Source organism: Erythranthe guttata, chromosome 11 (assembly GCF_056151865.1).
Source record: "Erythranthe guttata isolate IM_541 chromosome 11, IM_541, whole genome shotgun sequence".
Lineage (NCBI taxonomy): Eukaryota > Viridiplantae > Streptophyta > Magnoliopsida > Lamiales > Phrymaceae > Erythranthe > Erythranthe guttata.
The window spans coordinates 8,510,409-8,582,497 of record NC_142543.1 but is presented as its reverse complement, the minus strand read 5'-3'; the positions used below and the strand labels follow the sequence as shown (position 1 = coordinate 8,582,497).

The 72,089-nt window shown below is 36.7% G+C and overlaps 3 protein-coding genes and 2 long non-coding RNA genes across 5 annotated transcripts; 3 read left to right on the top strand and 2 right to left on the bottom strand.

The window, feature by feature from the left end:
* Positions 1-26,663: 26,663 nt before the first annotated feature.
* Positions 26,664-29,499, bottom strand: LOC105965380 (uncharacterized). Its single transcript, XM_012989923.1, has 2 exons — positions 26,976-29,499; positions 26,664-26,875 (listed from the first exon to the last, which is right to left on the bottom strand). Exons 1-2 carry the CDS (start codon positions 29,497-29,499, stop codon positions 26,664-26,666), a joined length of 2,736 nt encoding a protein of 911 aa, XP_012845377.1.
* A 12,710-nt stretch (positions 29,500-42,209) lies between these two features.
* Positions 42,210-43,141, top strand: LOC148766940 (uncharacterized). Its single transcript, XR_016034391.1, has 2 exons — positions 42,210-42,308; positions 42,832-43,141. It is a non-coding gene; the product is annotated as an uncharacterized LOC148766940 (long non-coding RNA).
* Positions 43,142-43,700: 559 nt separating this feature from the next.
* Positions 43,701-44,614, top strand: LOC148766939 (uncharacterized). Its single transcript, XM_088825866.1, has 2 exons — positions 43,701-43,996; positions 44,105-44,614. The coding sequence occupies exons 1-2, from the start codon at positions 43,721-43,723 to the stop codon at positions 44,612-44,614; spliced, it is 786 nt and encodes a 261-aa protein (XP_088681992.1). The 5' UTR covers positions 43,701-43,720.
* A 3,903-nt stretch (positions 44,615-48,517) lies between these two features.
* On the bottom strand, positions 48,518-50,003 carry LOC148766938 (protein ENHANCED DISEASE RESISTANCE 2-like). Its single transcript, XM_088825865.1, has 5 exons — positions 49,989-50,003; positions 49,292-49,432; positions 49,100-49,195; positions 48,856-48,957; positions 48,518-48,742 (listed from the first exon to the last, which is right to left on the bottom strand). Exons 1-5 carry the CDS (start codon positions 50,001-50,003, stop codon positions 48,650-48,652), a joined length of 447 nt encoding a protein of 148 aa, XP_088681991.1. The 3' UTR covers positions 48,518-48,649.
* A 71-nt stretch (positions 50,004-50,074) lies between these two features.
* Positions 50,075-51,080, top strand: LOC148766937 (uncharacterized). Its single transcript, XR_016034266.1, has 2 exons — positions 50,075-50,287; positions 50,718-51,080. It is a non-coding gene; the product is annotated as an uncharacterized LOC148766937 (long non-coding RNA).
* Positions 51,081-72,089: the final 21,009 nt, after the last annotated feature.

The window sequence follows — 72,089 nt, the reverse complement described above, 5'->3', positions numbered from 1 at the left end:
CCCGAGAATGGTTGCAAACTCGCGCACCGAACTCCATCTCGTCTTGGGCCCAGCTAGCGCAACTTTTCATGAACACATACAACTCCCCAACAAAAACTGAGAGAATCCGGAGAGAAATTCAAAATTTCATACAAGAAGCCGGTGAAGCACTATTCGAGACGTGGGAGCGGTTCAAACAGTTAGTAAGGAGGTGCCCGAATCACGGACTACAAGAGTGGCGCCAACTGCAAATATTTTACGATGGACTGCAAGACAACTCGAGGACAGTACTCGACTCTGCAGCTGGAGGTATGTTCATGAGTTTGACCTATGACGAAGCATACGAACTCTTGGAGCGAATCGCTAGAAATAAATACATGCGAGCATCGGACCGGTCGAATAGCGGAGCAATCAAGACGGGATGAATTTTGGAGTTAGACGGAGTCACTGCAATCACGGCCCAATTGGAGAAGTTATCGAAGCAAGTAGCGGCTTTGCAGACTCAGCAAGTCCACGCAGTCCAAGTTCCCGACCAGCGCGTAGAAGAAACGGAGTCTCTGAATTATGTGCATGACACTAACCGACAACAGAGGAACCCGTACTCCAACACATATAATCCGGGATGGAAGGATCACCCTAACTTTGGGTGGGGAGGAACTCAGCAAGGACAAAGGCAAGCAACACCTCAAGGTCAACCGCCAAATCATTCACGACCAGCTCCCGGATTCCAAAATCCGCCTCAAGCTCAACCTCAAGGTGTAGATCTCGCAAATATTTTGGCGCAATTCATGACAACCACCCAAGCCTCCATCCGAAATTTGGAAACACAAATGGGTCAACTTGCAACCCAGCTAACCGCGAGGCCATCGGGAGCACTGCCGTCGAATACGGAAGATCCTCGGAAGAACAACGTCGAGCAGTGCAACGCTGTGAGTTTAAGGAATGGGAGACAATTGGAGGAAGCCCCACGAAAAGAAAAGCAAAACACGGTGATCGAGAAGCCGAGCGTGATTGGGGAAAAAGAAGCAACTCACGAAGAACCACTATCGTCCCCAGTGAAATCACGAGCCCCTCCAATTCCATATCCTCAGAAGCTTATAAAGAAGAAGCTCGATGCCGATTATCAAAGATTTTTGGACAAGCTGAAGGAAATCTAAATAAATATTCCGTTTATTGAAGCCCTTCAAAAGATGCCAAAGTGGGTGAAGTTCCTCAAGGATCACGTGACAAAGAGGAAGAAACTGCAAGGGAACGAGATGATCCAACTCACGGAACAATGTAGTGCAATTCTTACACGGCCCCTTCCACAAAAACTCGGCGATCCAGGTAAGTTCACTATCCCTTGTACTATAGGAGGTAAAAATTTTAGATCGCTTATTGATTTAGGTGCTAGCATTAATCTTATGCCTTATTCCACTTTTAAAAATCTTGGGTTAGGTGAGATTGAACCTACGGCTATAACTCTTCAATTAGCCGATAGGTCTTTGGTTTACCCAAAAGGAATTCTAGAGAATGTGCTAGTAAAGGTGAACAAGTTTATCTTCCCGGTTGATTTTGTTGTACTCGATATTGATGAAGATAGGGAGATACCTCTTATTTTAGGGAGACCGTTTTTAGCCACTTCAAAAACCTTAATTGATTGTGCGAGTGGTGATCTTACAATGACAGTGCATGATGAAACGATCAAATTTAATGTTTTTTGTGCTAATAAAAATCCATGTGAGAATAATGAGTGTTTTACTATTGATCTTATGGATTTTACAAATCATGAAAAATTTGATGTTTCAATTTTGGACCATGGGAAAGCATCGTTGAGTGCAGGAGATAATAACGGAAAAGGGAATCGGAAGGAGCACGTTTGTTGTGCGAACTCAATTTCAACACCTCCGAGAGATAGTCAAAAGAGTTGGGGTGCTAACGGTGATGAACGTGCAAGGAGGATGTGGCCACCTAAAAAATCAAACGAGCGTCATCGGGGAGAAGAACCCAATTGCCAAGTGACTTCGGTCACATTAGCTTGAACAAAGAAGCAGACAAAGTCCGGCTGAAGACTGTAAACTTAGCGCTTCTCGGCAGGCAACCCGAGCTTTCGTTTTTCTTATTTTATTTTTATTTAAATTTTTAGTTTTTTTTTTATTTTATTTTTCTAAAAAAAAAAAAAAAAAAAAAAAGTTTCAGGGGCACTAATAAGAAGTTTTTTTTTTGCAGGGACCGAAATGCAATTATAACACGGCCGTGCAAGAAAGAGGGCGAAATCTCACACGGCCGTGTGAAACTTCGGGGAGGCTACTGCCCAAAACCAGCTTTTGGCACGGCCGTGCGGATTTTAGGCCAAAATCTCGCACGGCCGTCTGAGATTCGATGGGGCTACTGCCCAAATCCGGCTTTTGGCACGGCCGTGCGGATTGCAGGCCTGAATTCCGCACGGCCGTCCGGAAAAAAAAAAAAAAAAAAAAAAAAAAACGGGGCCGATTAACAAGGTTTTCCAACCCACAATTCTCACAATTCTAATGCTCATGCGCACGGTGGAGTTGGTGAGCAACCCGACGGTGGTCCCGACATTTAAACAGGTGTTTTCTATCCTTAAACTCCGGGCGAATCACATTGAGGGCAATGTGAATTTTAAGTTTGGGGGTGTTAACTACTTGTTTTCGTTTATGTGCGCTTTATTTGTTTTCGTTTGCATGCTTTAGTTTTGTTTTCGTTGCATCGATGAATTATGATGATGAGAGATGGTCAATGTTTGATGATGAGACTACTTGTTTTATGCTTTTAAGGAGTAGATATTTGTTTAGCTTTCGATTCAACGGAACGTAGAAGTAAATTATTGCTAGGAATCACACCTTTTGCATTGCTTTGGTTGAATGTTTTGCATTTTAAATTTGGAATTTATTTGTGCTAAATCATGCTTTATTCGGTTTTAAATCTCACCTTAGGACATTTATGAAACGAAGTGTTGGGTAGTAAGTGATTTGGGATATGATTTGGGCCTTCTTTGAACCGTTTGAGCCTTTCAAGCCTACCTTTAAATTTTTATCCTTAGAACCTTGATTCGAGCCTCGGAGAGAAAAGATGTTCTTTCTTTTAGCCAATATGTGGAAGGTAGAAAAGTGGAGATTTTTGAATAATTATCCCTTGGAGTCGGTCGAAATGTTTTATAAGATCTTTCTTCTTCTTCGAAAAAAAAAAAAAAAAAAGAAGAAGAAGAAGAATAGATTAGAAGGGAGAAATAAGGACTAGTTGTGAATTGGGTTGAAAACTCGATCCATTGCCTAAAAGGCAAAAGTGTTGACGTGTGAATTTTGGAGAGTCGAGTTTATTAAAGTCCCTAGAGGTGAATTCATTGTTTCAAACGCCTATCTTTCAAATTTTGGCGTAATCACCTCAATTCAAGAAAATTAGCCACACATTCCCATATTACCTACCTCGGACCAAAGAGCCTAACAATTGAAAGCCACAAAGTCCCAATGATCCCAAGAGCTTATTGTTCAATATTAGTTGAGTAGAATAATTTGGTGAGTATTTGGAGTCAAATATATGCATGTAAGTATAAATTCTTTCTATCTTTAACTTGCAAATATTGGATACTTGAAGCAATTGTATGATTTGTGGTTTTTGGTAATAATGAGTGACTAAGTGCCGTTGAATGTTAAGCTTGCGAATACTTAGGAATTATCATCATAATTGCAAGTTCTGAAAACACGAAGTTGACCAATCAATCTATGTAATGAGATGTATAGTCGTGTTTGGTGCTATTTTATTTGATTTTACTTGAGGACAAGCAAAAGTTCAAGTTTGGGGGTGTGTTAAGTGTATATTTATACACTTAATTGTACCTTTTAATTGGAGCTTTTGGTGTGTTTTAATGATAATTGGTGCTTAAAATGGCTATTATTTGTATTTTAGGTGCAGATTGGTGTTAGTGCATGAACTTGATCAATTTATTTGCTTTATCTGTGATTATTGGGATTGACTCGACAAAGCTATTTTGATAATTAGACGGTAGGTAGAAGAGCCTTCGAGTAGTTTTCACCGGATGAGTGTGTCAATTGCATGTGGTGTCGTAGACATACATATATCACCTTAGGTAGCCATTTACGAGACTTGTTAGTTAATTAATGCTTTATTTATAATTGGTTTGCATAGACATATAGTGAATCGTTTATGAATAATAGACTCATAATACACGCGACAGCGGGTTATGAATAAATTAGTGTCTCGGGTTAATAATCATGAATCATATATTTCATAATTGAGGGGTTTTGGGTGAACAATTCTTGCATAGGGGGAAGATAAAATCCTAGGTCCGTTTTTATTGATATTTTCTCGTTTTTAATTGCTTTCATAATTAGTTTAATTATTTAGTTGATTAAATTTGACAACTTTGCGTAGGCTGGATAAAAATCATAATTGTTAGAATTTGGTACTTAGGATTAGATAATTTGAGTATTCTCTGTGGGATCGACATCCGACTCTCACGAGTCCACTTTTACTACTTGTTTGCGATACGTGCACTTGCGTGTTAGGTATTTAGCACCCAACAAGTTTTTGGCGAGGAACGAAGATCAACGAAGATCAACGAAGATCAAAATTACCCTCAAGATGTCAATTGTAGGTAGACAATGGTTCCCGACGTGTGCGGAGGTTGATGCACCATTAGAGAGCTTTCATGGATAGTAGTCTGGTTTTGGATTTGGGTTGGGGGTGGGGGTGGGGTGCTTTGACGGGGAAGAGCAATTGTACAGTAATTTGATTTTTTTTCTTTTGACACTTTTTTTTTTCTTTTCAATTTTTTTATTTTTGGGTTGGATATTTTTATTTTATTTTATTTTTTATTCAGGGTAATTTTGTCATTTCCCCTAAGTGGACAACAAAAAACGAAATAAGGGGCAGTGTGCTACATAGTAGATAACATAAGGGGGTTCTTGCTAATTTTTTTAACATGAGGGTTTTTTTGGCCATTCGAGATTACACAGGGGGTTTTATGCAATTAGCTCCTAACTAATACAACGTCAACGACACAATGCTTTTTTTTTTATTTATGAATAACTATGTTTTGATTCTTTCTTTGGAAGCGGAGTTACTTATAAAATGTTTGTCCGAAACTAGTGTCAAGATCTTGCTATAATTTGCTTTGGAAGTTCGATAACTGCTAAGCATTATGGTTCAAAACTGGTGTCAAAATTCATTTTTATCATGTTTTCTCTTTGCAACGTGTGCCGAGAGACGAATTGCAAAGTCCGTGACAACCGGCAAACTCGAACCAATCAATGTTATTGTAGAGTATGTGGCCCAAATGAATTCTTTGTGAATGGCCCATTAAAATTCCACCTTGCAACCCACTTACGAGCAGCCCACAATATTTGACCCCAAAATTAAAATCAGCCCAATCTCGCTTGGTTTTTCCCTTTTCTCTCTTTTTTCCACCGTTTACTACTCTCGTTTTTCCAGCAGATTTGTTTTCAATCTGCCCCTTTTCTCTCAGGGTAAAATTCATTTTAGTCCCTGAGCTTTGCAATCAAAATCAAATTCATCCCTCAGTTTTTCAATTTGCTTAATGTCATCACTGAAACATAGTTTCACCGCCAAAATCAATATTTTTTCACAAAATGCCCACATTACCCCTTACAAAACCTGGGGGACTGAAATGAAATTCAGCCATAATTTCCATTTTTAGTTTTTTACTGAATACCTCAAATTAAAATTAGGATAAATTCTATTTTCTTCCCTTGACTTTGGTTCGATATCACTTTACCCCTTCTACTCTCGATTGCATCGATTTGCCCCCTGTACTTGAAAAAATATCTCAATGTGGCCCTCGACGTTAGTTTTCGGACGTTTGACCTTAACACCGTTTGGTCTAAGTTTGAAAATTACAAAAAACCACCCCTCCTAGTTTAAATAATTATTAACAAAAATAAAAATAAAATAAAAAAATAAATTGCGGCTAGCGTCGTGGACTATGTTTTCTCGTTGTCCTGAATTTATTTATTTATTTTTTAATAATTATTTAAACTAAGAGGGTGGCGTTTTTGTAAATATCAGAGCTCAGATCAAACGGTGTTAAGGTTAGATGTCTAACAACTAACAACAAGGGAGTAAATCGATGCAATCGAGAGTAGAAGATGATAAAGTGATACCAAACCAAAGTAAAAGGGGGAAAGTGGAATTTACCCTTTAAATTATATTTAATAATATTTTCAAGATCTTAAAACTTATTTTCTCTCATTAATCCAAACAATATAAAAAAATACCCACAAATATTATTTTATTTTTCAAATTCTTGTTGCATAGTATTTTTTTCCAAATCTTTAAAAATCTATTATTTAAAATACAAATAAAAATCTATCATTTAAATATTATTCTACTAGAGGATTTTTCCTGAATTAAATAAAATCAGTTTTTTTCGTATAAGATATTGGTACCGTTAAATTTTGACTTGAAAATTTGTTTTTTGACAATCGTTGAAAAAAAAAATCATCAAATATTAAAAGATGCTTAGTACATCTTTGATATGCGGATTTTTTTTCGATATGAGGAAAATAAAATTAATGCAAAGTACAACTTTACACGACGAAACTCCTTTCTCAATGTAATAATTTTCAGTGTCCGCAAAAACAAAACCAAAACTAATTGTCAATTTCCATAAAAAAAAATTGGCAACAAATTTGACATGAAAAAAAACATAGAGATAATTTCGTAACATCCCATAATTTTATACATAATTATTTTTGGAATGTTTTTTTCCCATAAGTTCTTGACAATATTTTTAAATGTAATTTTAGTTCGATATGTTTTGTAGAGAAAAAAGGGACACTTGGGGGCTGAATTTCATTTAAGTCCCCCAGGTTTTAAAAGGGTAATGTAGGTATTTTGGGGGGGAAATGAATTTTGGCGGTGAAATTATTTTCCAAGGATGACATTGAACCAAATTAAAACCAGAGGGATGAATTTGATTTTAATTGCAAAGCTCAGGGACTAAAATGAATTTTACCCTTTTCTCTCAACAAATATTTCTTATTATCCTCAACAAATCTTGGTGATTTGTTACCTGATTCTTCGTGAGTTTGGTGGAGGATTTGGGCGTATAAGTGCACCCTATTCCTTTTATGTGTGAGAGGGGAAGAGAGACGAAAAAAGACGACGAAAAATAGAGTCGAGAAAATACTTTGTGTATTTGAGAGGCAAAATAGAGGGAAAGAGAGAACCTTTTTTGAGAAACAAAGCTCGATTCTTTCAATGAATTCGAGCTTACTTCTTTAGGGATAAACCAATGAGATTAGGGTTTGAATTAGGGTTTCGTTTTCTTCGTGTTTTTCCGTTGGAGTACACTGTGTGTGTGTGCGTGTGTGTGGCTGCCGTGAGTGTTTGGAGGCCCCACTTGGATCTTGGACGAGGACTCGGAGATTGAGGGCTGAGCCGGAAAATCGACGACCGTTGGAGCTTCCCCATTGCAGAATTTATATTCTACCTACGGTTCTATTTTCTGTTCCTTTTATTAATTGCTGCTAATTTGCAACTATTGCGAATTCTTAATTCTGATTATTATTTATTAGGAGTTTGATTTGTTTAATTGATTTCTATGATCATGTTTATTGGTTATTTAATATTGTTTGATTGCTGATAGTTGTTTTTCGGTAATGGCTGTCATTTGTTATAATTATTAATTGATTTTGTTGATTTATTATATTATATTATATTTTAATAAAATATGAGTATTTTGATTTTGTGTGGTTTGTTTTCTCCGGGCGGATATCCAACAGTGGTATCAGAGCTTTGTTAAGTGTCCGTCCGGAGCGGCGTACGAAACCCTGGTCCAGGGGTTTCGCTCAGGTATAAAGTTCTATTCTTGGTGAGTTGATTTATTCTTTGTGATAATTATACCTGTTTGGTGAATCTTGGTGATTCTTTTAGTTATTGCTTCCGCTAATATTTTGTGTGAATCTGTGTGATTCTTTATCTTTGTGATATTTGAAAAAAATTAGAATCTTTGTGATCCGTTTTTGCTCTGAAATTGTGAATCTTTGTGATTCAATTTTGCTAAAGTTTATTGAATCTTTGTGATTCTCTTGTGTGGTGATCCTGCTGATATTTAATCTTGGTGATTTTGCTATCTTTGTGATACTTGGAATATGGGATCTATGTCTATGTTATCTTTAGCTCCTTTCGATGGAAAGGGTGATTTTTCTATTTGGCAACAAAAAATGAAAGGTATTTTAATTCATCAAAAATGTTTTAAAGCAATTTCTCTAAGTGAAGAGGTTTTTATAACTGTTGCTAAACGTGAAGAACTTGATGAGCTTGCTTATTCTGCTATTATCTTGAATCTAAGTGACTCTGTGATTAGAAAAGTAGGAAACCATGATTCTGCTAGAAGTTTATGGGATAAATTGGAAGAGCTTTATGTTGAAAATTCTTTGCCCAATAAAATGTTTTCGCTTGAAAAGTTTTTTGGATTTAAATTGGACTCACGCAAAAATGTTGATGCTAATATTGATGATTTTACCAAGTTAGTTCAAGATATTAAATTAACTGGTGATAAGAACATTGATGATTATACCCCTATTGTGCTCCTGAATGCTATTCCTGATATTTATAATGATGTTAAGTCTGCTATTAAGTATGGTAGAGATAAGATTACTTTAGATACTGTGATCAATGCTTTAAAAAGCAAAGAGCTTGAATTGGGAATTAATAGGGATAAATCATTTAGTGAGGTTAATTTTATTAAAGGAAGTCAGTCTAATCGCTTTCAAAACAACAAGGCTTCTTCTAGTTAAATTGATCAAACTAAGAAAAAGGGTGGAGATTGGAGTAAGTCAAAGGCTAATCCTAATAATAGAAGGTGCTTTAATTGCGGTGACCATAGTCATTTCATTAGTGATTGTCCCAAGCCTAAGAAAAACCAACATAGAGATCAAGCCAATATGATATCCGACGGTGGTGATGTATTCTAATGTGTTAGAATATTTGCATTACTTTGTGTTTTGCTTGTTATTTGCATTACTTTGTGTTTTGCTTGTTTTTGCATTACTTTGTGTTTTGTTTTTTAAAACTTGTACTAACTTTGTGTTTTGAGTGCAGGTAGTGTCATACGGCAATATGATGACTTCGTTTCTCCTAAAAGGGTCCCGATGATCCATTTGGGCCAGGTGGAGATTTGTAGAGTATGTGGCCCAAATGAATTCTTTGTGAATGGCCCATTAAAATTCCACCTTGCAGCCCACTTACGAGCATCCCACAATATTTGAGCCCAAAATTAAAGTCGGCCCAATCTCCCTTGATTTTTCCCTTTTCTCTCTTTTTTCCACCGTTTACTACTCTCGTTTTTCCAGCCGATTTGTTTTCAATCTGCCCCTTTTCTCTCAACAAATATTTCTTATTATCCTCAACAAATCTTGGTGATTTGTTACCTGATTCTTCGTGAGTTTGGTGGAGGATTTGGGCGTATAAGTGCAACCTATTCCTTTTCTGTGTGAGAGGGGAAGAGAGACGAAAAAAGACGACGAAAAATAGAGTCGAGAAAATACTTTGTGTATTTGAGAGGGAAAAATAGAGGGAAAGAGAGAACCTTTTTTGATAAACAAAGCTCGATTCTTTCAATGAATTCGAGCTTACTTCTTTAGGGATAAACCAATGAGATTAGGGTTTGAATTAGGGTTTCGTTTTCTTCGTGTTTTTCCGTTGGAGTACACTGTGTGTGTGTGCGTGTGTGTGTCTGCCGTGAGTGTTTGGAGGCCCCACTTGGATCTTGGACGAGGACTCGGAGATTGAGGGCTGAGCCGGAAAATCGACGACCGTTGGAGCTTCCCCATTGCAGAATTTATATTCTACCTACGGTTCTATTTTCTGTTCCTTTTATTAATTGCTGCTAATTTGCAACTATTGCGAATTCTTAATTCTGATTATTATTTATTAGGAGTTTGATTTGTTTAATTGATTTCTATGATCATGTTTATTGGTTATTTAATATTGTTTGATTGCTGATAGTTGTTTTTCGGTAATGGCTGTCATTTGTTATAATTATTAACTAGTAATTGTACCCGTGCGATTCACGGGACAACAAATTGCATTGTTTTGATGTTGTAAACTTTATTGTTGAATAATTTTCTAAATGAATTGAATCAGCTAATACCAGTAGATTGAAAATTTAAACCAGGAAAAAAATCATCAATTATGTCTTTCATGTTGAGTTTAAAAGTAATTAGATTTAATAACTAAGTTAACATAATCAAAACTAAACTATCGACAACATACCATCGTAAAAGGCCATCTATACATCTGGCATCGGAACTAAGCCCTTCTCCACTGCCTCATTTTAAGGTTGTTTTGCCACTGGAATTAACAATTGGAAAATTAAGAAACAAAAAGAAATACAAACAATAAATTAAATATCGCATAAAACAATAAGTCTTGAAGGTCGACTTCCAATAGCTTGTGGCTCCGCCCATTTTTGGTTAATTTTCTCAAATCATCCCTTTTAATAAGATGTCCAATAACATATAAAATGAAATAATTGTTATACATAAAATTTGAAAACTTTGGTATAAATTAATGAAACACATAATTTAACAAAATGAAATTACCTATAAGCCATGATGGAAAAAGATGTAAACTAATTGTCACACAGTCAATAGGATGAAGAAGAAGATAAGAAACAAAATCTAAACTCGGGTTACCAAAAGAAGAAGCCTTAGGTAGGGAAGAAATAAAATTCAAATGTTGCAGACATTCTGTAAAACGATGTCACAAAATCCGCTAGGTATGAAAATCAGATTTATTGACCCTTTTCTGTAAAAATCAAAAATCAGATTATTATAAATAATATGAGCTTATTGCATTTACTACCCCTGTGAAATTCGCAACTGCGCAATTCCCCCTGTCATAAAAAAATTAGCAAATACCCCCCTGTGTTTATTAGTCAAAGGCGAAAACCCCCCTTGGAGTTGATCGTGTGTTTCACTCGCTCCTTCTGCGATTTTTTCTTCTTTTTCTACCCATGAAATGACAAAAGTACCCCAGGGATTTTTGACATAAGAAAAGCCCAGTCCTTAAATTGACAATTTTTAAAGTTAAAGGACTAAATTGAATTTGTGAAAACATTGCAAAAATTTGAGGGATTAAATTACAATTTTACAAAACTTAATTACAATCTTCATTCTAACCCTATCCCGCCGCCAACAGCACTCCCCCTCCCCAACCCCACATTCATCTTTGTTGATGAAAAACTAGGAATCAAATTCAAGCAACAACCATTTATCAAAATCGGCTACAAAACCAGCAGTCAAATCAATTCGGATGATGGTGCAATGACGGAGATTGGTTGTTACTTGTTAGGCATCAGGTTGGAGCAGAGGCGGCGTGGATAGTGAATTGGATGGCGGTGGAGGATTTGGTTTTACACCTGTAATGGTGGTGGTAGCGCGGCCGCGGCGGAGCAGAGGTGGTGGTGATATGGTGAGGTCTCCCCTGTTCTGCTAACGGGAAGAAGATGATATGCCATTTTCTTTTTCTTTTTTATATTTGACATATATTTTGCATTTTTTTTTGTTTAAAAGTGAACTATTTTTCCATTTTCTATTTTTTGAATTTATTTATATTTAATATCTACTTTTTTCATTTTGAAAATAAAATATTTTATAAATAATTTAATTGTTTTCATAATTGCTGGGTGTGGCACGTGGCAGTGAATTAAAATTAATCATAAATTATTTTTGTTTTTTGTAAAAACCTGAGGCTTAACCTAGTCGGGGTATTTTTGTCTTTTAACAACTGGTCAACGGTCAAAAGTTAAATGGGTCGAGTATGCATCCTAAAAATAAACATAGGGGGGTATTTGCTAATTTTTTTATGACAGGGGGGAATTGCGCAGTTGCGAATTTTACAGGGGTAGTAAATGCAATAAACTCTAAATAATATCTAGGAGAATTTGATGAAAATCGATAATAATATTTAAAATAATATTTAGGAGATAAAATTTTGATAAAAAAATCAAAAAAAAAAATAGTTAGGAGATAAAAATCTGATAAAAATCGAAAATAAAATTTAAAATAATAGTTAGGAGATAAAATTTTGATAAAAAATCGAAAATAATATTTCAAATAATGTTAATGAGATAAAAGTTGATAAAATATGAAAATAATAATTATAATAATATTTAGGAGACAAAATATGATTAAAATCATTCCGTAATAACTCCAAATCCATATTCATACCACTCCTCGGTATTATATTGAACCATATAGGTTTCCTTGATTGCTTCAAGCGTATATTGACCAAACTGATGAATTGTATTATAAAGATGTTTAGGTATGTTTCTACATAAATAATCTTTAGCGCATATAAGATCCTTTCCAATTAATAGTTTGATTAAGTTAGGTGTCTCAGAAAAAAGTTGAAAATTATATTTAAAATTATAGTTAGGAGATATAAATTTGATAAAATTAAAAAAAATATGATTTATAATAATATTTAGGAGATAAAAAATTGATAAAAATAAAAAATAATATTTAGGAGACAAAAATCTGATAAAAATAAAAAATAATATTTAGGGGATACAAATACGATAAAATTCGAAAATAATATTTAAAATAATATTAAGGAGATAAAAATTTGATAAAAATTGAAAACAAATTACAAATATGACATTAGGGTTTCTTAGGGTTGCCCTAGCGTTTCTTTCTTTTATATATAAGATATCTAGGAGATAAAAATTGATGAAAATCGATAATAATATTTAAAATAATATTTAGGAGATAAAAATTTGATAAAAAAATCAAAAAATAATATTTAGGAGATAAAAATCTAATAAAAATCGAAAATAAAATTTAAAATAATAGTTAGGAAATAAAAATTTGATAAAAATCGAAAATAATATTTCAAATAATGTTAATGAGATAAAAGTTGATAAAATACGAAAATAATAATTAGAATAATATTTAGGAGATAAAATATGATTAAAATCAAAATTATTATTTAAAATAATATTTAGGAGATAAAAATCGAAAATAATATTTTGGAGACAATAATCTGATAAAAAACAAAATTAATATTTAGGAGATAAAAAACTAATAAAAACATGATAAAACTCGAAAAAAAAATATTTAAAATATTATTTAGGAGATATAAATTTGATAAAATTCGAAAATAATATTTAGGAGATAAAAATCTGCTAAAAGTTGAAAATTATATTTAAAATTATAGTTAGGAGATATAAATTTGATAAAATTAAAAAAATATTATTTATAATAATATATAGGAGATAAAAATTTGATAAAAATAAAAAATAATATTTAGGAGACAAAAATCTGATAAAAATAAAAAATAATATTTAAAATAATATTTAGGGGATACAAATACGATAAAATTCGAAACTAATATTTAAAATAATATGAAGGAGATAAAAATTTGATAAAAATTGAAAAACAAATTACAAATATGACATTAGGGTTTCTTAGGGTTGCCCTAGCGTTTCTTTCTTTTATATATAAGATTGATTTTGTTGATTTATTATATTATATTATATTTTAATTGTTTCTAATAAAATATAGAGTTAACTGCAAAAAATTCCCTAAACTTTGGACGTTTTTGCACTTTACCCCCTGAACGGAAAAAAGTTGCACGGGCATACCTCAACTTACTAATTTGTAGCGCCGAAACCAAAATTGTCCATTTTTAGCCTAATTGTTCCCGGAATTACAAACGTACAACTCCCACGTGTAAATGGAGGGGCAAATTCGCCAGATTTTGGAAAAAAAGAAAAGGAAAAAAGAAAATGAAAAAAGAAAAAAGAAAAAGAAAACCCATAGCCCCATTTCCCAGACATCACTACCACCACCACCTCTGCTCCGCCATCCCCTTCATCTTCTCCAACCAACAGCCCCATCATTTTTTGTTTCATTATTCTTCGACCCACCAAAAATCAGCCAGATGCTGTTGGCGCGGAACGACGGCGTTGATTTCGGTTAGGGCGCCGCTCTATTGACTATTCGTGGTGGATGAAGGGGGTTGGAAATTAGGGGGTGGCAGAATCATAGCTTGTGAATTTTGTTTGGCCGTAGTCGGCAGCCACAACTCCGGCGATTTTTTTGCTTCAATTTCATTGCAAAGTGGTAACACAGGGCTGGGAAAACGAAATTCGTTTGAGGTGGAACACAAGGCTGCAATTCACAAACGAGGTCGGGCGGCGTAGGTTGCGGTGACGATGGCTGAGAAAAAGGAAAAATGAGGTGCGGCGGAGGTGGTGGAGAGGGGGTGGTTGGGTAGAACGAAGAAGATCACTTTTTTTTTTTCTTCTAATTTTATAATTATTTGTATTTATAAATGTAATATATACTATATATTTGAATACTGATAACTGAATGAATTGAAATTTATTGGAAAAAATATAAAATAACGTTAAAAAAGTTTTTGAAATATTACAAAATTTTCAAATACACAGCCATAAATCATATGATAATTTAAAAAATAAAACGATTTGCATATTATATCCAATTTTTTTCTTTTTCTTTTTAAGATTTGTTTATATTAATGAAAAAAAGAAAGAAAAACAGGTGTAAGAGGAAAAGACCAATTTACCCATCTTAAATCATGTGCTTCTCACGTGTTATGCCTTCCGGCCATTTTTTTGCCAAAAATGGACAATTTCGACTTCGGTGCTACAATTTAGTAAGTTAAGGTATGCTCGTACAACTTTTTTCCGTTCAGGGGGTAAAGTGCAAAAACGTCCAAAGTTTAGGGGATTTTTTGCAGTTAACCCTAAAATATAAGTATTTTGATTTTGTGTGGTTTGTCTTCGTTGGGCGGATACCCAACAGTTATTAACAATTTTTTTTTTTTATTAAATCAAATGTCATGAATAAAGACGTATATATTCCGGGCTTGGCAAAGCCCACATGCTTTATGATCATAGGGCTTACGGGTGTGTGAAAAAAATCGAAAACCGAAACATGGAGCTAGCTTGTTATGAATATCAAAATATTTGGTATGATTTTTTACTTTCGAAAAATTGAATTCTTCGCTTATGTATGACGCAAAGGGTAAATAATCGAACCTGAAAAAGGAATAGAATCGAAACTTATAAAATAGTTTCGTTTTATGTAATTTATCTTTCAACAGTTGGCCCTTATATATTGATTTCTACTAATTAATAATGATCCCTTTATGTTGATCATTGAATCAATGATTTTCAAACTTAAATTAAAAAAGAAAAAAAAAACAAATATTGCAACTTAAGAGTGTAAAGATTTAAAATTTATTATAAATTAATTCATTCAAAATTAATTCTTTTAAGGGTTAATATGCTATGAGTCCCTCAAATCAAACCTAATTTGAACTAAATGACAAGTTAAAATCCAATCTTTTAATTAAATCCCTCGTTTGAAATAATATATTACTCACATCCCTAAATTTTTTTAAATCCCTATCTTGCCCTTATACCTTAAATCTTATAACTTACATATATCACGTTTCGCATCTCAAATTTATTTCTCTTATTCCGTCTTCTCTCTCGTTTTCTCTCTTTCCCCCTATCTCTCGTCTTCTGTATGTCAATCTCTCTCTCTATCTGTTTTTCTCTTTACATCTCTATCTTGCTTCTCCATCAAGCACAAAGGTCGGCGACCAAGAGAGGAGGAGGGGAGCGACGGAGGAAGTGGTGGTGGAGGCGGCCGCGGTGGTTTGGATCTGTCATCTCTCTGTGGAGGCGGCCGCGGTGGTTTCTCTTATAAAAATTTGCTAATTTTCTTCAATTTTTTTTGTATAGATATGTGATTAAAAGTATATTTTGACTAATTGCATATGTTTTTATTGATTTTTTAAAGAGTTTTGGCTTGGTTTGAATCTGATTTGTTATTTTTATTCGATTTGTTAAAGGTTATTGAAAACGTTCTTAGGGCAACGATTGTGTGGCGGCACACGTTAGGGTTCAAAATTCCAGATCTAGGGTTTTCAAAAGAAGGTAGGTGACTACGGGTGCGACGGCTGTAATTGTTGGCTGCTAGGGTTTGACGGCGGCTGCGTCGACTGCTAGGGTTCGCGGCTAGGGTTTGGAATAGTACACCATAGTATACCATAGTACTGCGCAGTATACCATAGTACTCCGTAGTATACTACAAGTTGATGTACTGTATATAAACATCCATATACGAATAGCCACCTGTCTATCTGCCCCAAAAGATGGGGGCTTGGATATCTCAATGTGTAGGTTTGGACCATGGTTAAAATCTGAAAACCAACTCACTCCCAACCCACACTTTCCCACAATTCACAAAAAAATCCTCCATGTTACACCAACCGGAACCACCCCCCCACCGGATAATCTCGCCGGAAATAGTCCCAGCCTCTCTAAGCCTCCCCCTACTCCAACACCTACCCTATTCCATTCTTCTGCTGAACCTATGGTTGAAGACGTGGCACGATCTGGATGGCCATCTTCCCCTTCTAGTTTAAATAAACTAGTACCCCCCCTACCTACTCTAGAGTCATTCCTTTTGCTGATAAAGACATGTCAAAGATATTAATGGGATATGACTCTAAGGATCACCAAAATCCCTTGTTGGATAATGTGCCTCTCCCTTACGTTCATCTTGCCCAAGTCAATCCAAAAAAGTCTATTTCCTTTGAAAATCGATTCTCAAATCTCCCGCCAAAAAAGACTAGAGAAATAGCTATATCACCAAATATGTGGACCCCCCTTATTGGGCTGAAAAATACATCCATTAAAAGCCAGATTAAATGCCCCTCTACTGGGCCTGTTCTTAATTACAAAAGAAACCTTGATCTGGCCCAATCTCCTGGAAAAAAAAAATCAAATTCGAAATGTCTCAATTTGGTGTAGAAGTCTTGTCTGACCTGGTATCTCTTAACCTGAATAAACTTATTCTCTCCTCATCTCCAAACCTCCGTACAAGCCTCGCTCTTTCTAAACCTCTTCCTACAACCTTTGATTCCCCTCTTTTATCCCATACAGAGTCATTGGGGGACATCCTTCCAAATTCTATAAGCCCCACATTTGAGATATCCATGGCTCCATCTTTTACAGATGGAATAGACAGGAAAATCTTCAAGATTACAAGAACTAGAATTGGAACTCCTTTTCTCCACAGACTAAGCAAATCTTTTGTCTTGATTACTGAAATCCCGGAAGATCATGATACTTTGGTGGACTCACCAATCACCACTCAAAAAAACCCAACCAAAAACGCAGGCCCAGAGGGGTCAAGAAACTAGTCCAATGAAAATCATTGCCTGGAACTGCCAAGGGTTGGCTCAACCCAAGGCAGTAAGAGCTCTAAAACAGCTCTTATCCTCTTCCTCCCCTGATCTTCTCTTCCTTTCTGAAGTTAAAACTTCTTCCACCCACTCTATCTCTAAAGCTCTTTCTTTTTGCTCTCTTGTTAATCAAGTTTTCGTTCCACCTGTTGGTCTGGCATGAGGTCTTTGTCTTGCTTGGACCTCAAACCTTTCGGTGAACATAACTCTCCAAAACAATTTTCTGATCAATGCTTTTGTCTCTTGTGACCCCTCCCTCCCTTTTTGGCAATTTACAGGCATCTACTGCCCTTGCTCTTCTCTTGGCAAACAAACCTTCTCCAATCTACTCCATTCTATTCATGATGTCACGGATGGGCCTTGGCTTCTTATGGGTGATTTCAACTCTGTTCCAATCACTCGCTCCTCTCTGACCTAAACTCTCTTTCCCTTATTGACCTGGGTTTTCATGGTAGACCTTTCACCTGGAACAATAAACGTGTTGGCTCCAAAAACATTCAACAAAGAATTGATAGGAGTACTGCAAACTCTCTCTGGTGTTCTTCCTTCCCTCATGCTAGTGTTCTTCATCTTCCTGCCTTCTCCTCTGATCATTGCCCTCTCTTTCTCAATACCTCCATCTCCATCTCTAATGGTCCTAAACCTTTTCGTTTTGAAGCTATGTGGCTTGAAGATTCCTCTTGTTTTGATACAGTCTCTACAGCTTGGAAGATCTCTTGCAGAGGTTCCCCCCACTACCAAATTCACTCAAAGATCAAAAATGTCAGGAAAGCTCTTAAACTTTGGAATCTTTCTAAATTTGGTAATTGTCATTATTCTATTAAGCTCCTTAAAGAAAAAATCAATGTTATCCAAACTGCTGATCAGTCTGAGGAAAATGTGTCTTTGGAGAAAAAATTGCAACTTGAGCTTGATGAATGGCTCAAAAGAGTTGAAATCTTCTGGAAACAAAAATCTAGAGAAAAATGGCTTAAGGAGGGTGATGCTAATACTAAATTCTTTCACCTCTCGTCCATTATTCATGGCAGAACTAATAGAATTGTTTCTATTAAGAACTCTGGTGGGAACCTAGTGTATAATAATGATCAAATTGGCTCTTGTTTTCTTGATTATTATTCCAACCTTTTCTCTTCAGACTACACTAACAATTCCCTCCCTTTTCCTGCTAATCTGGATAACTTATTCCCTCCCATCATCTCTGATGATACCAATAGTGAGATTTGTCAAATCCCTTCTTTCAAAGACATTAAAACCACCCTTTTTCCCTTTGCTTCCAACAAAAGCCCCGGGCCTGATGGAATGCCTCCCTTATTCTTCAAATCATTCTGGAAAACTACTGGTCCTGTTCTGGTTGCAGCTGTCCAACATTTCGTTTTAAATGGATTCCTTCTTAAAGCTTTGAACCACACTTTCATTGCCTTAATCCCCAAAATTCCCCACCCCACTTCTGTTGATCAATTCCGACCCATTAGCCTTTGCAATATCACCTACAAAGTTATATCAAAAATTCTTGCAAATAGGCTTAAACCCCTTCTCAATTCCATCATCTCTCCCTTTCAAATGGCTTTTGTCAAAGATAGAAATATCCATGACAATAATATTGTCTCTCATGAGATCATGAACTATCTTCACAAAAAGAAAGGAGAAAAAGGTTTTCTTGCTATTAAAGTTGATCTTTCTAAGGCCTTTGATAGAGTTGAATGGAAATTAATTGAATGCATTCTGTCTAACCTTGGTTTCTGCAGCAAGTTCACAGGCTGGATCATGTAGTGCTTAGGCACCTCCTCTTTTTCTTTCCTAATCAATGGCTCTCCAATAGGTAATCTTATTCCCTCTAGAGGCATCAGACAAGGTGATCCTCTCTCACCTTTCCTCTTTGTCCTTTACTCTGAAGTTCTCTCAAGATTACTTAATTTGGAGGAAAGTCTTGACCATTTCAGAGGAGTTAAAGTCTCCAGAACGGCTCCCTCTTTCACTCATCTCCTTTATGCTGATGATCTCATTCTCTATTGCAGGAATTCCATTGAGGATGTTGCTTGCATTAGAAACACATTGGATAAATTCTCCATGTGGACTAGCCAGTTCCCCAATCCTAAAAAATCATCCATTCATTTCAGTGATAATACTCCCCCACACTTAAAAAATCACATTCTCTCCTTCCTTAGATTTAGAGAATGCTCCCACAAGGAAAAACATCTTGGCCTCCAATTCTGCCACCAAAGATCCAAAACTGCTTCATTCTCTGATCTCGTTGACAAAATTAATGCTAGACTCTCGGGATGGAAAGCAAAAACCCTTTCTCAAGCTGGTAGAAGTGTGCTCATCTCTTCTGTTGCTCAGGCTATTCCTTCTTACCATATGGCTGTCAACCTCCTCCTTTGCAGCATAGCTTACAAGATTGATGCTTTTTTCAGGAAATTTTGGTGGGGTCAAAACTCAAATGGAAATTCTTACATGCCTAAAAGCTGGGATAGTATATGTCTCCCTAAATTTGTGGGTGGGTTGGGGTTCAAAAGAACTTCGGACTTTAACAGAGCCTTACTTTCTAAGCTGGCCTGGTCCATTGCATGTTCTGAGGAAAAATTTGGGTCAAACTCCTTATTGCTAAATACATTGGCCATAAAAACTTCCTTACTGAGAATCCTAAACCTCAATCTTCTTCTAGACTATGGGGAGATATTCTTACTTCCAAAGATCTCATTCACAAAGGAGCTTGCTTCTCCATCACTATCAACTCTGATGTTCTTATTTGGGATGACCCATGGATCCCTTCTATCCCCTTCTTCAAACGTTGCCCTCCTGGTTCATTTGTTCCTTATTCATCCCCCATCTTCGGGTTAGAGATCTCATTGATCATACCTCTTTTTCATGGAATATTAGTCTCCTTGCTGAGCTTTTCCCTGCTGTTGTGGTCAAGGAAATAAGGAAAATCCACATTTCTCCTTTTTTCAAACCAAAGTCACTCTTTTGGTCTTCCTCCAAGTCAGGAACCTTCTCTACCAAGAGTGCTTACCTCACTGATTGTTCCTCCAGAATTGATAATGCGTTTAATGCCAACACTTTTCCTTGGAAGTCCCTTTGGACTGCTAAGCTTCATAACAGGCATAAACTCTTCCTTTGGAGAATCATTCATAATATCCTCCCTACCAGATCTAAACTTAGCATCTTCATGCCCTCTATTCCCACTCAATGCCCTCTTTGTGATTCACTTCCTGAATCTGTTGATCATATTTTTATTAACTGTGTCTTTATTAAACAACTATTTTTCATCTCAAACTGGAACTTTTCTCTTGAGTCTTTCAATAATTACACTATTAAGGATTGGTTAGCTCTTATTCTTAAAAAGAATGGTGGAGTTTTCCCTTCTAATATTATTAGAGAAAAGTTTCTTGTTACTGTTGCTGTTTTTTTTTATGCTATTTGGACTAATAGAAATTTGATCACTCACGGCTTGCCCCCTGTTTCTCTGCAGGATTTACTTCCTATTGTGACCAACAAGGCTACCTGTTGGTCGAAAACCTACACGCAAGTGCACGTATCGTACAAGTAATATAGTGGACTAAAAGTCCGGATATCGAACCCACAGGGAATATTTAATTATCTAATCCTAGACGCTAAATTCTACCAATTATTATCAAGCCCACCCTACACAGTCGACTTTAAAGAGAATTAACTAAATTAAAATAAATTAAAAGACAGGCAAAAACAAGAAAGCAATTTAAAACGAAGATTTAATCAAGATAAGCAAGCCTAGGATTTTATTCTTCCCCCTATGTGATTATTATTCCCCCAATTCTTTCAATTATGCAAGCAATTAACCCGGATTACTAACCTGAGATGCTAAAATAATCATAACCCGCTTCCGCGTGTATTACGATTCTAATACTCTAGATTCAATTACTATATTCCTATGCAATTAATTCTAGAACACAGCATTAAGCACAAATCTCAATAATGGCTACCTAAGAGATTAACTATATTCCTATGTTAATACCACAAAGGCTCTTCTACCACAGTTCTAATTATTAACCCGATCTTCCGATTCATGCGATTAACAATAACATAAAAGCGCATAAAGTGGCCAGTTTCATGAACTTAATAAAACAAGTAGAAGAAATAATCCGGAATTAAAACTTGCATAAAATCATAGAATTGGGTTCATAAATCCCACATAGGGTTCTAAATAAAATCCTAGAAATAAAAACTTAGCTACTCGTAATTCTTATGATAAATAAAATAAAATAAATAAATTAAATAAGAAAAACTATGCTTGAATCTTCGTTGATCTTCTATGCTCTTGATTTGCGTCCAAAGATTGATCCCCAATTGTGTGCTTGGCTTGGTCTTATATAGGGTGAAGAACTTGCGGAAGAAGGCAGTTTCCTTGTGCAATTAAAATCCCTTTTCTGCGCAACTTCGGATTCTCGGACGGGGGTCCCACGATTTGCACTAAAACTGGGACGGGGGTCTCAGCATTAAATCTTCAGAATTTTGATATTTTCACTTTTGACCCATATTTTCGCCAAAATTGCAGTTTTGACCCCATACTTTTCCAATTCTTCAATTTGTACCTAAAATACAATAAATCAACTTTTTAAGCACCAATTATCATTAAAACACACCAAAAGCTCAAATAAAAAGATATGATAAAGTGTAAAAATATACACTTAACACACCCCCAAACTTGAACTTTTGCTTGTCCTCAAGCAAAATTTACCAATAAGCAAATAACTCAACGATAACATCTCATCACATAGATCAATGACTAACTTCACGTTTTCAGAACTTGTAATTATAATGACAATTTTTAGGCATTCGCAAGCTCAAAATTCAACAACACTTAGTCACTCACCATTACCAAAAACCACAATTCATACAATTGCTTCAAGCATCCAATATTTGCAAATTAAAGATAGAAAGAATTTATACTTACATGCATATGCTTGACTCCAAATACTCTCCAAATTATTCTACTCTACTAATATCGAACATTAAGCTATTGGGATCATTGGGGCTTTGTGGCTTTCAATTGTTAGGCTCTTTGGTTCGAGGTAGGAAATATGGGTATGTGTGGCTATTCTTCTTGAATTTAGGTGATTACGCCAAAATTTGAAAGATAGGCGTTTGAAACAATGCATTCACCTCTACGGACTTTAATAAACTCGATTCTCAAAAGTTCAAAAGTCTCCACTTTTGCTTTTGAGACAATGGATCGAGTTTTCAAAAATAATTCAACATCTAGTCCTTATTTCTCCCTTCTAGTCTCTTCTTCTTCTCTTTTTCTTTCTTTTTTTTTTCTTTTTTTTTTTCTTTTCTTTTTTTTTTATATATATATATAGAAGCATATATATTTGTCTTCTTTTTTTTTTTTTTTTTTTTTTTTTCGAAGAAGAAGAAGAAGGACCTTATAAACAATTTCGACCGAACTCCAAGGGGTAATTTTTCAAGAACCTCCACTTTTCTACCTTACACACGTTGGCTAAAAGAAAGAACACCTTTTCTCCGAGGCTCAAATCAAGGTTCTAAGGATAATTTCGATAAAAAGGTCGGCTTGAAAGGCTCAAACGGTTCAAAGAAGGCCCAAATCATATCCCAAATCACTCACTACTCAATACTTCGTATCATAAATTTCCTAAGGTGAGTCTTAAAACCGAACATAGCATGATCTAGCACAAATTAATTCCAAATTTACAATACAAAACATTCAACCAAAGCAATGCACAAAATGTGATTCCTAGCAATAATTCGCTTCTAAGTTACGTTGAATCGAAAGCTAAACAAACATCAAATCCTTATCACATAAAACAAGCAATTTCATCATCAAACATTGATCATCTCTCATCATCATAAATCATAGATGCATTCGACTCAAGCAACTTTTTTTTTTTTTTTTTTTTTTTTATTCCGGAAAAACGAGAAAAACGATAAAAAGAATAAAACCTAATGCATGCAAACTAAAACAAAAAATAAGCACAAAAACATGTTTTTCACCCCCAAACTTAAAATTTTCGTTGCCCTCAACGAAATTAGCACAAAGTTTTAAGGATAGAAAACACCTGATTTATTCGGAGTCGGTGTGATTGGGGTGCTCCTCTCTCGCTCTCTCACGCTCGTCCTCATCGGAAAGCTCGGGTACGGGCTCAAGAATGGGTGCCGGTAAAAATTGGATGAGATCGACCTCCAAATTTGGTTGAGGCAATTTGTCGAACACCTTGTGGGCGTGCCTTGAAAGATTAGATTTTTAAGAAGTCGGTTCGATTCTCTAGCCTCCCTGTCAATACCAACACAAATTAATAATTGGAGAGTGAGTGAGTGAATTATGTGTGTGAAATTGAAGAATTTTTCGAAGAGAAGTTCAAAAATTCGAAAATTGTGTGTGGGAGGTTGAGAGGATGAAAGAGGAGGGTTTAAGAAATAATGGGGGAGAAAATTTAATTTTCAAAAATTTAAAACACCCCCTGTTGAGTTCGGACGGCCGTCCCATCTTTTAGCCTATTTCTCGGACGGCCGTCCGAGATGTGCTGGTCCGTTTCTGTTTTAGGGACGGCCGTCCCGGTTTTATACCATGTTTTCGGACGGCCGTCCGAGGATTGCTGCCCCGGTACTGTTTTTGGGACGGCCGTCCCGGTTTTGTTCCTTATTTTCGGACGGCCGTCTCAAATCCAGTGCTGCCAATTCTTTTTTTTTTTTTTTTTTTTTTTTTTTTTTTACGGACAGCCGACTCGACCCTCGATCACGTTTTCGACCCTGAAAAGTAAAATTCAAATAATAAATTAGAATGCATGCTTTAAAAACGAAACGAAAAATTAAATAAAAATACGAAAAACAATAAAGCTCGGGTTGCCTCCCGAGAAGCGCTAAGTTTAAAGTCTTCAGCCGGACATTTCTTTCTTAAAATTGTTAAGTCCAATCCAAAGCCTTGTAGATTGCGCATCCATCCATGAGCTTTGTCACTTCAATTGCAACCGATACAGGGATAGGATTGCAATATGTCGGGTCCACCTTAGCTTGTAGTCTTTCTTAGTTGTAATCAATCGGTACGAAGCCAAGTTGGGATCTTCATCACCCGCTCCCTCAAATCGGTACACAAAAACCTCACGTCCGCGTATAACCTCCACTTCAAACACATTCGTCTTCTCATCAACCTCTATTGATGCCTTCAAAGCCACGTCATGAACAACAATAATATCCTCAATTTGAATATTTGCACTAACCACATCCATCTCCTTCTTCTCTTGTTCCGATACATCTTTGGAGTTGAGCTCAATTTCATTGTCTGATTCATCATCGTCAAGTGTCTTCGTAATTTCTTTTTCCCTCTCATCGACACTATTTTCTAGGTCTAAAGGATTTTTCTCATCACAAGTTTCAGACAGATTTTCTTTGTTGCAACCATTCTCGATATTGTCTGAAATATTTTCAAGAGACCTCTTGAGCTTCATCTCTTCCAACATTATTTCAAGTCTTCGGATAGATGCTTGAGTGGACTTCATAAAATCTTCAAGGATGGATTTCCTATAACACTCCTCAATAGTGGGTTCTCGTGGCTTTGCATAATAGGTTTGAAAATCATCAAATTGCGGCTCACGATGTTGAAAATTGTGGAAATCTTGGCTTGAATTGCTCTGCTCGTACGTGTTGGTGTATGAGTTCCAGTAACCTCTGTTGGTATTATCTATGAAATTATTCGCCTTCGGTGCATACCAACATTGGTTAGCATAATGTTCTCCACCACATATTGAACAAAGCAACGGCATATTATAGGTATTTTGGAGGTATTCGCCAGACGGAAGCCATTCATATCCCGTTTGAGTTGCGCGAAAATTGTAACCTGACATGTAACCAAAGAAAAAAAAAATATATTAAAACGAAAAAATAAAAAAAATAATTTGGGTGAATCGTGAAAATTGTTCAAATTTAGAGCTAGAATAAAATAAATAATTAAAATATTCCCCGGCAACGGCGCCAAAAAATTGTTGGTCGAAAACCTACACGCAAGTGCACGTATCGTACAAGTAATATAGTGGACTAAAAGTCCGGATATCGAACCCACAGGAAATATTTAATTATCTAATCCTAGACGCTAAATTCTACCAATTATTATCAAGCCCACCCTACACAGTCGACTTTAAAAAGAATTAACTAAATTAAAATAAATTAAAAGACAGGCAAAAACAAGAAAGCAATTTAAAACGAAGATTTAATCAAGATAAGCAAGCCTAGGATTTTATTCTTCCCCCTATGTGATTATTATTCCCCCAATTCTTTCAATTATGCAAGCAATTAACCCGGATTACTAACCTGAGATGCTAAAATAATTACGATTCTAATACTCTAGATTCAATTACTATATTCCTATGCAATTAATTCTAGAACACAGCATTAAGCACAAATCTCAATAATGGCTACCTAAGAGATTAACTATATTCCTATGTTAATACCACAAAGGCTCTTCTACCACAGTTCTAATTATTAACCCGATCTTCCGATTCATGCGATTAACAATAACATAAAAGCGCATAAAGTGGCCAGTTTCATGAACTTAATAAAACAAGTAGAAGAAATAATCCGGAATTAAAACTTGCATAAAATCATAGAATTGGGTTCATAAATCCCACATAGGGTTCTAAATAAAATCCTAGAAATAAAAACTTAGCTACTCGTAATTCTTATGATAAATAAAATAAAATAAATAAATTAAATAAGAAAAACTATGCTTGAATCTTCGTTGATCTTCTATGCTCTTGAATTTGCGTCCAAAGATTGATCCCCAATTGTGTGCTTGGCTTGGTGTTATATAGGGTGAAGAACTTGCGGAAGAAGGCAGTTTCCTTGTGCAATTAAAATCCCTTTTCTGCGCAACTTCGGATTCTCGGACGGGGGTCCCACGATTTGCACTAAAACTGGGACGGGGGTCTCAGCATTAAATCTTCAGAATTTTGATATTTTCACTTTTGACCCATATTTTCGCCAAAATTGCAGTTTTGACCCCATACTTTTCCAATTCTTCAATTTGTACCTAAAATACAATAAATCAACTTTTTAAGCACCAATTATCATTAAAACACACCAAAAGCTCAAATAAAAAGATATGATAAAGTGTAAAAATATACACTTAACAAGAATGGTTAGCTCTTATTCTTAAAAAGAATGGTGGAGTTTTCCCTTCTAATATTATTAGAGAAAAGTTTCTTGTTACTGTTGCTGTTTTTTTTTATGCTATTTGGACTAATAGAAATTTGATCACTCACGGCTTGCCCCCTGTTTCTCTGCATGATTTACTTCCTATTGTGACCAACAAGGCTACCTCTCACTGGACTAGCCAACTTGCATGTGCCCTCAAAGCTGGGAAGCATATCTCTCAACAGTGGAGTAAACCTCCTGTAGGATGGTATAAAATCAACTCGGATTGTTCAGAGCAGAACAACTTCAATAACCGAATCCACCTCCTGTTTGAACGAATTATCAGCAAGTACTTCTCTTACGAAACTATCACGTTTATTTTTCTCCATAATCTCCGATGCACTCGCCACTCTACCGTTCGATAAAATCTCGAGTACGAGTTCACCAAAATTGTATACATCCATGCACAGTTCATCCTTTATCAATGGTGCTCCAAATCCACCTGTCCACACACACACACACACAAAGCAAATCTTGAATATCTTTAACTAAAGTTAACTAGCCAAAAAAATAAAATGATTAAAGCATTCTTGATTTTTTACCTCTCTCCTTTGTACTCTTTACTAGTAGTGGGCTTTGACTCGGTTCCGCAATTGAATGGAGCCCGTATTCAGCCAAACGGGGCTCCGTTTTTTCATCGAAAAGTACGTTTTTAGCCTCGAGATTTCCATGTGGGATAGCTGGATAACAGCCATGGTGAAGAAAGCAAAGTGCCTTAGCAACTCCAATTACTATTCTACACTTACTCCCCCACTCTCTCCTAATTGTAATCGTCTCTGCTAAACTCCCGTTTGGCAAATATTCGTACAACAAATACGCAAAATGGTTGTTATAGCAAACTCCCAACAATCTCGTCAAATTCTCGTGCCTCACATTTCCAATCCTCATAAAATTTTGCAGCCTAATTTCCGCTTCGTTCGAGCCCCACTCGATTTTCTTGATCGAAACAGTGATTCCTGTCGGTAAAACCACTTTACCGAACGAGTCTTGTTCTGTATAATTAAAGCTCCTCAACACATCCTTTGCTGTAAACTGAGGAAGTCCGCTAAAGGAAACCATTTTCCATTGGCCTTTGTTGCTTCTTCTTCTCAAGTGAAGTATTACGAAAACCGAACCCGTTACGAATAGAATCGTGACAGCACATAGTACGACAATCCAAGCTAGCTTCTGTGCTCTCCGGCTTCCTATTTCCAATTCACTCGAAATCCCGTTTTTGCAAGGCCTTAGAGGGGGGCCACATAGCTTTGGATTGCCCAAAAAAGCGGTTATATCCATTTTTTCGAAAGTGCTGCTCGAAGGAATCGGGCCTGAGATATCGTTGTATGACACATTGAGGAGTTTCAAGCTAGGTGAATTTCTGAAAACGCCCTCGATCGGACCGAAGAAGCCATTGTGTGAAATGTCTAATTCGGTAAGTACGGGCAGGGTAGCCAGCTCCACCGGTATCGAGCCATTCAAGTTATTCTCAGCTACGTCCATTTTCAAGAGCTGCTTACAATTAGACACGGTTAACGGGATTCCTCCGGTTAAGTTGTTGGTTCTCAATTCAAGAACCGAAACCGATTTGCAGGGCTCGAAAGGAGGAATATTCCCCGATATGCCGCAAGATTCCATCGAAAAGTTGCGAAGATTAGGCAGAGACCACGTCTTCAACGGTATTTCTCCTCCGAGTTCTTGATTATCGGACACGTTGAAGTACTCGAGAAACGAGGCAAGAGCAATATCCGAGGGGATTCCTCCGGTGAACTTGTTTCTCGAAAGATCCACATACGAAATAAACGGGAGATTCGAAAACCGCAGAGAAATCTCGCCAGAAAATGAATTATCTTCGATTCGGAGGCGAATGAGCGACGAACAATTGGAGAGGGAGGGAGAAAGCCCACCGGTGAAATTGTTCGAGAACAGGATTAATTTGAGTAAGCCCCCACCGGAGCATATCTCCGGTGGGATATTACCGGAGAAATAATTTGTCGAAACGTCGACGTGTTGGAGTTTAGAGTTTCTCCCTAAATTCTGTGGGAGTGAGCCGGTGAAATAATTGTTCCATATAAGGAGAGTATCGAGATTTGGGAGGTTGGCTATGGATTGAGGAACGGGGCCAGATAATTCATTGTACATCAAACTCAGCAGTGTTAAATTTGTTATCTCCGAGAAACTCTCCGGGATTTCGCCGGAGATGAGGTTGTCGGAGAGATCTAAGCTTTTGAGGGTCGAGATTTTGCTGAGCTCCGGCGGGAGTTTTCCGGTGAGTTGGTTTTTGAAGAGGAAGAGCGATTCGAGTTTCGTGAGGTTGCTGAGCTGTTTAGGGATTTGGCCGGAGATATTTGCGTCGGCGATATCGAGGTACTGGAGATTGCTCATATTACCGAATTGCCACGGGATTTCGCCCTCGTAGGAGTTGTAACCGATCTCCATGTGGGAGAGAAATCTCAGATTCCCCAGCTCCGGCGGTATTTGGCCGCCGAGGAAATTCCCGGCCAGGTGGATGAACTCGAGCGATTTGAACGAGCCGTACTCCGGCGGGATTGGACCGCTGAAGTAGCTTCCGGCGAAGTTCAGCACTTTGAGATACTCCACCTGAGAGACGTCGGCCGGTTGGTTTCCGGCGAAGCTGTTGCTGAACGCGTCGAGAACGACCAAACTCCGGAGCCTCGGAATCCCACTCGGAAAACCCCCGGAGAAATTGTTCCTACTGATATCTAACGATTCCAGGTTAGTGAGGTTGAAAACACCGGCGGGAAGTTGGCCGGAAAACGAGTTATGGCTCAGATTGAGATCGACGAGATCGGAAAACAAACCGAACTGCTTCCCGGATAACGAGCCGCCGAGATTCTTCATCGACAGGTCTAAACCGACGAATTTGGAGGAATTATCACTGCACCGAATCCCGGTCCAAGAACACGCGTAGATTTTGCCGGCCAGCCGATCAGCTCCAGAAGCCGAAGAAATTACCCAGTCATTTAAACTATTGGAATCTTCTACAAATTCGAATTTTAAGCTCAAGAGGGCATGGGATATAGGATCTGTGCCGCCGCCGCCGCCGCCGCCGCCTCCGGCGACAGCCATTAGTAGAAAAAAGTAAAAGGGGCGGAGGAGAATCTTCTGTTGGAATTTTCATGATTTCCAATAATTAATATTGAGTAATATTAATTAAATTATTAAAGGATTAATTTCATTTATTTATTTGATCATAATCATGAAGTAAAGTGAATGAAAATTGTCTTGAGTAAATGGTTAAAGTTCAAAAGATGTGCGCTCGATGTGATCGAGTGATAGGACTAGTTTGGGTTTAAGTGTCCACAAATATTACTTTTGGGGACATTTAGTAATTAGTCAAATTAGTTGACCCAAATTTAAATAATAAAATATTTGGCCCAAACCAAATATTTAATTAATTGGCCCATGACCAATTAATTTTCCTACGCTTTTTTGAACTCGTAAAAAGAAGAGACACAACCTTCTGCTTCTTTTCCAACCATTGCAACCCTCTGTGAATGGATCTCTACAACCTATAAATAAAGGCAGAATCTGGCCAATTCTGTACTGAATTTAATCGGCAATTACGAGATAGTTCTTCATATTTTTCTTTCTTTTCGTCAAAGTTTCGTTTCGTTGTTCAAGTTCGCCGTGGGTCGAATATTTGTGCAAATATTTGACAACCGATCGTTGTACCTTGGGAGACTACCGGGAAGAGACTGTGCACCGTTGACAGCCCGGAAATATTGTCTTAAGGGAATTGCTTTTGCAAGCCTCGATCGTTCTTTGTGTTTTTCACAATTCCGCTTTTCGACAAACAAGTAAGTATTTTTCGTTTACGCAGATTGTTTATAATTACACCAACAATCTTAAGACAATATCTATTATTTAGTTTTTATGAGTTCTGCGTGAATTGAAATCTGATTTTCGAAACTTGTGATGAGGTTCATACGTTTTTTTAAAATTTGCTTTATTACATATTGAATATATGTTGATTGTTCAAAATATATGCGTGTATATATTGTAAATGCTTGAGTGATTTGGGAAGAAAATAAAATAAAAAATTGATTTCAAAGTTTCTGTAAATGTAAACATATATAAAGATTTGGTTATTTGTAAATGTCTGTGCCGAAATCTTCTTTACTGGGCTAATTGGTAGAAAAGGTATTTTCTATGCCAAAATATTTAGACTGCTGATGTTTTAAAATTATTATTTTGTAAGTGCACTTCTGTGTGCAATCACATTATTTTATTTTTGCATTAGAATCAAAAGTCTGACTTTAAGAAATTGCATAAGGTCTGAAAGTAATTTTAGTTTTAACTATTGTATTGAATCCATATTGCGTAGAGAATTTCTTGAATTTTCTACATCTTGAATTTATCGTCTCAGTTCATTGTTTTTCAAAACTAAAATTATGAGATTAAAAGTTTTGGATAAATTCAATTTCACATTTCAATAAATTTGTGTAGATGGCTTCAATCAATGTTACTACTCCTAAAGTTGTCGGCGCGGCCGAAAAAACCAAACAAGTTCACGGGCACGGACTTTGCTACTTGGAAGAACAAAATGTTCTTCTACCTTACTACCATGAATTTGGCTAAATTTCTCAATGAGGAGGCACCTAAGGCGAAGGAAGGAGAAACTCCCGAAAATAACAAGGAAGTCTTCCAAGCCATTGATGCGTGGAGTCACTCGGATTTCCTATGCCGTAACTACATCTTGAATTGCTTGGACGAACCGTTGTACAAAGTTTATAGTCCTATAAAGACCGCTAAACTTTTGTGGGATAGTTTGTCCAAGAAATACAAGTCTGAAGATGCGGGATATAGGAAATTCATAGTAGACAAATTTCAATTTTATCGAATGGTCGATAGCAAAACTGTTAGTGAGCAAGTGAATGAACTCCAACTCATGATCTACGATATTCTCGCCGAGGGTCATGAGGTGAGCGAATCCTATCAAGTGGCTTCCATAATTGGAAAGCTTCCACCGAGTTGGACGGAGTTCAAACACTACCTAAGGCACAAGAAATCGGTTGCCAAATGGACGATGGAGGAACTCATAGCAAGGCTAAAGACCGAGGAGGATAATAAAATTACCGACAAGGGTGGTCAATTCGTGGCTAAGGCACATGTGGTGGAGAGCTCGAAGCAGAGCAACAAGCGAAAGGGTCTTACATGTAACAAAGGACCATATAACAAGAAGAAAAGGTTCACGGGGGCGTGCTTCGTTTGTGGAAAGAATGGACACCTTGCGAAGGATTGCCGTCACCGCAAAGAAAACAATAAAAATGAAGCAAATGTCACCGTGGAATTAGCCGCTTCCGAGAACGACAACATGCATTTTTCGGCAGTTGTAACAGAGGCATACCTAATGAGCGATACTCGAGGATGGTGGGTAGACACCGGGGCTACACGTCACATTTGCTATGACAAGAGCATGTTCTCCTCCTACAAAAAGTTGGAGCAAGAACAAAAGCTTTTCATGGGAAATGATGCTTATTCGGTGGTTGAAGGACAAGGACAAGTGATCCTAAAATTCACTTCCGGAAAGGAAGTTACCTTGAACGATGTGCTACACGTTCCGGATATTAGGAAGAACTTAATCAGCGGTTCTATCCTAACCAAGAAAGGTTTCAAGTTGGCTTTTGAGTCGGAAAAATTTGTGCTAACCAAAGGAGGGTTCTACGTGGGAAAAGGGTACCTATGTGATGGTCTCTTTAAGGCGAACGTAGCCGTTATCGGCAAGAACTAAGCTACTAAATTTATATTGATAAATTTTAGTTTATATGGTTTATTTAAGAGTTGTAAGAACTTATTATGTTGGGAAATATCGTATGTAAAACAAGGTTTTACTATACAAGTTTTTTACTAGTATATTGTTTTCAAAATTGCCCTATGTTTTACATGTTTGTATGAAATTTAAATTATTAAATCATATAAATATTTTATTGTTTTCAATCCAATGACTTGGTTGAATTTGAGCATAATATATATTTATTTATACTTCAAATAAGCAATCATGAGTGGTGCTTGATTTCTTTGTTTTCAAAAATTTTATAAGTTAGTTCTTGATTTAAACGGTGCAATATGATTCTGTCAAATCATATTGTGAGTATTTTCTCAATAAAAATAAAAATTCTTAAAATTTTGAGTTTGATAAAAAGGTAGCAAATGCGTATTTGTGAAATACAAAATAAGAAGATAACTTCTTAAATCCGATAGAGCGGATAATATGAGTAATTTATTTGTGTGCATGGAAAAATCATTGCACCCTATTCACATCAAATGGGGTAGTCAAATGGAAAATCATGATATAAAGACACGATTAAACTTGAGTTTACCGAACAACTTGTGGGGGAAACTCCTTGTGTGTCTAATGACATATTAAATAGAGTTTCACACAAGATGAACATTCCTTATGAGTTATGGAAATATATATAATTGAACTATAAATATCTCAAAATGTGGGGGTATTTGACTACAAGTTACATATGTTTGTATATCCATTGAGGGATATAGTGAGACAATATAATTGAATATAATCAATTAATAATTGCTCTTATACTTTAATAAGTCTCGACATATTCGTCGTAAACTTATAATGTGAGACATTTACTCTCGAATGAAATAATTGATTTTGTGAAATCCATAGATAACCGAGCGGATCCATTTAATAAGGTTTATCTAGCGAGAGAGTTAAATTTGCATCGAGGGGAATAAGTTTAAAGCCTAAATAACTAAGTTACCTTATACGGAAACCTAACTTGGCGACTGGAGATCCCACGGACCAAGTTCAATAGGACAACCAGTTCTGTGTAACTTAAATGAATGGAGCACTTAGGAGTTTTAACTCCATCTTATTCCTATGATGCAATAAGTGCAACCTACGACGTTCAAAAAGGTTAAGCTATTGCTTTTAATGACGTCTATATCTTGTAAATTACAAGTGGGGTATAGTAGGATACTCTTTATAGATGCGGTCACCTATGTTAGTGTGAGTTGGGTCGGCTCGTTGAGAATTCTTAAAGGCTGGAATTCTCTAAAGCACTCGCAGAACCCGAGGATGTTCAGGGCCAAAACGAACACAACCGAGAATTTGAACAAGTTCGTTTAGTATGGTGTTAAGTTTATTGTCTTGGTTTACACAAACAGCCGACGGTTCAAGATGAAATAATTCACCAATTGGCTAAGTAAATCCGATAAGCTTTAACTAGGGAAGGTTCAAGATGAAATATTTCACCTATCCCGATGCTGTACTATTCACTAAGGAATTTTGACAAAATAGATCTTATGCTATAAGATTGGAAGAACAATTTTATTCATGTGGGGGATTGTTGGAATTTTCATGATTTCCAATAATTAATATTGAGTAATATTAATTAAATTATTAAAGGATTAATTTCATTTATTTACTTGATCATAATCATGAAGTAAAGTGAATGAAAATTGTCTTGAGTAAATGGTTAAAGTTCAAAAGATGTGCGCTCGATGTGATCGAGTGATAGGACTAGTTTGGGTTTAAGTGTCCACAAATATTACTTTTGGGGACATTTAGTAATTAGTCAAATTAGTTGACCCAAATTTAAATAATAAAATATTTGGCCCAAACCAAATATTTAATTAATTGGCCCATGACCAATTAATTTTCCTACGCTTTTTTGAACTCGTAAAAAGAAGAGACACAACCTTCTGCTTCTTTTCCAACCATTGCAACCCTCTGTGAATGGATCTCTACAACCTATAAATAAAGGCAGAATCTGGCCAATTCTGTACTGAATTTAATCGGCAATTACAAGATAGTTCTTCATATTTTTCTTTCTTTTCGTCAAAGTTTCGTTCGTTGTTCAAGTTCGCCGTGGGTCGAATATTTGTGCAAATATTTGACAACTGATCGTTGTACCTTGGGAGACTACCGGGAAGAGACTGTGCACCGTTGACAGCCCGGAAATATTGTCTTAAGGGAATTGCTTTTGCAAGCCTCGATCGTTCTTTGTGTTTTTCACAATTCCGCTTTTCGACAAACAAGTAAGTATTTTTCGTTTACGCAGATTGTTTATAATTACACCAACATCTTCTCCATTGAAACTGTGTGTGTGTGTGTCACCTTATTGATGCATGGGGACTGTAAAAGAAAGATGGAATCGAGAAAATAATTGGATTTGCTTTTTGGTAGAGAGAGAAAGAGAGAGGAGAGAGAGAGAGAGAGAGAGAGGGCCCTATTGATTTAACTAACCAGAAATGAAATGTTTGCCATTATTAATTAATTAATTAATTAATTAAAATAATGATTTAAAAATAAAATAAAATTAAGAATTTAGATTTGTAAATTGCTTTATCATGAGATATGCCTTTTGTGTAAATGAAGCTTTGAAAAAATACAAAAGTTTTTAGTCTTCCATAATGGCTACTATTCATGCACTGATGTTGACCGGTCTTCAACCTATTTTATTGGTTTATTTATGTACTACTATTTTGTTTATGTGTGTTTTACTTAATTAAGTGTGTTAATTCTTATATCAAGAAATAATTAATGTATAGAAAAGAAAAAAAAATATATTATTGTATTTTTATAGTTAGATGTCATTTTATATTTCACCTAATACCTGATACGGTCTATCCCTTATAAATTTTGAGATTTCGAACAAGGACGATCTTAGTGAACTAGGCAATTACATTGTGGCATCAAGATACCAAATCACATCAAAATCCAATTTAAGCCCCCACCAAGAAAGGAAGAAAAAAAATAACAATGAAAAATTAGATATATACACATGTTTAAAGCTTAAAAGCTAAAGAATTAATAATTAATTTCGAATCTAGAATTTGGTACATAAAACGTTAACGTATTGTGAATTGGGCCATGTGAGATAAGATTGTTTAATTTTACAAGATGTTGACATTTCATTTTTTTTATTCAAGTGCACCATCACAATCACGAATACCTTTGAAATCAATTCTTGGAACCATTATATTGCCTCACCAATTTAAATATATTAACGCCAATTATATATTCAACAAAATGTATCGTGGGTAAATATATAGAATTCACAATTGAGTCGGGTCTACTCAAAGCCCGATAGCTCGATCCAATTATATTTGACTTATTTTATTAAATCAAATTCATTTATGAGTCAAATTTGAGTCTACTATGGCTCAATCCGAATAAAGCCCATATAAGGATGATATAAATTCAAAGCCCGATGAACTTTAACTTATAGTATGTGAGCTTGAATCATCCAAAACTCAACTTACACGGCTCAATTGAAATCCCAACGCGCGAGAAATATATAATTGTTAATTGTTACTTTAAATTATTCAATTAAAAAATTACTAAAGTACTGTATATATGATATAAATTTTATCTAAAAAAAAAAATTATCCTATTTTTTAATTGATAACTGATATTTTTAATAAAAATATAATATTTATTCCGATTTGTGGATAACATAGAAGAGGCATTTATTTTTGTCCTTGTACAATTACTAAAAAAACAAGTTATGTTCATAACTCATAACTGAGTATTTATGAAGTCATCTGCATTCTGCAATTATATTTATTGTATTTGTGGCATTAAATAGTAAATACTGTCACAGGGTTTTACTGCTGTACCCGTGACAGCACTGCACCTGTGCACCACTCTCGTTGGTGCTTATACATTTACCATTTTACCCCTTTACCATTTTCTGTAACTTATTTTCAAATTAAAGTATTGTCATTAGACATTGATGATGCTAATTACTTAGATCACCTGGGGTAGTGTAGAAAATGAACTGGGAGAGCAAAGCGTGCTACTACATTATCGTGAGACAACTCCCACGAGGAGATAACTCGATCAACACTATTACCCCGCGACGAGACAACTCCACGAGGAGATAGTTCGCTACTACATCGTCGCGGGACAAAACCGACGACTCAATTAACTTATATCGCGGCGGGGGTTGATCCGGCGGAAACCCCTCCGACGCTCAAGTCAGACGTGCTGATAGAGGAAATAGTCAAGAGAATACAGTTAATAGTATTGCTCAGTTAATAGGACGTACCTTAATAAAATGAGTAAAACCTCTATTTATATGTCGTTTATTGGGTTGGGTTTGATTTGTTGGGCCCAAGCCTTACTTGAAGGTGTTTGGGCCTCGGTGATATTAGTCTTCGATATTGGGCTCGTAGCCCAGTAGGTAAAGAAATTGTAGGCCCATTGGGTTAGCCCAATTAGGCATATCATTAAGCCCCCCACTCTCGAGTCGATGTGGGGGCCATGTTGTGATGGGTCGCAAATCGTGTCGAGAGTAAAAATTATAGAAGTCGATCGTTGGCGTATGGACTAATGGTATGTGAGAACGCGTTGGAGCGTGTGTCGGAGGGGTGTGAATGCGCGTTGGCGCATAGCGCGACAAAGTTGCCGCGATATAAGTTAATTGAGTCGTCGGTTTTGTCCCGCGACGATGTAGTAGCGAACTATCTCCTCGTGGGAGTTGTCTCGTCGCGGGGTAATAGTGTTGATCGAGTTATCTCCTCGTGGGAGTTGTCTCACGATAATGTAGTAGCACGGATCAATTTATCTCCTCGTGGGAGTTGTCTCTGGGGTAATAGAATTGATCGAGTTATCTCCTCGTGGGAGTTGTCTCGCGATAATGTAGTAGCCCGGATCAATTAATCTCCTCGTGGGAGTTGTCTCTGGGGTAATAGAATTGATCGAGTTATCTCCTCGTGGGAGTTGTCTCGCGATAATGAAGTAGCACGGAGCTAGTATTCTCCTCGTGGGAGTTGTTTTTTATCGACATTGTCAATGTTTTGACGCGTTGCTTGTATGTGTTTACATATAGCCTTGTGCGTGACGTACTTGAAGAGGGGATCAGGCTCTCAAGATTTTTTTTTTTTTTTTTTTTTTTATGGGGATCGTGCCCCTTGTTAGACCTCGTGGGTCGTAAGTATGTTTGGACCGTGGCCACGTTTTAATGAAGGACCCATCGAAAACAAGTAGATAAATTTGAGTAATCGAGCTGGCCAGGCTATATGGATTCTCATAATATCTCTAAGTGTTTCTAGGGTTGTAATCGTGCTAACTTGAGCTTGCGATTATATAGTGAATTTCGGGCGAGTTGTCTCCTCATGGGAGTTGTCTCGCGGTGAGTTGTAGGAGCATTGGATGATGTGCGATTTAGGAGCGTGTGAATTGAGGTTGCTCTGAACGAGTTGTCTCCTCGTGGGTCGCTGCGGGTTGGGGTACCGAGCGAGTTGTCTCCTCATGGGAGTTGTCTCGCTGTAGTTTTGAGACTAGAGGCGGTTAGCTCCTCGTGGGAGTTTCCTTGTAAGGGGTTGTAGGACCGAGCGAGTTGTCTCCTCGTGGGAGTTATCTCGCTATGGTTTCGTAGACCCGAGGGAGTTGGCTCCTCGTGGGGGTTATCTCACAACGGGTTATAAGACGGAGCGAGTGGTCTCCTCGTGGGAGTTATCTCGCTATGGTTTCGTAGACCCGAGGGAGTTGGCTCCTCGTGGGAGTTGTCTCACAACGGGTTATAAGACGGAGCGAGTGGTCTCCTCGTGGGAGTTATCTCGCTATGGTTTCGTAGACCCGAGGGAGTTGGCTCCTCGTGGGAGTTGTCTCGCTGCGGGTGGTAGTACTGAGCGAGTTGGCTCCTCTTGGAAGTTGTCTCGCAAGCCCCTCACTCTCGAGACGATGTGGGAGCCAAGTCGAAAGGGGTACCGGATCGTATTGAGAGTAGATCGGTGCTGTAGTCTTGCGTTAATCGTTGGTAAGGCGTGGAGAAATAATTTTTTTTTTTTTTACTTTCCATTTGATAGCAAACGCAATTTGGTAGGTGCGTTAAAGAGCTCGCGGAATTTTGTGGAGCGCGTTGAAATTCTCGTGCGATTTGGAGAAGCGAGTCAAAATCTACGCGCAATTTGGTAGAGAATAGGCAAAGTTGCGCGCGATTTGATGGGAGCGCGCAGTCCAAGGGTGCCTTGGAAAGCGCGCGCACGTGCTCGCGCGCGCTCCAAGTAAATTTTTTTTTTTTTTTTTTTTTTCTGTGGCGCGCGTGCTGTGCACGCGCGCGCGTGCTGTGCACGCGCGCCTCCAGTTTTTTTTTTTTTTTTTTTTTTTTTTTTTTTTTTTGTTGCTGACGCCAGCGCGCGTCAGCGCGCGCGTGCACTTTTGCTGACGCCAGCGCGCGTGCACTGCACGCGCGCCTCCTTTCCTCCTTTTTTTTTTTTTTTTTTTTTTTTGGTCTTGTATTTTTCTTCTTCTTTCGTCTTCTTCTTTTTCTTCTATTTTTTCATCTTCTTCTTTTTTCTTCTTCTTTCTTCTTCTCTTTTTTCATCATCTTCTATTTTTTCATCTTCTTTTTTCTTCTTCTTTCTTCTTCTCTTTTTTCATCATCTTCTTTTTTCTTCTATCTTTTTTATTTGGTTGATATTCACCCCCTTGGGGATGTTCTATCTTTTGAATAGGGAGATTATGCTCGTTCCTTGAGATGGGATGTGGACCCACTTGGGGTTGAAAGGTAAGGGTGATGCCCAACCTTAGGATGGGGATAACTGCCCACTGTAGGATGAGGCGCTCGAGATCTATGGTCTGAGGTGGATGTGCACGGTTGTGCCATTGGTTCGCGCGTGCGCGTCAGACCATTTTTTCTGTTTTTTGAAGTAGGGATGTGAAACACTTGATGGGATGTGAAACCCCTTGGGGTTGAAAAGTAAGTGGATGTACCACCCTTGAGATGAGATACCCAACTTTAGGATGGGATAGCCCCCCATTTAGGATGAAGGGATCACGAACCACTAGGGTGAGATGCCCAACCTTGGCGATATATGGTGCCACCGATTCAGTGGCAGCACGAGTTGAATCTTCCGTGATCATACGCTGAAGGTCTTCTTCGGTTATCTTAAACGTTCGAGAAGTAAGTAGAAATTGATCATGTTGAGGACCCAGTGGGGCCTCACGAGGAGGAGCGTTGGCTCCTGCTATGACGATGTATGGTGTCACTGCTTCAGTGGTAGCACAAGTTGAAGCTTCCGCGATTATACGCTGAAATTGATGTAGAGAGGTGAGGGGATACCCAGCCTTTGGGATGGGATGTCCAACCCTTGGGGTGTGTTAGCCCCCCAGCTCAGGAGAAGTTACGTGATGCGGGGATGGTACGCATGGCGATGATGCGCGAGGGATAGGCGCGCGGCGCTAGCGCACGTCGGCGAAGGCGCTCGGCGAGGGCGCGCGGCGCTAGAACGCGTCGGCGAGGGCGCACGGCGCTAGCGCCCGCTAAAGGCACAAGGCTAGGGGGCGCGCGGCGCGGTGTTGGGGCGCAAGGCCGGCGGGCGCGCGCGGCGGCAAGGGCGTGCGCGGCATTGCAGCGCAAGGCCTGGGCGTCGGAGGTCGCGTTTGCGCGTGGTAGCCTCGAACGAGTTGTCTCGTCGCGAGGTGGTAGGGCCGAGCATTTTGAGACATGTTTCACCACAATTTAGTTGAAGCGCGAGAGTTGTCACACGGGTAAGTAGTAACTGGGGAGTTGTATCGCCCAGATGTTATATCGACTCGAGAGTTGTCTCGAGGCTAAATATTATTGTCGGGGAAGTTGTCCCGCTGCGACGTGGTAACGACTCAAGAGCTGTCTCGAGGCTAAGTGTAGGCGTCGGGGGAGTTGTCCCGCTGCGACGTAGTAGCGACTCGAGAGTTTTCTCGTGGCTATAAGACATCTCATGTACTTGAAGTAGGACATCCGATGTAGTTGAAGTAGGACATCTGATGTACTTGAAGTATGATATCAGATGTAGTTGAAGTAGGACATCTGACGTACTTGAAGTATGACATCAGATGTAGTTGAAGTAGGACATCTGAATGGCCTAGTCGATCATATGTCGAATATCCTCTTTGTTTATCTAAACCACGTGAGGTGGAGCTGGTTGATGAGGGTCTTGCTGAAGGTTTCGAAGTGGATCTCGAGCGCGACCTCAAGTGTCATCTCGAAGATAGCCTCGAGGATCATCACGAGGGGGTCCGTTCGAGGGGGGCGGAAGTAGACCCCCAGAGAGTCGATGACCCATGGCGAATGAAATGTTTTGGGGGCACTGTGAACCCCCAGGGAGTCGATAACCCTTGGCGAACGAAATATTTTAGGGGCAGATGTAAGCCCCCAGGGAGTCGATAACCCTTGGCGAACGAAATATTTTGGGGGCGATGTAAGCCCCCAGGGAGTCGATAACCCTTGGCGAGCGAAATGTTTTGGGGGGCAGATGTAAGCCCCCAGGGAGTCGATGGCGGTGGAACCATAGGTGGATCCACATGTGGAGCAGGTGCTGGTATCGCGTTGGGAGCATCTGCTCCCATCGTGGCGATATATTGGGTCACGGCCTCTGTGGCAGCGCGAGTTGAAGCTTCTGCTATCATGCGTTGAAGCGCATCCTCGGTTATTTGAACCATTCGAGGAGTAGGGAGCGGTGGATCGGCGAGTGGTGGGTCCCGAGGGGGATCACCTGAACCTCGCGAGGTGGATCCATGGGACATGGAGGAGGTGGCAAGCCAGAGCCTCCACGAGGTGGGAGGTCGTTAGCTGTGCCATTTTTTCTCCGAGCAGACGCCTCAGGAGGATCTTGTTGGCTACGTGATCTGGTTTGCATCGTTCCCACAGACGGCGCCAAAATGATGATGCTAATTACTTAGATCACCTGGGGTAGTGTAGAAAATGAACTGGGAGAGCAAAGCGGATCAGTAGCTTGACAACTTGATGATCCTGAGGTACCTGCGATCATAGAACACGTAAACTAGGCCGGGGGTTGATCCGGCGGAAACCCCTCCGACGCTCAAGTCAGACGTGCTGATAGAGGAAATAGTCCAGAGAATATAGTTAATAGTATTGCTCAGTTAATAGGAGGTACCTTAATAAAATGAGTAAAACCTCTATTTATATGTCGTTTATTGGGTTGGGTTTGATTTGTTGGGCCCAAGCCTTACTTGAAGGTGTTTGGGCCTCGGTGATATTAGTCTTCGATATTGGGCTCGTAGCCCAGTATGTAAAGAAATTGTAGGCCCATTGGGTTAGCCCAATTAGGCATATCAGACATTAATAAATTAATGACATGATATTCTTTCTCAGTAAATTAATGACATGATAATAAATGAAATACTTTAATTTATTTTTTTTCATTTTTTATTTTGTGACGAGACCACATGTATAGTATTTTACTATTTTTTGATTAAGTTAAAAGTTAATAGTAGTAGAAAATTGATTTATTTAATGTGGTAGTAAATGACAAAGTTTTCTTTCTATAAGGCTGTCAGATTTTTGAAATTGCACAGCCTACGTGGACTCCAAAAACCTTTGTTCCGCACAAATGTTTTAAATTTTTAATAAGAATTCATGCAAATGCAGCTTTTGAAAATCATCACACTATTCCAATTTAGTAATGTAGTGCTAAGATTAGACCAAAATTAAATTGCTAATCTCGGTGCAAACTTGTAACCAAACAAGGGTTAATTTAACTTTTTTTAATGGTAATTACTAATTAGTAATTTGAATTGATTAATTAAAGGGGTTTATTAGGGATAACCCCTTGTTCATATTTTCTAATGAGATGGATCCAATTAATTTTTCCCTTTTTGACATACACCCAAATTTGCCAACTTGGCAAAATATATTATATAATTTCCCTTTAATACCCCTGTTTTATTTTTGAACAACTTTTATTTCCTTAACTACGTGATATGAGATTTGCTGATACGTTGCCTAAAATCACGGAATAAATTTACGTGAGTTTAGTGGCCGTTTCTATGAAATCGTGTACAATCTGTTTTGAAGATTTTCTCCAGCGTTTCATCGTTTTTCTATCGTCTTTGAAGATTTTTTCACCGGCGTGGAAATAGGATCGGATTTGAGCGTTCATTGTTGTACGTTGTTAAGCGGGTATGAATGCATTTTTTTTCGTTTTTTATTTTCGCTGTATGTCCAGGGTTGTCGTGTATGGTGGTTAGACATTTTTAATAGTTGTGTTGATACTTAATTCTATTAAGTAGAACGTTTCTTAACAAAATTACGTCGTCACATATACATCGTTATTTTTGGCTGATGATGTTTGTTTGGAAGAGGATTCACAGAGTTATAAGAGGATGGTTCACGCAGTTGGATCAGAGTTGTTTTATTTGAGCGTCGTAGTTGGTTTATGCAATAATCGAAATAAATGTCTGTTGTGGTCGAGTTCATGAGTTTGATCCATATTGATAGTTGGTTTATTTGTTTACAACAGTCGATTTTAGTGTGCTCGGTAGTACATTAAAATATATTTCGTAGTCTTTTTTAATTTAGCGTATGGATTTTGCATTTTAAGTTTATTTTTGATGATATTAATGTATTGTCATTCAAATGTATTTGTAGTCTATTTAATCATTTTTTAGTATTCTGCATTTTTAATTTTGTTTCATGATTTTAGGTTTTTTCGATGGCGAATTTCGTACGGATTTTGTTGAGGTTTGGTGGGTTGGTTGCTATAAAGAGGTGTTTACGATGTAATGGCTCGGTAACTTCGGTTAAGTGTTAAACCGTTGTAATACAGTAGTATACTATTATGAATACCGTATGATACTACCATTATCATTTTATTATACTATTATGAGATTATTAATGTACTAGAGTTTTTTAACTCGACATATTGGTTTGATTGTGTTATGATGTGTTTTATGTATTTTATCAAAACCCTAGATTGAAATTATGAGATTATTAATGTACTATTTTATTGGTTATGTTGGAATACTTTACGTTGGTTTTGTTCTCAATGTTCTTGTCATTTCAGTGGTATATTGTTTGTAACACAATTTCATATCACTACTATAACCGTAATATACTATCATAGCAGATTAATGTACTATATTGAAATTATTAATATACTATGTGGTTGAATAATATGTGGTCCATAGTCGATTAACGAGATCCATAGTCGAATTAGATCAATAAGATAGTCTATTATATGATATAAGGAAAATTACCCTAATTGATTAGTATTTCAAACAAACATATTATTCAGTTTGATATTATTTCAAAAGGTAAAGTAACGGGATTTGTGGGATTTGATTGAGAGTACTTATGTAATTTAGAAAAGGGCAAATTACCAAAACCCCCCTGAGGTAAGCCTAAATAACGAAAATCCCCCCATGTTCTCGTAATTACGAAAACCCCCCTGAGGTATGCAGACGTCTTACAAATCGCTCTAACGGTGTTAGACTCGATAGAATCTTTTTGATTCTCCCGAATATTCCTCCGATAATACCAATTTTGCCCTTGTACACGAAATTAACCTTAGGGGGGTAATTGTAAGCATTTTAATGTTACGCCTCCACCAATCATCACCATCCACGTCATCATCTTCTTCTTCCTCTGGAAAAAATCTCATGGAGCAAAAGCAGAGCTCCGCCCTACTCCACCACCGCCACCGCCTCTATCAAGAACAGACCAATTCTTGGCACAACCAAGACACCCGCCACGTGGACCTCCTCTCCGCCGTCGATCTATCTCACCACTTCCCTTACCACTCAATCCCGAAACCCGAATGGCAATGCAACAGTAGTAGCTTGATCAATAGAGAAAAAAGAAAAGCACAGGTTTCATAATAATAATAATAATAATAATACTACTTATGTTATTTATGGGATCTGATTTTTTTTTTTTTTAATTTTAATTATTTCTTTCGTTCGTGTTTTAAATCTCAGTTCGATATCGAAGAAAACAACGAAAACATAGTCGAAGCAGAGGAAGAGAAATCGGAGATCACCGCGAAAACCGAAATGGAAACTTCCGGAAACACTTGTTCGAAGGAAAGCTCCAAATTTTCCGAGGTTCAAAAACCTGATTATATTCATGTTCGGGCGAGACGGGGCCAAGCCACTGATAGCCACAGCTTCGCCGGAAACCTACCGGCCGACGTCTCTCAGGTGGAGTCTCTCAAAGTGCTGAATTTCGCCGGAAGCTACTTCAGCGGTCCAATCCCGCCGGAGTACGGCCCGTTCAAATCGCTCGAATTCATCCACCTCGCCGGAAATTTCCTCGGCGGCGCAATACCGCCGGAGCTGGGGAATCTGAGATTTCCGACGCAAATATCTCCGGCCAAATCCCTAAACAACTCATCAACCTCACGAAACTCGAATCGCTCTTCCTCTTCAAGAAGCAACTCACCGGAAAACTCCCGCCGGAGCTCAGCAAAATCTCCACCCTCAAAATAATTTCTTTTTCAACTTTTTTCTTTTATTTTCACATATTTAACAGAAGGATATAATAGACATTTCACGTTTTCGGTTAAAAAAATTCGGTCAACCGTTAGTCAAGGGGGGTTTTCGTAATTACGAGAACATGGGGGGGATTTTCGTTATTTAGGCTTACCTCAGGGGGGTTTTGGTAATTTGCCCTTTAGAAAAAAATGGGTTCTTATCAAAATGACAAATTTAAGTTTGGGTCTACTGTTGGCCGAAAACCTACACGCAAGTGCACGTATCGTACAAGTAATATAGTGGACTAAAAGTCCGGATATCGAACCTACAGGGAATATTTAATTATCTAATCCTAGACGTTAAATTCTACCAATTATTATCAAGCCCACCCTACACAGTCGAGTTTTGAGAGAATAAACTAAATTAAACTAAATTAAAAAAGACAAAAGCAAGAAACAAATTAAGCACGAAGATTTATCAAAGTAAACAAGCCTAGGATTTTATTCTTCCCCCTATGTGATTATTACTCCCCAAATTCCTTCAATTATGCAAGCAATTAACCCGGATTATTAACCTGAGATGCTAAAATAATCATAACCCGCTTCCGCGTGTATTACGATTCTAACACTCTAGATTCAATTACTATATTCCTATGCAATTAATTCTAGAACACAACATTAAGCACAAATCTCAATAATGGCTACCTAAGAGATTAACTATGTTCCTATGTTAATACCACAAAGACTCTTCTACCACAGTTCTAATTATTAACCCGATCTTCCGATTCATGCGATTAACAATAACATAAAAGCACATAAGTTGATCAAGTTCATGCACTTAATAAAACAAGTAGAAGAAATAATCCGGAATTAAAACTTGCATAAATTCATAGAATTGGGTTCATAAATCCCACATAGGGTTTCAAATAAAATCCTAGAAATAAAGACTTAGCAACTCGTAATTCTTATGATAAATAAAATAAAATAAATAAATTAAATAAGAAAAACTATGCTTGAATCTTCGTTGATCTTCTTTGCTCTTGATTTTGCGTAAAAAGATTGATAATTGTGTGCTTGGGTTGGTCTTATATAGGGTGAATAACTTGGGGAAGAAGACATTTTCCTTGTGCAATTAAAATCCCTTTACTGCGCAACTTCGGAGTCTCGGACGGGGGTCCCACAATTTGAACTAAAACTGGGACGGGGGTCCAAGCTTTACATCTTCAGAATTTTGATTTTTTCACTTTTGGCCCATATTTTATCCAAAATTGCAGTTTTGACCCCATACTTTTCCAATTCTTCAATTTGTACCTAAAATACAATAAATCAACTTTTTAAGCACCAATTATCGTTAAAACACACCAAAAGCTCAAATAAAAAGATACGATAAAGTGTAAAAATATACACTTAACACACCCCCAAACTTGAACTTTTGCTTGTCCTCAAGCAAAATCTACCAATAAGCAAATAACTCAACTATAACATCTCATCACATAGATCAATGATCAACTTCACGTTTTCAGAACTTGTAATTATAATGACAATTCTTAGGCATTCACAAGCTCAAAATTCAACAACGCTTGGTCACTCACCATTACCAAAAACCACAATTCATACAATTGCTTCAAGCATCCAATATTTCCAAATTAAAGATAAAAAGAATTTATACTTACATGCATATGCTTGACTCCAAATACTCACCAAATTATTCTACTCTACTAATATCGAACATTAAGCTATTGGGATCATTGGGACTTTGTGGCTTTCAATTGTTAGGCTCTTTGGTTCGAGGTAGGAAATATGGGTATATGTGGCTATTTTTCTTTAATTTAGGCGGTTACGCCAAAATTTGAAAGATAGGCGTTTGAAACAATGAATTCACCTCTACGGACTTTAATAAACTCGATTCTGAAAAGTTCAAAAGTCTCCACTTTTGCTTTTGAGACAATGAATCGAGTTTTCAAAAACAACCCTCGTCGTTAGGTCATAGAAAAACGTGTTTTGATATGCCTAATTGGCCCAACCCAATGGGCCTACAAATTATTTACCTACTGGGACACGAGCCCAATATCGAAGACCACTATCACCGAGGCCCAATCACCCTCAAGCAAGGTTTGGGCCCGACAATCTCAACTAAGCTATAAATACACATTTGAACTCATTCCATAAGGTACGTCCTATTAACTGAGCAATACTATTAACTGTATTCTCTGGACTATTTCCACTATCAGCACGTCTGACTTGAGCGTCGGAGGGGTTTCCGCCGGATCAACCCCCGGCTTAGTTCATGTGTTCTATGATCGCAGGTACCTCAGGATCATCAAGTTGTCAAGCTACTGATCTGCTTTGCTCTCCCAGCTCATTTTCTACACCACCCTAGGTGAGCTATATTTTAGCATCATCAGATTATGAAAGCAAATAAACACGAGAAAATATCAATATAAAAACGGATCTAGGATTTTATCTTCCCCCTATGCAAGAATTGCTCACCCAAAACCCCTCAATTATGAAATATATGATTCATGATTATTAATCCGAGACACTAATTTACTCATAACCCGCTGTCGCGTGTATTATGAGTCTATTATTCATAAACGGTTCACTATATGTCTATGCAAACAAATTATGAATAAAACATTAACTAACAAGTCTCGTAAATGGCTACCTAAGGCGATATCTGTATGTCTACGACACCACATGCAATTGACACACTCATCCGGTGAAAACTACTCGAAGGTTCTTATACTTACCGTCTAATTATCAAAATAGCTCTGTCGAGTCAATCCCAATAATCACAGATAAAGCACATAAATTGATCAAGTTCATGCACTAACAATCATAACAAGTATAAGAAATAATCATAAAATCATAATTGCATAATCTCAAGAAAACGGGATCACCATCCCCACATAGGGTTCCGACAAAAGCCTAGATTAAAAACTTAGCTACTCGTAATTCTTATGATAAACAAAATATAATAAATAAAATAAATAAGAAAAACTATGCTTGAGTCTTCGTTGATCTTCGTTCTCCGCGTTTTGTGGTGTAAAATTTCGTGCTTATGGTGTAGAGACTTGTTGCTTTTATAGGCTTTTCTTGATAAGGAAGTAGTGGAAACCTAATAGGAATCAATTTCCGCCACATTTCCCCATCAGGATTTGTTCGTCGATTTGTGCCATGTTGGAGTCCGAGTTTCGGAATGTTGTGTAAATAAGAATTGTAGCCCTTGAAATTAGCTTTCCAATGCCGTCAAAATCACCTAATTCAGAGTTCGTATGAGAGAGATATGCTCGAAATGGTGGACACTGTCAAAGCTGTGGCGAGATTCCTTTTTCCAATTTGATTTGTTTCCTTATTTGCAACTTTTTCCTTTCTTTTTGATCTTTTTTCCTTCATGGACACCTAATTCTCGTTTTTCATCTATAAAACACAAAATCAATCAATTAAAGCACAAATATAATTAAATCTAAACAAAAGATCCACGTAAAGTAAACGTATTGAGTTTAATATCTACACTCAACACATATATTCGGTTGGGCCGCAAAATGTATGGGTCGATTGCTTTTTTTAGAAAACCGGGTCCGATTTCGATTGGGCTACATTTGCTATAGTATTAGAGACTAATAGATCCTTGATAATTTCGTATTATAAGTTCTAAAAGTTTCGTAAGTAAACGACAACTAATAATTTTTCGGGTCGACTCCGGTATTCCATTGCATAAATTACTTGTTTTTTCATATTATCTATTTATATATATATCTGTAATTCAGTAGATCACAAAATAATTGGTTGAATGAAGAAGCATGAAATTTGAAAATCATGGTTACCACAGGTGCAAGCATGAACCAACCATAGCGAAGCCTTAGCTTTCAATACTGAACAACTAAGCTTACGTCTAAATACCAAATAATACATTATCTCTCTCTCTCTCTCTCTCTCTCTCTCTCTCTCTCTCTCTCACATGTGATGGACAAATCCAAGTTGAACAATGAAAACTGATTCAGTTTACATTGATCAAAACAAAGTAAAATGTTTCAGACTAAATCGAACCTCATACTTCCAAGGGTACAGCAGAATCAAGCTGTACTCGACTTAGTCTAACGGTTCCAAGAATGTATTCCGGGAGTTCTGCCTCTTCTCTTCCCTGTAACATAAGGAACGGTCAATTTATTCCTCGTTTCTAATATTTGATATCAGTTAATTGATTGTTACAGTAGAAAATAAATAAATAAGGGGATAAAAGAATAATATACGAACCTCTATAACAATGGAAAGATCAACAACAAGACTTGTAACATATCCAAGGACAAGACTGATAACACCCCTTGCTACAGATGATGAACCGATATCTACATCAATCTGCACGAACAATTATTAATTATTAGTCGATGAAATCCAAATAATTCAATCAAATCAAAGCAACAGTTGGAAACATATAATTTCATATAAAAGACGCCAATATCCAAATAAAACGGAAGCACCAACTAAGTTAGGATCTGACCTCCAGAAAGTTGTCTTGCCTGAGGTACTTGCAAGTTACTGCTTTTCCGAGCAGGCAAGCTTTTGTTCCAACTGCACGTTTCACCATCCAGTACCCCTGTTTAAGAAAAATAAAACGATTTTGAACGATAATAAGATAGTCAAAAATTAGCGCCTAAAGTCAACTATTCACGAGATCAGAAAATAGTGCTACCTCAACAATGCTTGGGATGAGTTTGAATCTTGAATCAAGAAACATGTCGGTGCCATCAATGAATTTACCCAATAACGAGTTCTTGCTTACTGGCCTGTCTGAAACAATTACACCAGCATAAATTTTCGCCTTCGAAAATCTCTGAACAAAACACAAAAGCAAAACTAAAAAGTTCCCAAAATATCAAGAAGATTTCGGTACTCTGCAAATAAAATACACACTGCTTGTTTTACTAAAAGGTTCCATAATGAAGTAGCTGTTGGCCGAAAACCTACACACAAGTGCACGTATCGTACAAGTAATATAGTGGGACTAAAAGTCCGGATATCGAACCCACAGGGAATATTTAATTATCTAATCCTAGACGCTAAATTCTACCAATTGTTATCAAGCCCACCCTACACAGTCGAATTTTAGAGAGAATTAACTAAATTAAATTAAAAAGCAAATTAAAACGACGAAGCAAGAAAGCAAATTAAACACTGTTAGAGAATATTATATTATAATAACTCTTGTAATATTAGGATTCTAATATAACTCTTGTAATATTAGGGTTGTCTAGGGTCCGAGAGGGTTTGTACTTCTCGGACCATAACGATTGAATATGGGCCGTACAAATAGTAAATTTTTGATCTCATCCATTGATTTTTTGTACGACCTAGTACGACACCAGTGATTTAAAAATTAAAGTACGAACCCAGCAAAAACACATCGTACATTCGTACCCTATCGTACACACATCGTACTTTGTATAAATGACTTAATTAACCTTATAAACTTAAATCAATAAATTAAAATATTTATTAAAAACATTTTAATAGTCATATGAATTAACGAAATATCATAATCTCTCAAGACCTCATACTCAAAATCTCTCAAAACCTCACGAATGTTCTTCACCAAACAAAAATCTCAGAATCTCTAGTTTTCTCGTTCTGCTTCATCGTCTCGCCGGGGAGGGGGGCTGGGGCTAAACAACTAATTTAATTTGGGAATGTAAGTATTCCGGACAAAGATGTCTGCCCCAAGAATTGCTATATGCGGTGGTTGTTGCACCTTTGATGATTAGTAAATTTTTTTATAAGAATTAATGATTAGTAATTTGATTGATGGAATACTTGTTCTTGTTTTTTTTTTTCCGTATTTTTAGTGATCGATTTTTTTCGTTCTTTCATTTTTTTTAGTTGTTTCTTGCTCGCCGCTAGAATTGAGAATTCAACAGTTATTCTATTGTTCCTTTTTTTTATTTTTATGTTTCTTATTGCTAGAATTGAGAATTTTGATTCTTGATGTTCGATACATATTCGTCTCCTTATACAACTCGCAAACTGTTGTATCTTTCCAATCTTGGGTAATATGACAGTGACATGGGACAAGCTGTGTATTTGCTTATATGTGTAACCTGGCCCCAAATTGAGAATTGCAGGCGAAACAGGAGAAATTATACGGGGCAAAAACAGAAAGGGATTGCTAATGGTGGCAAGAATCGAGGATCAAGCAAGTCAAATTAAACTTGAATTCTCTGTTAGGATGGAGAATTGAGGCCTTGACATTTTATTGGTGTGATTCATTTGATAAAGAAGATGATGACACATTCCAGAGTGGGCTCTTTTAAGAAGTGTGGCTGCAGTACAAACATTGAAGAAGTTGTCTACACATTTTTCATGTTTTTAATTCTCTGTATATTTTCTTTAGATAGATTAAGAGTTTTTGCACATTGAAGATGATGACTTGTACAGTTTTTGTGAGTATAATAATTTTGCTTGACGGAGATAGAATTTTTATGCTCGATCTAGACCTTCGATGATAGTAAGTATGATGATATTATATCTATGTTATCTAAGTATTGCGTTTTATATTGCATTGTAGTTGTTCTTTTTTCTTTTTATTGTTTATGATTTTACACATGAATTCAAAGACTGGATCTTTATTAAATTTGGATTTTGGCTGGGTATAATTTGAATCTTGCGAGATTTAGTGATATTGGTTTGTACATGGAGTTGCAGAAATTTTAGCTGTAGACTTTTTTTATGTTTGTGATTAATTAAAAAAAATCTATTGTGCTACCGCAGTTGGTTGTTCGTATTGGTAGGTTTTCTTGATTAAACGATGTCATTAGTTGTTGAATTTCATGTGGTTTGATCCATAGTTGAATGAGTTTGAGAGACGGCATATCAAATCCTTTAATATAGAAGGTAATGTCACAGAAGTTATTCAAGACATAGAGAACAACCAAAAGCAACTCTAATTTATTTTAATGTAATAAATGTTCTGTAACTACATTGAGATGTGATTTTTATTTATTATAGCAGTCAATATAATTAGGCTCATAACCGATGTGTTGGGAGCTCTTAAGCTATCCAATCCTAGCTTGAAATTTAGAAATATGATGAAGTTGGTAAAATAGAGCTGTTCAGCTCATCATTCTTCCCTGTTGTGTTAAGAGTTCTAGAATCAAGTATTCCTCTTGAAATTTGTCCTTGTTTCAAACTCGCTAGAAAAAGATTTTATGCCTTTTATTTTGGGAATTGATGCAACAAATAACTAGGGTGTTCGATTTTTTAAATTATCGTCCCTTGGCATGTGTCGGAACCGTCCCTTCGAAATTGTAAAAGACATGCAGTGATATATATATATATATATATATATATATATATATATATATATATATATATATATATATATATATATATATATATACATAAGATTTCATCATTAAATCACTATGCCAACAATTTACCTTTTTTCAACCAAAAGAAAATGGCCTAGAGGCCATTACCAATCTACATATATTGAAATGAAAAAGAAAAAAAAGAATGAAGACAAAAATGACATTGCAGATCTGAATTTGGACAGCTATCGAGTACATATGATAAACTATTGGTTGCCATTGACCACTACACAATACAGATCTGTTCAAAGAGTATGTTAACAAACTAACTAGGTCCATATCCCACTTGGAAATTAATCAACACACTTCAATATCTGCATTTAGTTCCATCAAATACATTATGTTGCAAGAAATTTGGAGGAACTCCCAAAAGTTGGTTGCATATAAAATTCAAAATCTGAACAGCGTCGGCAGCATGTGGTATGTGCAGGTGCAGCGACTTCGGCCTACACTTTGGCCTCGATCCAGTCTGAATTTCCTAAATCTCCAAGCATACAAGTTGCAGAGCCTTATTCTAGCTTTCTGTATCGTATTTATACTTCACATATGGAGTTCAGAGGAAAGAGTTATGCCTGTCTTACGAAGAGGTGTCTAAGCTATTCGAAAAATTGCCAAAATAACTTCATTTTGAATTTGACTCCTGTGTTTGTTCCTAAATCGAAATATAACAATAATGAGGACACTTAAGCACCAAATAAACAGAAACGACATGTTAAGCACTGTGGATGGTAACACTCATACATTTAATACACCTGCAAGTCATCGAGCTCCCAAAGAAGTATCAACTCGTCTACGATTAGTACATGAAAATATTTGCATCCCAATTATGTTTCGCATCTCAAATTCAAAATTACAGGTTTATTTGCCAAATAAGGGTCTTTTAGATGATATAGTAGGAAATAAAAAAGTGTTACGATTTGGCAAACATCCAACCAAACTAGGAAAAACAAATTTGAACAAACATTATGGGACACTATGGCTGTTGTGTGGATCTTATTTCGACTTACAGACTATGAAAATAAAATACTTCAATTCAAAGAAACAAAGCTAATTGAACAAGAAAAGAACACCCCTGATATTCCTCTGTCCAACTAATAGGCTATTCCGTTCGGGACTTTTATCAATTATAATGTTGTTCATCACAGAACACCACACAACACACACACACACACTATCTTAATCGCAACCGCAAATAATTTTATAAATTTCATCGTTGCGTAAGTATATATGCAGGAGATTACATTAAAAAAAATTAGAACAAGAACAGTTCAAAGCAATGCAATCAAAACAAACAGGGGAAAGAGGAAAAAAAAAAATCAACCCGACTTTGATCAATTCACCAACCAATGTATTTCTAGAAAGCTACGAGTTCAAAAATCAAAGAAAAAATGTTCACGCATACGAACATAAGTATCTGATACTACAAAAAACAGAATTGAATGAGATATTTGCATAAATCAAAAGGAAGATCCGATAAAAAAAGTAACTTTATGAGATATAATTCGCATCATAAACTCACAACTACCCAAAGAAGATGATGCTCAATCTTCATCCGGAAGAACGATGAGAGAGGGAGACGAATGCAGGAATGAACAAAACATGAAGTTCATCAATAATTAGGTTACTATTTTATCATAATTATTGCTATGTAATTAAACTTAGATATTAATGTTAATTTATAATTAAATTTTAGCTTTAAGGACTTTTGTGTAATTTTACTCATTAGGTAGGCATTGTACAATTTTTTCCTGGGTTCGTACTAATCTGACGTGGCACAATTTTATTGGAAGATTATGGTCCGAGAAGTACAACCCTCTCGGACCCTAGACAACCCCTAGTTACCTAGTCAAACTCTATTACCTTGCAATATTTCTCTATATATATTCCATGTAATCAACCCATAACACAATGGGGGTTTCTATTACGTATTATTATTTCTCTCTTTCTCCTTCTCTTAATTTTCTCCCTCCCCGGTGGTAGTACTCTAATATTTTTTCTCTTTTCTATCTTTTCTATGAACACCACCCAATTTTTCTCCCTCCCCGGTGGTTCTCTATCTTTTTCTTCTTCTTCTTCTTCTTTTTCTTCTTCTTCATGGCCTAAAACCTAGCCGCTGCCTCTCTTCTTCTCCATGGCCGGCGACCACCAAACCAATTATCTCCCTCTCGGTGGTGGTACTCTTCTCTCTATCTTTCTTTTTCTATATTTTCTATGATCACCACCCGAACTTTCTCTCTCCCCCGGTGGTACATCTTCTCTATATTTTCCGACATTATCTTCTTAGTCGGTTAATCTCCTTTCTCTCTTTTAATCTCTATTTTCTTTTAATTATTCTTCTTCTGATACGCGTAAAACCTACGTATGAAAAACCGCAAGTGTACAGTATCGCGTTTTGTAGAATAGTGAATTCCAGATATCGATCCACAGGGAATTAAGTTCCTAAATCTACCAAGTACCGTTATTATACTATCCTAAACTTTATCTAGACGGGAGAAAAAGATGGGAGATGACATGAAGCCAAAAGGAAACAAAAATAATAAAAACAACGGTCCGCCAGTATACGCGAGGAATTCCGACGTGTGATGGCTTCTAGGGAAAAATCCACCAGTGTACTATCGATAAAGATCTACAAATCGAAATCTATTGTCAATTCTATGTTCGCTAACCCAGACACTAAAGTACCCTAACCCCCGTCTCCAGTGTAGTTAGAGTCTACCCACAGGTCCGACGTCTCCGTTCAGAACCTGATATTAAGAGAGCATTTAGGTCAAGTCCTTAAGGGCTACCCGAGGTGCATCACGTCTCCGTTTCCACAACCCGAGCTATGCTTTCCTAAAATCAAACGAGAAATCCTCTCTCGAGTTCATTCCCATTTAGAATCAATTCAATTGTTAGCCAAACAATCGAAAGCATTTAATACAGGAAAACATAAACAGAATCAAAGAACGACAAATAGATCACAGATCTGGAAATCAAAATCAATATATACAAGGTTTCATTTCCCTAAAAGAAAATGCTCAGTTCATTACAAACATAGCATCAAAATGAAGAACACGAGAAATCATAAACAAAACGTAAAGAAAAGCTTATGAAAAACCCGAGTCGAAACCCTCGTCGAAGCTTCCCGCGAAGAACTGGCGAGAACCGAAGAGAAAACCGAAGAAAAAGTCGAGAGATGGTCGAGATGTCGAAAAATGAAAAGGAGACCTTCTATTTATAGTGAGATATCAAAGAAAAATATCTAGTCTCGATTTCTGTGCCCAGATCGCGATCTGGGCTTCTTGGATCGCGATCTGGCAACCTCGAAAACTGCCCACCGCCTTCCCAGATCGCGATCCAGGAAGTGCGGATCGCGATCTGCCCCAACTTTCCGCTGCTACTGGAATTTGCCACCAGATCGCGATCCGGTGATGCTGGATCGCGATCTGGCCTCTGCATCAACTTCAAACACTGTTTTGACCCTTTTTCAGCCCGAATTCGACAATTGTGCATTTCACAAAAGTTGTAGCCCTTGAAGTTAGCTTTCTAAATCCACTTGAATCAGCTCAATCGGAGGTCGCATGAGAAAGTTATGCTTTAAATACCAAACACTGCCACAATCCGCGAGAATGCACTTTTGCGCGTGTTTGGTTTGGTTCTCGGCTTCGCTTCCAAAATCGTCTCGAATCGGCAAAAATAGCTTATCTTTACCTAAAATATAAATAAAACAAAAACAACATAATATATACAAATAAAGCCGAAAACTCGGACAAACGAAGACCAAAACTCGAAGAATTGATAAGTGAAAATCATGCAAAATGAACACTTATCATCTTCCCTCTCTCATATCTTCTCGCTATCTCGATAAACAAAAAAAAAAAAAAAAACTGCTTATTTCTCTCACCCGTTATTATTATTATTATTTTTTAGTATCAATTGGACAGATATTTCCACAGGGGAATTCTCTAGCGTTGTGTTTCGCGGTTTCTGTCCAGTCTTCACTTTCTAAGTTTATCCGTTCCGACTGCGGGAGCGTGCTAGCAAGTGATTGTCCAGTCTTCACGTTCGTCACGTTTCGACTGCGGGGGCGTGTTAGAGAATATTATATTATAATAACTCTTGTAATATTAGGATTCTAGTATGATTGAGTTACCTAGATTAGTTAGGATTTAGTTACCTAGTCAAACTCTATTACCTTGCAATATTTCTCTATATATATTCCATGTAATCAACCCATAACACAATGGGGGTTTCTATTACGTATTATTATTTCTCTCTTTCTCCTTCTCTTATTCTATTCTTCCTATAAACACGAAGATTTATCAGAGTAAACGAGCCAAGGATTTTATTCTTCCCCCTATGTGATTATTATTCCCCCAATTCCTTCAATTATGCAATCAATTAACCCGGATTATTAACCTGAGATGCTAAAATAATCATAACCCGCTTTCGCGTGTATTACGATTCTAATACTCTAGATTCAATTACTATATTCCTATGCAATTAATTCTAGAACACAACATTAAGCACAAATCTCAATAATGGCTACCTAAGAGATTAACTATATTCCTATGTTAATACCACAAAGGCTCTTCTACCACAGTTCTAATTATTAACCCGATATTCCGATTCATGCGATTAACAATAACATAAAAGCACATAAGTTGATCAAGTTCATGCACTTAATAAAACAAGTAGAAGAAATAATCCGGAATTAAAACTTGCATAAAATCATAGAATTGGGTTCATAAATCCCACATAGGGTTCCAAATAAAATCCTAGAAATAAAGACTTAGCTACTCGTAATTCTTATGATAAATAAATTAAAATAAATAAATTAAAATAAATAAATTAAATAAGAAAAACTATGCTTGAATCTTCGTTGATCTTTTTTGCTCTTGAATTTGCGTAAAAAGATTGATCCCCAATTGTGTGCTTGGCTTGGTCTTATATAGGGTGAAGAACTTGGGGAATAAGGCAGTTTCCTTGTGCAATTAAAATCCCTTTACCGCGCAGCTTCGGAGTCTCGGACGGGGGTCCCACAATTTGCACTAAAACTGGGACGGGGTCCGAGCTTAAATCTTCAGAATTTTGATATTTTCACTTTTGACCCATATTTTCGCCAAAATTGCAGTTTCGACCCCATACTTTTCCAATTCTTCAATTTGTACCTAAAATACAATAAATCAACTTTTTAAGCACCAATTATCGTTAAAACACACCAAAAGATCAAACAAAAAGATACGATAAAGTGTAAAAATATACACTTAACACACCCCCAAACTTGAACTTTTGCTTGTCCTCAAGCAAAATCTACCAATAAGCAAATAACTCAACGATAACATCTCATCACATAGATCAATGGTCAACTTCACGTTTTCAGAACTTGTAATTATAATGACAATTCTTAGGCATTCGCAAGCTCAAAATTCAACAACACTTAGTCACTCACCATTACCAAAAACCACAATTCATACAATTACTTCAAGCATCCAATATTTGCAAATTAAAGATAGAAAGAATTTATACTTACATGCATATGCTTGACTCCAAATACTCACCAAATTATTCTACTCTACTAATATCGAACATTAAGCTATTGGGATCATTGGGGCTTTGTGGCTTTCAATTGTTAGGCTCTTTGGTTCGAGGTAGGAAATATGGGTATGTGTGGCTATTCTTCTTGAATTTAGGTGATTACGCCAAAATTTGAAAGATAGGCGTTTGAAACAATGAATTCACCTCTAAGGACTTTAATAAACTCGATTCTTAAGAGTTCAAAAGTCTCCACTTTTGCTTTTGAGGCAATGGGTCGAGTTTTCAAAAATAATTCAACAACTAGTCCTTATTTCTCCCTTCTAGTCTCTTCTTCTTCTTCTTTTTCTTTTTTTTTTTCTGTTTTTTTTTTCTTTTTTTTTATAATATATATATATAGAAGCATATATATTTATCTCTTTTTTTTTTCTTTTCTTTTTTTTTTCCTTTTTTTTTTCAAAGAAGAAGAAGGACCTTATAAAATTTTTCGACCGAACTCCAAGGGGTAATTTTCAAGAATCTCCACCTATTCTACCTTACACATTGGCTAAAAGAAAGAACACCTTTTCTCCGAGGCTCAAAACAAGGTTCTAAATATAATTTCGATAAAAATATCGGCTTGAAAGGCTCAAACGGTTCAAAGAAGGCCCAAATCATATCTCAAATCACTCACTACTCAATACTTCGTATCATAAATTTCCTAAGGTGAGTTCTAAAACCGAACATCGCATGATCTAGCACAAATTAATTCCAAATTTAAAATACAAAACATTCAACCAAAGCAATGCACAAAATGTGATTCCTAGCAATAATTCGCTTCTAAGTTCCTTTGAATCGAAAGCTAAACAAACATCAAATCCTTATCACATAAAACAAGCAATTTCATCATCAAACATTGATCATCTCTCATCATCATAAATCATAGATGCATTCGACTCAAGCATTTTTTTTTTATATTCCGGAAAAACGAGAAAAAACAATAAAAACGAATAAAACCTAATGCATGCAAACTAAAACAAATAAGCACAAAAATAACATGTTTTTCACCCCCAAACTTAAAATTTTCGTTGCCCTCAACGAATTTAGCACAAAGTTTAAGGATAGAAAACACCTGATTTAGTCGGAGTCGATGTGATCGGGGTGCTCCTCCCTCGCTCTCTCACACTCGTCCTCATTGGGCGGTGGTACTTTTCTTTCCCTTTCCCTTCCCTTTGGAAGATGATGCTTCGCTCGTGCGGCCTCGTTTGTTGGATGACATAGTTGAGAGAGAGGTTGGAATAGATTCGGTGAGAATTGGTTGACAATCAAACTCAAAATTTGGTTGGAGCAAATTGTCGAACACTTTGTGGGCCTGCCTTGAAAGAGTAGATTTTGAAGAATTTGGTTCGATTCTCTAGCTTCCATTTGTGTGTGGGAGTTTGAGAGAAGGAAAGAGGAGGGTTTAGGAAATAATTGGGGAGAAAATCTAATTTTTTAAAGTTAAAACGCCCCAAAAAATAGTCGGACGGCCGTCCCGGTTTTTGTGCTGATTTTCGGACGGCCGTCCGACATCTTCTGTTTCCCCACTGTTCACGGGACGGCCGTCCCATGTTTGTGCCTTATTTTAGGACGGCCGTTCCACAGGCAGTGATGCCGTTTGGAGCTTTCTGTTTCCCGGACGGCCGTCTGGGATTTTGCCTGCGATTTCGGACGGCCGTCTGGACCTCCTGACTATGTTTTCGACCCTGAAAATTAAAATTCAAATAAACTAATTAGAATGCATGCCTATGACGATAAAAACGAAACGAAAAATTAAAGAAAACTACGAAAACATAAAGCTCGGGTTGCCTCCCGAGAAGCGCTAAGTTTAAAGTCTTCAGCCGGACTTTGCTTGTTGAAATTTTTATGTCCAATCCAAAGCCTTGTAGATTGTGCATCCATCCATGAGCTTTTTCACTTCAATTGCAACCGATACAAGGATAGGATTGCAATATGTCAGGGTCCACCTTAGCTTGTAGTCTTTCTTAGTTGTAATCAATCGGTACGAAGCCAAGATGGGATCTTCATCACCCGCTCCCTCAAATCGGTACACAAAAATCTCACGTCCGCGTATAACCTCAACTTCAAACACATTCGTCTTCTCATCAACCTCTATTGATGCCTTCAAAGCCACGTCATGAACAACAATAATATCCTCAATTTGAATATTTGCACTAACCACATCCATCTCCTTCTTCTCTTGTTCCGAGACATCTTTGGAGTTGAGCTCGATTTCATTGTCTGATTCATCATCTTCAAGTGTCTTTGTAATATCTTTTTCCCTCTCATCGACACTATTTTCTAGGTCTAAAGGATTTTTCTCATCACAAGTTTCAGACGGATTTTCTTTGTTGCAACCATTCTCGATATTGTCTGAAATATGTTCAAGAGATCTCTTGAGCTTCATCTCTTCCAACATTATTTCCAATCTTCGGATAGATGCTTGAGTGGATTTCATAAATTCTTCAAGGACGGAGTTCAAATAACACTCCTGAACATTGGGTTCTCGTGGCGTGTTGGTGTATGTATTCCAATAACCGCCGTTGGTGTTATCTATGAAATTATTCGCTTTCAGTGCATACCAACATTGGTTAGTGTAATGATCTCCACCACATATTGAACAAAGTGACGGCATATCATAGGTATTTTGGAGGTATTCGCCAGACGGAAGCCATTCGTATCCCGTTTGAATTGTAACCTGACATGTAACCAAAGAAAAAAAAAATATATTAAAAAAAAAATAATTTGGGTGAATCGTGAAAATTGTTCAAATTTAGAGCTAGAATAAAATAAATAATTAAAATATTCCCCGGCAACGGCGCCAAAAACTTGTTGGCCGAAAACCTACACGCAAGTGCACGTATCGTACAAGTAATATAGTGGGACTAAAAGTCCGGATATCGAACCCACAGGGAATATTTAATTATCTAATCCTAGACGCTAAATTCTACCAATTGTTATCAAGCCCACCCTACACAGTCGAATTTTAGAGAGAATTAACTAAATTAAATTAAAAGCAAATTAAAACGACGAAGCAACAAAGCAAATTAAACACGAAGATTTATCAGAGTAAACGAGCCTAGGATTTTATTCTCCCCCCTATGTGATTATTATTCCCCCAATTCCTTCAATTATGCAATCAATTAACCCGGATTATTAACCTGAGATGCTAAAATAATCATAACCCGCTTTCGCCTGTATTACGATTCTAATACTCTAGATTCAATTACTATATTCCTATGCAATTAATTCTAGAACACAGCATTAAGCACAAATCTCAATAATGGCTACCTAAGAGATTAACTATATTCCTATGTTAATACCACAAAGGCTCTTCTACCACAGTTCTAATTATTAACCCGATCTTCCGATTCATGCGATTAACAATAACATAAAAGCACATAAGTTGATCAAGTTCATGCACTTAATAAAACATGTAGAAGAAATAATCCGGAATTAAAACTTGCATAAAATCATAGAATTGGGTTCATAAATCCCACATAGGGTTCCAAATAAAATCCTAGAAATAAAGACTTAGCTACTCGTAATTCTTATGATAAATAAATTAAAATAAATAAATTAAAATAAATAAATTAAATAAGAAAAACTATGCTTGAATCTTCGTTGATCTTTTTTGCTCTTGAATTTGCGTAAAAAGATTGATCCCCAAATTGTGTGCTTGGCTTGGTCTTATATAGGGTGAAGAACTTGGGGAATAAGGCAGTTTCCTTGTGCAATTAAAATCCCTTTACCGCGCAGCTTCGGAGTCTCGGACGGGGGTCCCACAATTTGCACTAAAACTGGGACGGGGGTCCGAGCTTAAATCTTCAGAATTTTGATATTTTCACTTTTGACCCATATTTTCGCCAAAATTGCAGTTTCGACCCCATACTTTTCCAATTCTTCAATTTGTACCTAAAATACAATAAATCAACTTTTTAAGCACCAATTATCGTTAAAACACACCAAAAGATCAAATAAAAAGATACGATAAAGTGTAAAAATATACACTTAACAGTAGCAACGAATGTGTTTAGTCACAAAGCCCAGTAGCACAGTGTTGCCACGTTTCAATTTTTTGGAACAAACATTTGCAGGCTTATTTTATGGTCCTAATGTGAAACACAGTGGCTAAGTCAGTTACTACGGTACTCAAGAATTTCTTTTGTGGTTTCGAGATGATCATTTCGCTGAAGTAAACCACAAAAAATAAATAAATGGATTCTGAATATCAAGCATAATTATGTCAAATTCCTCATGATACTCAAAACGGGGAGCTGTAATAATCACATGCAAACCTCAAGATTGATGACAAGGATGAACGGAAGCTTTTTTTCCTGCGGCACTCTGCAATTAGAAATGACATTAGAGAGAAAACGCTATAGTATATAGACGCAGTCAAACCAATTAGAAAATATCATCTATGGCTACGTGATAGTGTTCACGAAACCCATCCGTCATTCAACCAAAGATTACGAATTGTTTGTAGCAAAGAACATATTGTAGAGGAATATTGGATAATGATAGGATTTTGTGGTCGCATCAAACGTTGCAAAGTCGTACTAGCATTACCTGAACAAGGTTTTTAGGATGCAATGCAACCTTTGAGACACATTCTTCCACCTTGAACCAGTCAACTGCTATGAGTTTGAGAAGAGGTTCTCCACCTTTGACCTGAAAAGGGATCAAGTAATACAATATTTTGATCAAATTAGATTGCTTACTTAGAGTTTGGAACTCAAGTAATAATGGAACTCTCGACTAGAGTGGAAACCCAGAATTATTGAAATTTATTCAGAAAGTGGATTGAAAAACAAGAATCACTTATTTCTAAAATTTGATGCAGGATAACAGAACTACAGCGTTTAAAAAATTAAAAAATAAAAAATAAAATTGCCTCTAATAAACGTACCTTCATGCTATCTCTCAGGTATGTCTTCCCTCTAATCATGAATCCAGAACCCTCCGGAGACGACCAGCAATTCTTATCAGCTTCATCCATTGCTCTCCTCATGGACCCATTAAACTGACTCAAATCGAGATTTATAGGAGGTATGTTTGTATCTAACTCATTCGAGTCTGGTGCTGTATCAGATGAATAAAAAGAATCTTTTTAGAATAATCTAAAGGATTCTTAACTAACAGAGATAAATATAGCTGCCTTCAAAATGAGAGAACTGGAGAGAAAAGTACCTGAAGTGCGTTTTAGTGTTAAACTTGCTATGGCCCATGATATATTCTTCAGCTTCATCTTCTTTTCCTGACGAATAAAACAAAAGTTAACAAAAAGTCGTGCATAATTTTAGAAGTAAATAACTCAGACAATGAGCGTAAACCTTAGGAACTTCTTTTCCATTCTCACTATCTTGATTCTTCTATTTGATTTGCAAGTATGCTCAACTCCATATCATGTGCTCGAGTGGCCAACTCTTCAAAATTTTTAGGTTGAATTACTTGAAGGATATATCGGAGTCCCCATTGCATTCCTTGGATGCACAGTTCAATAGCTGATGTCTCAGACAGTCGATCCTTGCAATTGAGACTCAAATTTCTCCAACGTTTGATGTAGTCGATGACAGGTTCCGTCTTCCATTGGTGGGAATTGGTGAGCTCAATCATGCTGACTGTTCTTCGAGTGCTGTAAAAGCGGTTGAGAAATTCTTCCTCTAAGTGCTTCCAACTATCGATGGAGTTTGCCCCCAAATCAATGTACCAATCAAACGCGTTGTCTTTGAGCGATCGGACGAATTGCTTAACGAGGTGATCTCCGTACGTCCCGGCATCATTGCAAGTCTCGACGAAGTGTGCCACATGTTGCTTGGGGTTGCCTTTGCCGTCAAATTGTTGAAACTTTGGAGGTATATAGCCCATTGGCATCCTTAGATCATCAATCCTTTGCGTGTATGGCTTGACATAGGTTGATGGAGACTTCGAGCTTCCTTCCAACTTGTCTTTGATGGTTCCACTGATCAGTGTCATCACTTGATCTACATGAATCATCCCTTCTGGAGAAACTTGAAGTTCTTGAGCTGGAGCCTTCTCGTTTTCAACTGGTTGTTGCTTTGTGGATGTCTCGACTTCGTCTTGAACCTCTATCTGATTCTCCATAGCTTGACTAGCATCGGCTTTGTCCATCTTGTTGATCAACCCGGCAATTTGAGAATCTCGTTGTTGAACATGCTTTGTGAGTCCCTCAATGGCCTTTGTCAAACTTGCTATTTGCTCCTCCATGGTTGTAGCGTTTGTTGTCATGACGGATGCCACCTCTGAGTAGCTTGATGTTGAACGAGGAGTGGGCTGTGAAATCTCTCGTTTTGAACCTTCCACGTCTGCGCTTGTGTTGACAAGAGGTGGTAAGCCTTTCTGAATGGTTTGAGGCGTCGAGTTAGTCTCGGAGGATGCTTGCAGCTTCTTAGCCATACTCCTTGTACCTAAGCCCACACTTGATGAATCCGAAGTAGCAATCTTCATTGTGAACGTAAGAGCAGTCACTGCAACACTTCGAGGATCTTCGAGAGAGAGATGAGATGAGAGGTAGAGATGTCCCCACCGGGTGTGCCAAAATTTGTAACAACAAATTCTTATCTGCGATTTAGACAAACAAGAAAAACTTGCACAAAAATAATTTATTGAATTAAAATAAAATATTGCGGGTTACAAACTCTAATTTAATCCTCTGATTCTTCTCTCTAGAACGATATGTGTTTGACTTTGAATTTCGGAGACGGGTCGTTGACTTGGTCTTCTCCGGATTTGATTTGGATTTGAATAACGTCTTCCGAGGGTCTTGCGGCTTGAATCTCGGATCGAAACGCTGAACTTTGACGGGTTTTGACTTGAAGATCTTGAAGTTCTTGATGAATTTGACCCTTCAATCTTTCTTCGATCTTGATTTGTTGAAGAACGCTCTCGATTTGATGAAGAACGCCTTGAATTTGATGAAGAACGACTTGATTGATGAAGAACGACTTGAATATTGTTGAGAGAATTTTCTCCTACGGTTTTTCTTCTTCTTGAGTTGTGTCTTGAATTGTGTAGGGAGGGTCCCTATTTATAGTGGTAGAATAAGAGTCCTACATGAAGTCTTCTTGATGACGTGGCGCGATTTGATTGGCTCTCTTTAAATTAATATTTATCTCTTATAACTTGGAAGAGAAGAAACAATCCTATTGGTCAATAATTAATTGATAATTATCTCCATGACTTATTTTTCAAGATAAATTATAATCTTGGGATTCAATTTAATATAATATAAATTATATTAAATTTACATGTCTACAAATGCCCCCTCGAGACTTGTTCACGGACAATGCGTCTTGGAGTGAATGAGTCTCGATAATTGCTTAACTTCAATTGCAGCTTGATCTAGCAAAGCACATACATCTTTTGAAATCGTGACTGGACTTAGAGAGATTCTATGTTTCCTACGTACCCTATAAAGGGATCAAGTCATAACTTAGTTCAAAATATATCCTTTTGAGGGATGTCGTGCACAGTTTATACTCATGTGGACATGGAGAAACATTTGCAGTTTAAGCTCGTACTGAAGGAGCATTTGACTTGAATTTATAGATAGTTTATGCTCGTATCAAGGAGGCTTGACTTGATTTGGACATATAGATAGTTTATGCTCGTATCGAGGAGCCTTGACTTGATTTGGATATGTAGATAGTTTATGCTCGTATCAAGGAGTCTTGACTTGATTTGGATATGTAGATAGTTTATGCTCGTATCAAGGAGCCTTGATTTGACTTGGATATGTAGATAGTTTATGCTCGTATCAAGGAGCCTTGACTTGATTTGGATATATAGACCTTTTAAACTCGTGTCAAGGAGTGCTTCATATGATATGGACATGTAGACCTTTTAAACTCGTGTCAAGGAGTACTTCATTTAATTTGGACATATAGACCTTTTAAACTCGTGTCAAGGAGTACTTTATTTGATTTTGACTTGTAGACCTTTTAAACTCGTGTCAAGGAGTGCTTGATTTGATTTGAATTTGTAGACTTTTTAAACTCGTGTCAAGGAGTGTTTCATTTGATTTGGACCTGTAGACCTTTTAAACTCGTGTCAAGGAGTGCTTTATTTGATTTGACTTGTCATATTGCATAGGGTGTTGCTTCTTCAAAAGACTTGCCCCCATCCTCAGGATTTTCTTGTTCTTCTTCAAGATGCACTTCTTTGAGCTGGTACGGCTTTTGGAATGGTGATTCTTCTATTTGATTTGCAAGTATGCTCAACTCCATATCATGTGCTCGAGTGGCCAACTCTTCAAAATTTTTAGGTTGAATTACTTGAAGGATATATCGGAGTCCCCATTGCATTCCTTGGATGCACAGTTCAATAGCTGATGTCTCAGACAGTCGATCCTTGCAATTGAGACTCAAATTTCTCCAACGTTTGATGTAGTCGATGACAGGTTCCGTCTTCCATTGGTGGGAATTGGTGAGCTCAATCATGCTGACTGTTCTTCGAGTGCTGTAAAAGCGGTTGAGAAATTCTTCCTCTAAGTGCTTCCAACTGTCGATGGAGTTTGCCCCCAAATCAATGTACCAATCAAACGCGTTGTCTTTGAGCGATCGGACGAATTGCTTAACGAGGTGATCTCCGTACGTCCCGGCATCATTGCAAGTCTCGACGAAGTGTGCCACATGTTGCTTGGGGTTGCCTTTGCCGTCAAATTGTTGAAACTTTGGAGGTATATAGCCCATTGGCATCCTTAGATCATCAATCCTTTGCGTGTATGGCTTGACATAGGTTGATGGAGACTTCGAGCTTCCTTCCAACTTGTCTTTGATGGTTCCACTGATCAGTGTCATCACTTGATCTACATGAATCATCCCTTCTGGAGAAACTTGAAGTTCTTGAGCTGGAGCCTTCTCGTTTTCAACTGGTTGTTGCTTTGTGGATGTCTCGACTTCGTCTTGAACCTCTATCTGATTCTCCATAGCTTGACTAGCATCGGCTTTGTCCATCTTGTTGATCAACCCGGCAATTTGAGAATCTCGTTGTTGAACATGCTTTGTGAGTCCCTCAATGGCCTTTGTCAAACTTGCAATTTGCTCCTCCATGGTTGTAGCGTTTGTTGTCATGACGGATGCCACCTCTGAGTAGCTTGATGTTGAACGAGGCGTGGGCTGTGAAATCTCTCGTTTTGAACCTTCCACGTCTGCGCTTGTGTTGACAAGAGGTGGTAAGCCTTTCTGAATGGTTTGAGGCGTCGAGTTAGTCTCGGAGGATGCTTGCAGCTTCTTAGCCATACTCCTTGTACCTAAGCCCACACTTGATGAATCCGAAGTAGCAATCTTCATTGTGAACGTAAGAGCAGTCACTGCAACACTTCGAGGATCTTCGAGAGAGAGATGAGATGAGAGGTAGAGATGTCCCCACCGGGTGTGCCAAATTTTGTAACAACAAATTCTTATCTGCGATTTAGACAAACAAGAAAAAGTTGCACAAAAATAATTTATTGAATTAAAATAAAATATTGCGGGTTACAAACTCTAATTTAATCCTCTGATTCTTCTCTCTAGAACGATATGTGTTTGACTTTGAATTTCGGAGACGGGTCGTTGACTTGGTCTTCTCCGGATTTGATTTGGATTTGAATAACGTCTTCCGAGGGTCTTGCGGCTTGAATCTCGGATCGAAACGCTGAACTTTGACGGGTTTTGACTTGAAGATCTTGAAGTTCTTGATGAATTTGACCCTTCAATCTTTCTTCGATCTTGATTTGTTGAAGAACGCCCTCGATTTGATGAAGAACGCCTTGAATTTGATGAAGAACGACTTGATTGATGAAGAACGACTTGAATATTGTTGAGAGAATTTTCTCCTACGGTTTTTCTTCTTCTTGAGTTGTGTCTTGAATTGTGTAGGGATGGTCCGTATTTATAGTGGTAGAATAAGAGTCCTACATGAAGTCTTCTTGATGACGTGGCGCGATTTGATTGGCTCTCTTTAAATTAATATTTATCTCTTATAACTTGGAAGAGAAGAAACAATCCTATTGGTCAATAATTAATTGATAATAATTTCCATGACTTATTTTTCAAGATAAATTATAATCTTGGGATTCAATTTAATATAATATAAATTATATTAAATTTACATGTCTACACAAACATTAACTCAAAATGAAAAGGCATGAAAAACTTAGTAAGAGATTAATTATTAAACGCAGGATATTGTGGTGGGAGTAAATTTAGTATTTAACAGGAAGCCATATTGTGGCCCATATCATTCCCACCTTCAGAAATCTTAATGCCCGAGAAATTATAAGTGTATACTTCTTAGATTTAATCACTGAAATAAAGCAAACCTTCTCCACCTAAAACTGGAACATGTAAAAGTTGTACTGTAGTTCGTGTTTTTAATAAAAATATAAATACTGAAGCTTAGTCCACAACACTATATATATATAATTAAAAATTGTACAATTTCAAATTTATTTTTTGAATGTAAATTTTGGTGTTACATTATTTTGCTTGATCTTGAGTTGGCACATAGTTCCAAAGAAAAATAAATAAAACAAATCTTCATATTTTTTCTTGAATTTGCATAAGTGATTTCTCTTCGTAACATAAAGTTATATATTATTGTAATATTTATTATTCTTCCTCTTCGAAGTAAACAACTTTTGTTGACACTCCTATTTGCAAATTCTAGCATTGTCATTTATTTTATCGATTTGCATTATTTAGTGAAAATAATTTTATGCGATCAATTATTTATATTTATATTTTGTTTTTATTTAACATGGTGATTTATCTGAAGACTAAATTAGAAACAATTAGAGAGAAAATCGATTATACCCTCTCTGTGCAAAAATCGTTATGAATACACTTCAAATGCATATACGCGTATATTACAACAATAACAAAATGAACTTATATTAGACATACATTTACAATTGAGATGGTATTACTTATTAGTCTTTATTGAAATTCCTTCACTACATGGACTGTAAATATTTTTTTCAAGTTTTTCTTTAACTAATAGAAAATTAATTTTATGAATAAATAATTAGATGAGTCTACTTCAAAAATAATTACCCAAAAAAAAAAAGATTATGAAAGTATGATTAAATGCAAGTAATAATTGAACTGAGCCTTCAATTATTGACTCAATGTAAGAATTTCACTCAATCCTATAAGACCTTCTTGAATGGTAGTCACGTGAAAATTTTTAATTTGTTTACGCAATATTTTTTTATGTCCCTATTTACATGAAATTTCAATTAGTCCTATAGGACCTTCTTCTTCCCCTATATACGCTCTTAGGTAGCCACTTAAATGGTAGTTTTATGAAATCCTCTCTAAGTGAAAGGTGTTCTTTTTGTACCCTTGAATCAAACAAAACACCATCCTGTCGGTTACTATATATATTCATGTTCATGCTAGCTAATTAATTTATATTTGCTAATTGGTTTGTATTTACCGAATTATTTTACAAACTTAATTCCAAAGGGTATTTTGTCCATAAAAAATAGAAGAACCCCCTCTCGATATTCTCACTTTTATAAAACTAAAAAAAATTATAGGGAAGTTGATGCCAATAAAATAACCTAAAGAGATTAAACAAGTACTGTAGATAGTAGCAACATAGAAATTAAAAGTCAAATTCAACTTGCATAATGCAATTTATTATATCCAAGTCTTTTATTTTAAAATAGACTATGGAATTCAAAATTCATGTGCCCAGCAACATCAGAAACCAGTAATATAAATGGTAGCAAAATAGAAATTAAAAGTCGAATCCAACTTACAGTATGAAATTTATTATCATCCCAACGTTCTATTTATAATCTTCAACTAAATTTAATCCATTCGACCAAATGCAGTATATAATTTAGAAAAGTCTAGTACAAAGTGATAGTGCATATCGATGATGTAAAATAACTTTTTGAATGAGATACATTTGTCCAAATTTACATTAGATGATAATAGAAGATGAAATTATATGTTCTACTTTAACATGCATGAAGATATTTATCAATTAGCGAGCGGAGATCTAAATACAATAGTTTAATAATTATTATTATATCAACTGAATATAAACGAATGGAGCAAGAGGAAATAATGTTGCATCATTCTCCTTTTTATATATTTATTTGCTGACTGTCCAAATTCTTATTAATTCCTAAACAAAGTCGGTTACTTTTATTCATGTCTGTATAATAATAATTTGTATTTATAGTATCATTTAAAATATAATAATACCCTTAATATATCTCTTTTTATTGGATAAAAATCATCGAAAAATGATGCTATAAATTTAATCAATTAAAAAGTCGATGTAATATATTTAAAATTTAAATATTATATTTCCTCGATAAAAAAGTCGATGTTTATTTTTACCCTTGATGTGTCCTTAAGCTATTGGTTGTTTTGGAGGGTATTTTTAGGACAACCAAAAAATGGAAGAAACCACCCTACTATTCCCACTTTTATAAGTAGTATAGATATATAAAAAGTAACTAATTGAGAATCAGAACATACTCATCCTCCATGTTCAGCTTGCTTCTCACACTAACACCTCTTGAAAGCTCGTACTCTACCTACAATTGCATGATAAACATGAAGATATGAAAGCAATAAAAGGTAGTCAAATGAACTGCTTTGTGTTGGATCGGTTTAATAATATAGAGTGAAAACACGCAGCGGAATAACTTAAAATAGAGAGGAGGAGTAGTGGAGAGGAGATAAAAATATATTACTCACTCAATCAACACGAATATATAAACTCACTCAAGAACTCTCTAACGATGGATTTGGGATAGGTCTTCCAAAGAATCCGCAGTTCCTTATTTTTCTCTCTAACGATGGATTTTAGAAGAGACCGAATGGTTGCGTTTCTTTGGGGACCACGACCCTTTATATAACTGTAGAGTCCAGTTATATTATAATTGTGATTCAACCCCATCAATAAATCACAACTAAGCCCTAATTGTCTCTACACATTAGGCCCATAATTATAGTTTAATACCCATAAGTCCAACCCAATAATCTTTATTAGATCACAATTAATTTGGACTTTCTTTTAGATAGCCATACACATTTATGTCACATATGTGAGCCCACATAATTATTGAAATAATTCCAACAATCTCCCACTTGGGCCACATATGTTATATACCTTATAAATGTGTACACCTTATGAGCTCAAATATTGCTATCATATAAAAAGGCATTCCTTACAATCTCGTCCATTTACCATATAATAAAGGACTAAAGAGGCTTTCGTCACATTGATCGTGTCTAAACCCAACAGTAATCACGTATACCAATATAGCCAAACGACATAGATCAAATTATGGTGTGTAGCATGGAAATTACATATAATGTGATCTTAACATGCCTATTTCCAACTGGTCCTACTTTAAACTATATTGAGACCAAACCTTAACATAATTGTACAAAGCGCAACCAAATACTTTGTTTCTGCAGAAAACTAAATACACAACTTTGTGTCCAAACATATCATAGAGCTACCAAAATGTATTCATATATACACATACATAGAAACTCCCACTGAACCATAATATCCTTAAATGATATAACACCTACATGAGCAATGCTCATGAAATACCTTGTGTGTCAATCCTTTAGTAAGCGGATCCGCATTTGTGGAGTTTATCTTAAAATGCTCTATGTATTGTTCACTCTGTACCCTTCACAACTAAGAACTTTACAAGCTCTTGTTGTTGTTCAAAATTATAGCTGTTAAATATTGTCATCATATAACTTTAATACAAAACAAAATGTGCAGCCTAGTGACAAAAGTTTATAGCTATATTCTAAAATAAGATGCAAAAAATTACCATAAATTCTCAACCATCGTGAAAAGAGCTTAACGTGTTTGTTGAACACACATGTCAAAATAGCTCAATCACTTAGGTTTACATTAACCAAAATGGATCTATACTTTATACGCATCATAAAAATCAAAATCATGAATAAACCACCGATCTCCCAAAATATCTGATTTTGATAAATGAGCATATGTATATAACTTACATTCCCTATAATTACTGTATAACCCATTTGGCTGCTTTGCTAAATGATCCACTTCATAGGGTTATTCAGATATCTGCCTATCTTTATGCACACCTTAACCAAATGCGTACATTCTTTTATTTAAAATATTTATTGGGCATTGAATTGAGACTAAACAAGTCTCCTTTGTTGTGAGATTATCTCCCACTGTTCCTTGAGCATGTATAATCATTAACTTTATTTATCTCAAACTACATATGAGATAATTAGCTTAGGATTGTAACATCATTAACGGAAATTTTAATTTCATTAATGGACTATTTTAGTTTGCAATCAATATCCTTCAAATCTTTAAAATTTTATGGTTACACTTTATTGTTCCACAATTATTACTATTTGAGAAACATATTCCTTGTGTCCATAAATCTCTTAATAGAGTCGATATGAGTGAAATATTTAATGACTAAACGTACCATATATCTTCCAATATTGCCCATTTGAATTATATTTGGTCTCAATTATTTGTAACCAAATTCACATCTTATGGCAATTTGATAAGATCTTAATGTCTTGTCATTCTAAATTTCAACTCATC

Coding starts and splice junctions, on each gene's coding strand:
- LOC105965380 (XM_012989923.1), bottom strand. CDS start 29,499: ATGGCTGTCGCCGGAGGCGGCGGCGGCGGCGGCGGCGGCACAGATCCT. Junction 26,876..26,975: donor AAAGAGTACAAAGGAGAGAG/GTAAAAAATCAA, acceptor GTGTGTGGACAG/GTGGATTTGGAGCACCATTG.
- LOC148766939 (XM_088825866.1), top strand. CDS start 43,721: ATGTTACGCCTCCACCAATCATCACCATCCACGTCATCATCTTCTTCT. Junction 43,997..44,104: donor GAGAAAAAAGAAAAGCACAG/GTTTCATAATAA, acceptor TTTAAATCTCAG/TTCGATATCGAAGAAAACAA.
- LOC148766938 (XM_088825865.1), bottom strand. Junction 49,196..49,291: donor TCATCCCAAGCATTGTTGAG/GTAGCACTATTT, acceptor TTTCTTAAACAG/GGGTACTGGATGGTGAAACG. Junction 48,958..49,099: donor GGCAAGACAACTTTCTGGAG/GTCAGATCCTAA, acceptor TTGTTCGTGCAG/ATTGATGTAGATATCGGTTC.